This window comes from Centruroides sculpturatus, unplaced genomic scaffold (genome assembly GCF_000671375.1).
Source record: "Centruroides sculpturatus isolate CEXI.00-Female unplaced genomic scaffold, Cexi_2.0 scaffold103, whole genome shotgun sequence".
Classification (NCBI taxonomy): Eukaryota; Metazoa; Arthropoda; class Arachnida; order Scorpiones; family Buthidae; genus Centruroides; species Centruroides sculpturatus.
The window spans coordinates 569,305-641,393 of NW_019384303.1; the positions used below are offsets into that span (position 1 = coordinate 569,305).

Here is a 72,089-nt window from a genome sequence, read left to right on the forward strand (position 1 = left end):
GTTTGTAGGTCCTACACTACAATAAAAAAAACTAGAATTTCAGTGAGAAGGCTGTGTCTGTTTATTTTACAGTACAATTGGTTTTTCGATCGATATTTAAAGAAAGAAAATTAAAATACGTAGTTTTTAAAATCACTGATATAGTTTAAATATGGCCCTGGGGGTCGGCAAAATTTTTTTAACTTGTAAAGGGGTTGCGTATTCAATAAGGTTGAAAAACACTGTTATAGAACATTAATAATGTCAATTTTTTTTACAATCTATTCCAACATTAATTCAGTGCCTTTCCACATTTTTGAAATAAGTTACAGATCATGAGCATATACACTTCTTGCTTTAATATCACACCTTCACTTACATATTTAAATGTTATTTACTGGTTTATAAACTTTTGCACCACATTATTGGTGTTTCTATACTTTTGGGACAAACTGGACTAGTTCATGCCAATAAACACTAAATTAAATTATTCCAATCACTTATGACAAATTTTAATGAATAATGCATGTAATTTGAATAAGACTAGCATTTTCACAAAAAATTTACATTCTTAACATTATGATACAATACTGTAATATAGACAGTGTGCTTGTTGATCAAGGTGTTTCTAAACTTTTAGAAAGAAGTTATATACCTTGTTATCCAAATCTAATATATTCCTGAAAATGATTTGAATATCTAGAATATCAGATTTTTTTTCTATTATTGATATTTCTAATGATAAAAATTCTAACCAGTGTTCTGATCCCAATTGTGGTTGGTCATTCTGTTCTAACTAACTCCAACTAATTTTATACACTAAATAACACTAAATAATACAATAACACTAAAAAAAAAAACAGAAATAAATCTATCTATCTATCAATCCATAATTTTAGCATAATATTAAATATTACAAAATCAAATTATCATACTAATGGACACTTGAGGTTCTTACAGGCTATATTTATAAGTAATAACGCAACAAATAAGTTTTCCTAATAATGAATATTACAAATTTGTATAGGAACTGTATTTTCTTTAATACGAGGTCTGTTCAAAAAATACACGGACTGACGTCATAAAACAAAATGTACTTTATGTAGAAGTTCATGTCTGGGTCCCTTTCAAAGTACTCTCCTTCCCAACGCACACACTTATCCCAACGGTGTTTCCACTTGTTGAAACAGTCCTGGTACGCTTCTTTTGTAATGTCCTTCAGCGCCTTTGTCGCATTTGCCTTAATCTCGGGAATTGTCTCAAATCTTTTTCCTTTCGAGAGTCTTTTGAGTTTGGGGAACAAGAAAAAGTCACAAGGAGCAAGGTCAGGTGAGTAGGAGGGATGGGGAAGAAGAGTGATCGAGTGTTTGGCCAAAAACTCACGAGTTCTGAGGGCTGAATGGGCTGGAGCATTGTTGTGATGGAGAAACCAGTTGCCACTCCTCCACATTTCTGGCCTTTTGCGATGAATGGCATCCCTCAGATGTTTCAGAACTTCAATGTAGTAAGTCTGGTTCAATGTGGAGCCTTGGGAGAGGTACTCGTGGTGAACCCTTAGCATCAAAGAAAACTGTCAGCATCATCTTGACATTAGATCGAACTTGGTAAGCTTTTTTGGGTCTGGGGGACCACTTGAAACATGCCGTACATTTCATAGCAACATCACTGTAAGCCGTGTTGAGCATAGCAAATGTTTCAGTTGCAGACTTTCCAAGTTTAACACAAAATTTCACAGCAAGTCGTTGCTCCATCAGGTCAATTCATTCTGAAATCNAAAAGAAACTCATGCCCGTATTGGACAGGCAGCCCATGCATTTGCCTCACTCAAATGGTGTGTATGGAGAAAGAAGAACATTTCTTTGATGACCAAGATCCGCCTGTTCCGTACACTAGTCATACCAATCCTTCTCTATGGGTCAGAAACTTGGACCTTGCTTAAGACAGACTTGGACAAACTTGAGACCTTTCAATTGAAATGCTTGAGACAGATTCTTGGTATCTCCCTTTGGGATCGCATCACCAACAATGCCATCCGGGCCAGATGCCGACAACAGCCATCTGTTAAGACACAAATTCAACAGCGACGGCTGAGATGGTTTGGCCATGTGTGCCGAATGGATTTTAACCGGATTCCCCACCAACTGCTCTTCCGACAGCGACCTAATCTGTGGAAAATCCAACACTCCGCACCTAAGAAAACATGGACTAAACACGTTGAGGAGGACCTCAAGAACCAACGGCTTGATCTGAACCAGGCAAAAGCGGCGGCCATGGATCGAGGGCATTGGAGGGGCATTGTGGAGAAAGCTTGACTTCCTGCGGCACCCACAGCAGCATACTGGTTGCGCAGACACCCGCAACCAAATGCCAGCTAGGGACAAAAGAAGAAGAAGAAGATGTATGTAGTGAATTCATTTCACTATAATGTTACAGTAACATAAATAAATTCATTCATTCAAAAAAGGAATTTACATAAATCCCTTTTTTTGAATGAATGAATTTATTTATTTTACTGTAACATTATAGTGAATGTTTTGCTTTGGAATGATTGTGCGATTTGTATAAATCGCACAATCATTCCAATTGTGCGATTTGTATAAATCGCACAATTGTTCCAAAGCAAAACATGAATTTACCCATCTCTCCAGAGTACAACAACAGCAGACAGGAATCTTTTTAAGATTTAGCACAAAGCACTGAGAAACTGTAAAAAATAAACATATTACATATCACAAATAAAAACAAACATAGTTAGCATATAGTTGCTATGGTACATGTTCAAAAACAATAGTTTACAAAATGCAATACAAAGATGTAGATGGTTGAGGATGATTCAAATCTGCACAGTAATGAGCTGGAATGTTATTCTGCTGATACCAATCTTCCAAAGTTGCTCTGATGGCAAGTCATCTAGCCCTTCATCCACCATCATATACAAGATATTAAAATAGCAGTCACCAGTTTAGATTCCTCCAATGAATACAAGTCCAAGAAGCTCACTCCAAATGCCATACTAAACAGTGTAAAATGTACCTGATGATGTGTATCTATCATGCCACGCCTAGTGGTGCACATTATGTCAGTTACATGCTCTAGAGAAAAACTGCATCGGTACATAAAATGTGTTCAAGTAATTATGGTTTGTCCTGATATAAATTTAACATTATATCTCACCAGTCAAATCACTGTTCATCATCTCCTGCATGTACTAGTTTCAGATAATGGTTGAATGATTGCAAGTAATGAAAATTCAATATATTTATGATGCTGTAGTCCCCATTGCTTTGATGCTTCATATATGAGTGTATGTGGATATGCAAGACAACAAAACTTTCATGTCATTAAGACAATGGTGATTCAGGTTGGTCCCCCTAACTGTGCTACTGGATATCATCAAGAAGTGTATTATGTTTAAAATCATTATATGCATAAATTCTGATGCAGCTGGAAAATGCTTAAGAAATCTACATGCTTCTTGTTCACTTCATCTCATTTCTTAATAAAGTATAATTAATTTACAGCAGTATTCATGGGTATGAGACATTGACACAATGCTCTACTAATTAGTAGACTGATGCTGGCTCCTCTATGAAAGCAATTATAAAATTTCATTAATAAAACACACCTTTACTAATCCAGCTAATAAAAATTAAATAAAAACGTTTTCGATCGTTTCTTAACGATCTTCTTCAGTTACCATAACATAGAATAAAATTGAACACAAAAAAAGAACGTAAATACGAAATTAAAATATAAATAACGGAAAATTAGATAAAATAAACGAAAAATAAAAATTAATCCGAAGAAATGTCCCTTAATGTTCGATTTTATTCTATGTTATGGTAACTGAAGAAGATCGTTAAGAAATGATCGAAAACGTTTTTATTTAATTTTTATTAGCTGGATTAGTAAAGGTGTGTTTTATTAATAATATTTATCCAGTTCGTTCATTATATAAGTATAAAATTTCATTTTTAATTTTCATACTTTTTTATATTTGGAAACTTTACTTATTACATCAGAACTATTTTGTGATTTATACATCTCTTTTTGAATGAATGAATTTATTTATTTTACTGTAAACATAGTAGAACTAATTCACCATATGCATATACAGTACTTGTGTGCAATGTCAGAAAGAGCTCTCTTGTCCCTGGATAAATGCTAAGGTGAACAATTCTATATATGTATGTATACATCCATAAAAATTAAAAATTTAATATAGTTTTACTAATCCTTATATTATTATGTATTTATTGATGTTTTGTTTTATAGTTTAATATTTTTATTTTTATATTGCCACTAAGTAATTTTTTCTATTGGATCTTTTAACTGTCTAATTAGAGACCTTTAAAAACTTGTTTAAAGGAACGAAACACTTGTGGAACCATTCCATTCCAAAAGTTTTTAGAAGCAAATTCCATTTTTATTCTTTTTTAACATTTACCATTATTATTTAGCTATTATTTATCTTTGTTATAAAAGCACAAAAATTAATTTATTATTTGATGCCATTTACTCCATCTGTAATAATATTAATTCATACTAATATATTCTTTTGTTGGATGTTAATTTTATATATTTATATATTTTGTTATTTTACTTTGCATATTCTGAAACACTAAAAATTTAACTGTTATTAATTTAGTCTATGTTATTGTTATTATTATTATTTTATGAAATTGTGTAATCAATGAAATATGTTAAGATTGATGCTAATACAGTAGAGCCTCGAAAACTCAGCCTAATGTGGATCAAAGGGTGGCCGAGCTTGTGAAAATGCCGGGTTATCGGGAATGGGGTTAAAAAAATTAAGTATGAGTGTTTCCTCAGAAAATACTGTACTGTACTTGTATGTATTGTTTACTTGAGAATACAACAGAGAATAAACTGCCCAAATACCCTTAAACAAAGGAAAAGTACGTCCTTTATGAAGGCATAAAGCCTTTACTACATGAAAATGAAAATTAATGAATACACTGTGTACAGTAATTTACCTGATAAGACAGACCTCAGAAAAAAATACTTTATGAGAGCTTTTATACTTTTATAAAGCTGTCTATAATGAAAATTAATTAACTAAAGATTTTTTTGCCCTGCCAGGGTGTGGCTGAGTTATCCGGAGTGCTGGGTTATCGAGTGCCAAGTTTTCGAGACTCTACTGTATTTTGTTTTACCAGAATCTTACAAATACAAAAATTATAACTATAAAATACAGTGTGCTTACAATTAAGCAGGTGTTTAGAGCTCTATGTAAAAAAACTATTGGACCAAATGCACCAACTTTTGATCTGCATACTTTTGTTACCATGGCATTTTGATTTTGGAAATACAGTAGAACCTCGATTATCCGGATTGTTCAAAATAAACAAAAATTTTACGAATTTGCTGATTTGCACTTGGCGAATTACGACACTGTTATGTACATGATGGAACGCATAATTTTTTTTGTTTCAGCAACGTCTCACCCAGTGGTCGTAAACTTTTAAATATATTTTACGTCGTAATAAAAATATAACTTGACATACGTATTTATAAATAATTTATATTCAAATTACATCATTTCTATGACCAAGGGCGGCGTAAGGCATGGACGACGTGGGCCACCGCCTATGCCTCGCGGTCCGAAGGGCCTCGCGCCTCGAAGGTTTATGCATTACTTAAAAGCCGCGAACGCGACGAAAAAATTTTACTCGTCATAAAACGATAAATAGTTTGTCAAATTTTTATTCATAAAAATGCAGTTTCAACTGCTTTTTATTTTATAAAATCCGTCTTCTTGCGCCACCAGAGGGCCTTTTAAACAATAGGTAGTCTGTTAGCGTTGGTCAGTAGTAGTCCAAATTCAATACGAACGTTTGTTTCTTGAAAATTTGATCACGATTTAAATACAGTATTTACTTTTAATATTACCGATATGTCATTGAAAAGAAAACATGTTGTATCATTATTAAAAGACAAATTAAAGTATTTGTTTCGATTATCCGGATTTTTCCTTATCCGGACTACCTTCATCCCCAATTAGTCCGGATAATCGAGGTTCTACTGTATAAACTTTAATTCCAAAATTTTATGAGCAGTGAAATTTGGCATTAATTTTGCTGCAATTTACATATTTGAAACCAGGAAGGAGTCACAAATTGGTGAAACTAGCAAAAATAGAAGTTGCAACTACCTTAGTGGAGCAGCAAATACTGAATTCTCAAGTAAGCTATAGGCTGCATGCAGTATCACAGTGATTGGACATGCTTTACCTACAGTATGAAACATTTTGTGACAAATAATAGTGAGGTTGCAGCTGATGTTTTCAATGCAAAAACATGTACATTGGACATATAGCACTTCCTTCCTGTAAGCCTAGAAATTTGACAATGGCATTTGGAATATCAGTAGAATCATGCTTGACATTCCAAATGCCATTGTCAAACTTCTAGGCTTACAGGAAGGCAGCGCTAAACATCCAATATGCACGTTTTTGTGTTGAAAACTTCGGTCACAACCTCGCTATTATAGTTTTACCCCTACAAGATACCTCACAGTCATGAATTGCTTCCTGATGATTGTGCTCAGCAGAAATCATTTGCCATGTCATTCATAGCTCAGATGACAAGCAATGATTTAAGGTCTGGCAAATTCTATGGATTGATGAAGTTCATTTTTACATGAATGTTGTGGTGAACATTTATGGCTGCCATGTTTGATCTGGAGAAAACACATGTTAATTAACAAATTTCCTTGAATTAACTAAACATCACAGTATGATGCAGGTTTATGGCATCCTTTATCATTGGACTTTATTATTATTTTTTTTGAAAAACATAGTATCTGAACCAGTTATAAGACTTGACCACTTATAATTTCTGGTTATGGGAGACTTGAAGAGACTTGTTTATCAGAACAATGTTCCTAACCTAGCTGTCTTAAAAGACAGAATTTTGTGACATGAGATAATTGCATCAAGTTAGTTACATTCCATCTCAAGTTTGTTGCTCATCAAATATATGCTTTAGAACAGAGATGAAGGCATGTACTTACAGTAGAACCATTAGTCTGATTTATTGGTTACTTGAATATTTCCATGTGTACAATTTGATGATGTGCAAAATTACCATATGTGGCACTGTAACCTATGGAGAGCTACAACTCACAGAATCTGTAATTGCCACACTAAATTGCAATAAAATCATTCCGCTTTGTGTATAAAATTCTCTGTATTACCTGAATTTCTTTGATAACCTGTCCACTTTACAAAATATAGTAATATTAATGTCAAATTTCCCATCAGAAAATGTTAGAACTAAATTTATTTGCGAAATCAAAATTAAAGTATGCACATATTTATAAACATCTTAAAGCCCAACAATCATATCAAAGACAAACACTTACTGGATTAAATCAGACTACATTCTTACTACTAATTATTAGTAGTGGAAATGTAGCCTGATTTAATCTGGTAATCATTAGGCTTTGAAGTTTGCACACCAAATTTGGTTCCATTTAGTCATTTAGTTCTTTCTACAGAGCTTTAAACTCTAAATGCCTCATATTTAATTATAACATAAGGCATTTAGAACTGAATTTTTGATAATTTTGTTTTTTTTATCATTCTTAATGCATGTATTTAGAATTACAGTAGAGCATCGATTATCCGACTCAATTGGAGACTGGGGTTGGTCAGATAACTGAAAAAATCGAATAACTGAAAAAATGAAAAAAATACATTATTAGTATAGTATATTAGTATATTCCATGTAATTAGTATATTAGTATATTGTTAACCTACTTTGCATTAAATTTTCATCAATGTTAAGCCTAACAAAATTTTTTTTAAATAATAATCGTCGCTATTGTATCGTTAAAAATTATTTTTAAATTATTTTATTGCTCACAAAACAAACAACCACTCATAATTAGAAAATTAAGTCTCATTTAAATACTGGCCTCCCTTTCATGGTCGAGCTATTGTTGTCAGCTAAAACACGCAAAAATTTAAGAAAAATAATATTAAAGTAGCCAAGACATAGCCAAATATTGTAGCACCGCATCACTAGCGGACATTTGAAATTTGCCGACTAGAACGGTCGGTTAACTGATATGACGGTTAATCGGGGGTCGGATAATCGATGCTCTACTGTACATCTAAATACATCCTTTCAGTAAGTGAAAAGTCAGAATATTACTGTTAATACCAGAATCATTCTTTGACTTTATGCATATAAAAGTATGTCTTGTCTTTATTATGTATTAACTGTTTGAAAATGCCATTCTTAAATGTAAATATATAGAAAGCACAGATTATGTAAATTATAATATATAATCTATATATATATATATATATATTTTAAGGAGTTTTATTAGCTGAACTCCTTGATTTCTCAATAAATTTAAATGAATTATATACATTAAGCTTTTTGTTTTTGGATCTGATTATCCATTTTGGAGTTATCAGGTTCTGAAATTTTCTTATCATTTAGTATATTTATATAAGAAATTTTTTGCAACAATTCAATGTCAGTTTCACTAACAAGCCAACTGCATATGTTGTTTACAAAGTCAGTTGTGGACCTGATTTCAAAAGTTGTGTTTAAAGTAAATATTCTGCACTTTATAAATATCTGTTAATCATTTTGTAACAACTTTCTACCTTCCCTTGCTTTGTCTTTACTCATGGACAACTTTACATTGCCATGAGTTGTTCAAAGCTCTTCAATGGCTTAAGGATTGGCATCAAGAGCCAAAGCAGCCAGAAGGACCTGGGTTCTATTGGAATTACTACATAGTAAACAAAGATATTTTGTAATCCATTTTTGTAGTTGGTAGGCCTATTGGGAATGTGAATATATTTTATGCTTCTAACATCTTATCCTATATGTACTGTAAGCTGTCTGCTAATAGTATTACAGTAGAGCGTCGGTTATCTGAAAGAATTACAGTCGGCCTAAAGTATAATTTTTATTTGTTTTTATATTTTTCAATGTATTTATTTCGTTTGTAAAACATAAAGAAATCATTTTTAACGATACAATAGCCACGATTATTATTTTAAAAAGTTTACATTAGGCTTAACATCGACGAAAATTCAACACGAAGCGACACGCAACAGAGAAAAATTTCAACACGGGATAGGTTAATATATTTTTTCGTACATAATCGGTTATCCGAAAAATAAGTTATCCGAACAACCCCAATCGATTCGGATAAATGACGCTCTACTGTATATCAATTTTTTTGTAGTATAGTATGATAATACGAATTGGCCTTAATCAAATGCCAAAAATATATCTAGGAAATGTGATCAATAAAGAGATTTCTCTGCAATCTTTAATTGAATCTGAAAAAATTTGAATTATGATTTTGGTCTTTTTGTGCTACATAATTATGACATCACATCACCTACACACCTCTTTTTTATAAAGTATTTATATTTATCAATATTATATTCTGTAAAAACATTATTAACTAATGAACTAAAAAAACTCTTCAAGTCTTAGTCATAGAAGATAGTATAGTTAACATTATATTTCTGAAATCATCATTTGAAAAACCGAGAGTAAACTTCGGAATTAAATCAAAACAAGTAGCAAAGATAAGAAGAAAAAGCATAATAACCATCGAGTCATATCGAGTGGATAACTTACTTTCATACAGTCTGAGCCATACCGATTCCAATTTTTTGACAGTCTTGTAAATTAGTTAATAAAGTTTATATGGATACTTTCAAATAAGAATATCAGTAGTCTTATTTTTTTGCTGTTATTGTAAACTAATTGCTTATATGATTTGTCAAATATAAGTATTCATGTTGATATTGGTGCAATAGAAGTTCTATTATAGGAAAAATGTATTACAGTTAATGTTTAGAGAACTAATTCTGGATTATAATTTCTATATAAATAATTTTATACTAATAACAAATATTGTTAAACTGCTCATTTTTGGAAAATTAGATTGTAAGAAAAATCATCCAACCTAGAAACTACCTAATAATTTCATAATTTTATTTAAATTATATCATTAGATGTTTCCAAAAGACACCATTAGAGTTTTATGCTTCAATATTGCATCATTTAAAATTACCAATTTTTCTCAACTTAAATCAAGTTGGCTCAGCTGGCAAAGTAATAAATAGAATTCCCAAAAGTAAACAATTTATATCTGTTTAATAGACTTTATATTACATTTAGATTGTTTCAGTTTCTTTAAATAACCTAAATATCTGAATTTCAAATCAATGTCTTTTATGTGTAAATTGGTAGGTACTTTTATACACTCAGATCCTTTAAATAGAACTTTTTAGTTATGTAAACTATTCTTCATTAAGATTTCAGAAAACTAGTCTATTTCTGATGTAATATAGTAGTAGATGATTATAATTGTTTTCACTTATATTTTTGCCATTTAACTTTTTTTTTTAATCATTTTGCTGATAATTTTTTTCATTTTCCCCCTTGGGTGTCAAATGATCAAAATCCAATAATATAAATCCCTAATTTCATATAGTAGTAATTGCATAAAAAATTTGACCTTGCCCAGATATAATCCAAATAAAAATGAAAATTATAAAAACAATATTAGTTTTAAATTCCAGTAAAATTATCAAAATAAATTTTTAATTTTAAACTTAGTAAACCACTAGCAAAATTAAAAGTATGAATTTTATCTTTTTAATTATGTAAAAGCTTTGATTACTAAATTAAAGAATATAGCATTAATTATTTTAATAAGTCTTGAAATATTTATCATGTTTAGTTATATAAATCTCAGTAAAAATGACCAATTTAATTCATATTTAGGTAGAAGATAGCTTTAGGCAATTTGTATTATCATCATCAATCATTATCTGGATGAAGGATTCCTGTGAACTTTTCCATTTTTCCTTATCCAATGCTCTTCCAGTTTTTTAGTTTACTCCTCTTATTTCATTACTTTGTCACACTTGGGTGCTTGTCTCAGGTACACCTAGATGAGCAGTACAGTACATCTAGATAAGCCAACTGTAAGGGTACGACTATGCAGACGCGAGCGAGCGAGAATATGTGGCAAGAAGAGGCGAGAAGCGATAAATATCAAAACCTGTCAGATACGTGCGAGAAGCAGAAATTTGCTCTTGCTAGCGTTATTTCTCGCTTCTCATTTGTGCATGGTTTTCCTTTGCAAAAACTAAATCGCTCGCAATCTCTCGCTCGTTCTAAATTCGCGTCTGCATAGTCGCACCCTAACATTTACAATCCAACTAGAGAGGCATTTCAGAATTGGTGAAAATGGGATCTAAAACCAATTGAACTTTGGTTATTTTTTAAATTTATTTATTTATTGAACCATAAATTAGGATATTATCTTGGCATGTTAATAAAATTGCTCTATTCGGATTGATTCTACAATCAAATATTAAAAAACAAGCAAAACCAGAGATATCTAGTTATGTTAATCTAGGATATTTGTAGCCCATGTTATCTTGTCTTCCAGCAATGTGTCCACTCTCTACCCTTATCCATGAATTCTCTGAGGTAATTTGTATACAGACATGTATATAAAACAATAAATGTGCAGTTAGGTACACCTAATAGTGGCACTTCCAGTTGCCATCTTGTTTGTGAATGCTATGTCCATAAACAAGATGGCAAACAATGCAAATACTAACAAAACCGTACTATATAAAAAAGTGTACTCACGATTAACAGTTTATTTATTTTTCTTCAATTTCTTTGAACTGGAATGTGAATCTGCAACATCTTCAGTGACTACGTCTTGTTTTATCTTACTTGACACTTTTCCTGTACTTTTAACACACATTTCTTCTTTCTTCCTCTTTTGATTTTCATTATTCTTGGGGACTGCTTTCGGGGCAGAAGGAACAGTTTCTGGCTCTTTCCATATTGGTGTGTGGCCTGCTCCCGGATAAATCTTACCCAAATGCCGAAGAAACAACTCGAAACGTTCTCCCGGTTTTAGTTTTTCCCATCTCAGAATCTTCTTATACATAAAGGCATATAAATACGAATCAGACAAATCTTCAGTGTAATGCGTTGGCAAATTCTTTCTGTTTTTCAAACAACGCCACAATCTTTTAATTTTTTGTGTATGGACACCAGTAACTGGATCAACAAAATTTTCTGCACATTTCACAGTTTCATGTTTAATATCGACTCCTTCTAAATCATTGATATGATTATATCCTTTCCATTCGTCTGTGTACACAATGCTTCCTGAATTTACAAATTTACTAATAACCCAGTTAAGACTAACTTCTGACCTGTCATTTACTTTACATACAAAACATGAATTATCATCTCGACAAATTCCACCTACAACCCACCTAGTAGCTTTCGAAATCCTTCCCTTTTCGTTTTTCCTTTTACTCAAAGTGGTTTCGTCGATCTCGACAATCTTTCCAGGTCCACCAATTTTTGTCTGGGATAAATTATAGAAGGAAATCATCATAACGTGTCTTACGAAGTTTGCCCAGTCGACGGCCGTACGACAACTCACACCCACGGCCAAACAGGTGGTGCTCAACGTACACTCAATGCAAATTAGATGCCATATGAAAGAAAATATAGTTCCCCATGAAATTTTCCCGAATTTACCTTTAAAGGTTCCTTCGAACGGCGAACCGCTCGTCTTGCATTTGTGACATCGGAATAAAATCGAATCGTGATCCTTTCTGTAAATTAATTTATAACGACCTTTGCATTTTGTACAATCTGCAGCAACAGGTTGTAAACCTAATTTTATGGCAAATTTAACATCTGAAGAAATTCTTTTATCAACATGTATTTCGGGAAAATCGGATTGTAAATAACGAAAAAAATCCATTGAGGTCCATTTTTGCCATAAAAACTCTTCCTCTTTAAGTAATTCTGACATTACAACAATACATACAAAAATATTAATAATTAATTTGGATAAATTTTTACAAAAACACAAAGAAATCAATTTTTTGAAACAGTGCCATTAGGTATACATAACTGCATATTTACCTATAAAACATCTACTAAACAGATAAATCGTAATGCATTATAAAACCCGTAAATACGAGTTAAATTGACGTCACAGAGATTTTTAGTGTTAAACACTTCAGGAAACACCTGCATCACACTTGATTAAGCTGTCACGTTCACACGTATTATAAATGTAATAAAATGATTATTTAATTTTTAAAAAAAATAAATAATTTATTAATAATTAATGTATAATAAGAAATAAATTACTTTTTAATAAAGCAATTTAATGGTATGACGTCTCATGGCGTTGTTTTCTTTTGTTTATTTTTTAATGGCGGGTTAGGCCTAAATTTAACGTTTTAACCGAATTTTCAAGATAATCGGGAATTTTTGTATATTTATGTAATTCGTAAAAATTTTCTGTTTCCTATATTATCTGTTTTTAATTGCCTTACCTGAAATAATTATAAATTTCCAGTTTTAATTATGAAGTAACGCCAAACCACGCCATAAATTCAGATAGGATAATGCGCCATCTAGCGAGATTTAAGGTGGGGTTGAGTTTCGGCGGACATTCGTTTATTTCATTTAATTTTAAATAGTTTATGCGTTTTATTACATTTACTTCAAGAAAAATGCGAATATATTTGATGAAAGCCTCAAAGTGCAGGAAGCTATGATGGAAGAATATAATTTGGATATACAATTTTCGTTACAAACATCGATTTCGAGATTGCGTCGAATGTGCTATTTGTTCAATTCTTCCTATTTTGTAGGCGCTAGAGCTTTTTTCCGTCTAGCGGAAAAAAACCTCTAGCGCCTACAAAATAGCGGTACATGGATAAACTTTCCTTGAAAAATTCCTGGGGTTTTCTACCCCGAATTCGATTCAGGGTTCCCCAGAACTGAAAACTGATACCCTACTTCTTCGGCTGTCCGGTAGTAAACTTGTGCTACTAGTTGAAACATTGGTCAGACATATAGCCGAGGCGTTAAAGGCGTTATCCTACCAATCTGAGGACTCGGAATCGAGTTTAGGCTAGCAACCCCAGACATTTTTACGGTAATTTGTTCTATATATATCGAGTACCGTCCCTTACTACTTGGTTGCTCACAAGTCAGATTGATTAGTCTAGGACACCATTGTGGTCCTGATTAAACTCATCATAGACATGGAAAAATGCTCTCTTAACCTACCACTCTGGGGAATCCGAAAACGAATCCGGACGGTCGAAAAACCCCAGGAATTTTCTGTGGATGATCTAAACCTGATATATCCGGCCTTCTTTCCTTCTTCTCAATCCGAACGTTCCATTGTGGACATGGCCGAATTCACAACGAACTTGATAAGAAGACTCTCTTAATTCCCACAAGTCAGAAACAGTCCCAAAAAACTAAGATGGAATCTAGTTTTACATTAAAAAATCCTCCCGATAGGAAATTCCTTGTCAAATGCCTTCGTGTTGCGTTATCTTGTCACTTCAAACAGTAAACAATAACATGACTTTTGTGAAAAAAGCAGAAACAATATACTATGAACAATAATTACTGAAATTTGTTAAATAAGCCGTGACCATACATAATCATCGATCTATCGTCTTGATGTTGCTAAACAGTTATCTATCGACCATCGCTTTTGTGAGGATCCGATTCGGACTTTTCGTGTGTTTATATCATTTCACATTGTAGCTATACTTTCATTCGATAACTGTCAACTTTTACACTGGGAGCTAAACATCTGCTAAGTTCTCAGGCTTAATAACGACGCTTTCTCAGCACCTTGCGACCTAATATCTCCGTTTCAACAATCCAACTTGAAAAACAGACAACAAAGTGAGGCAGTCGTCACCAGTTCCTCGATCGGACCACTCGAGTTTTCCCTGTGCCTCGCCTTTAGATATTTCTTCGCCTAATAACTGTGGAAATAAGAACTGTCTCCTGTCTTCTGAGTTCAGAACTGTCTTCTTTTGGGATTTCATACAAGGTAATTATCGACACGCGAACTTCTGTAAACTCTCTCTCTCAAATCGGGTCATATCTTAATATCTAATACTTATCAAATCGAGAAACGTATCTAACAGCAACCCTATCGTTAACCATTAAACAGTTGTTACGTTAAAATGTCTATGAGTAGGTCACTTCCGATGCGCTGTCTCTCTTTCTATCTCGACTCTGATAGCTCACACACGCGACCGCTCACACGCCCGAACGAAACGATTTCTGTGTCTAGCCGTGAAGACACAGTGGTGTCAGTCCTGACGAAACTTGTCATTGCGATCTTCACCGATGCGATATCGATCCTTCGGTCACGTGGTGCCGAGGAATAGGGAGGCCCTTCGGCATTGTCACACTTTGTTCCAGATCTTTAAGATTTATTGTAGATAGTACGGGCGCAAAAAGTCGTTTGTTAACTCTTACTGCTATAGACACAGGCTAGAAATTTCTAGAATACCGACTTTTCTGACGTAACCTAAATGCAAATGTTTCCAATACTAAATTGGAGTTTAATTGCACAATGTTATGTGAAAGCGTGCCAAATTTAGAACAAGTATGAAAATGATACGATACGGTTAATATATATGGTTTCAATTAAAAATTATATCATACATATTGGCATGTGTTCAAAACTATTCATCAGATGTAATTAGATTATTTAAATCATTACATCGTGGAAGAAGAAAAGGAAAAAAGTCGTGGTTTCACACATCAATAAGTCGATATACGTGTGAACGTAGAGGCTAAGTCTTTCCTGAATCTGCTCGTTTGACGAGATCAAGTCTGTGAATTTTTTAAAATACAGTATACATTTAAAAATATTTTAGGCATAGTTAGTAGCTACTGTAGCTACGACGTGAGGTAAAGTTTTGTAATCATCTAAATTATTAGGGATATCCCCGCTTAACTTGGAAGCTATATTCCGATAAAGTAAGTTGTTAATTAAGCGAATCCGTGCTATACGAAACAAAGGATTAGTACAAAAACAGGGTTAGGTTTTAAAAGTTAGCAAAAGTATAGGCTACGATTCTTTTTGCAATGAAGAGAAATATGTTTATTAAAGCAAAATCTTTTATATAGTAACATTCAATTTAATCTTTGAAAATAAAACATAGCGACAATTTTTGTTTATTTAGACTCTAAATTTTAGAGCATAAACACCAACGACAGATAATCTGGTTTATTGGAAAGATAGAATATCATAATAATAAGGTAGAAAATTGTCGCATAGTCTCATTTTTGAATATTATAAGTACGCTTGCTTGAATAAAAAATTAATATCTAATGATGGTGTTTGTACTTAAAAATTGAGGTTTTATACGGGAATGTCTTCAATTCTCGATCCGTGTTAGAGCGAAACCGTGTTGTAGGAATGCCATGTTGTGCGAGGGATATCTATGTTTTTATGTAAAATTGGTTGCCGAATCTAAAAATAATAAAAATGAGACTATTTGGAGCGAATATAGTGATTGAAACTCTCATTTTAAGATGGAAAACTGAAATTTTAAAATCTTTAAACGTTTATAAAAAATGCGCATATTCCGGCTAGATTTGGCCTCTACTTTCACGAGTACTAGACGACTGGATGGCCGAGCGGTTAAAGTGGCAACTCACCATTCTGGAGACTCCGGGATCGATCCTGACGGGTCGAAAAATCCCCAGGAATTTTTCGGGGTGGTCCGACCGGATATGTCTGTCCTACCCGGCAGCCATATTGTGGGCCTGGCCGAACCCTTAATGGATTTGTTAAGTGAGGCCTTCTTAGTACCCACAGGGTGGAAAGAGTTAAAAAAAAAACTCACGAGTATATCGACTTCTTGATGTGCGAACCATAACATTTTTTGTTCTATGGTGTTATCGTTATTTACTTATGCTAACGATTGAATAATTAATTTTAAATATTACAATATTTAGAATCATTTATATTTTTGTGAAATTCTTATACTATGCCCGTCAATTTTGTGGCTCCTCAAAATCTGTCGCCAGCTCTGTCACGGGTAGTATAATCAGTTGGATCCCGTTATTCACTATCTAGTTGCCCCATTGGATCTGGCCAAACTCACGATGGACTAGAAAACGTAGTTCTTAGTACCCACAAGGCAGAAAAAGCTAAAAATGAATGCAGATATATGTATGCTATTCGAACTTATTACTAATAAAATCTCCAGCATTAAGTGTGATTAAATCATGTTTTTCTGAATTATACCTCTTTATATAAACATATGAATACGTTTTAACTAGGATATCGCGCGACTTTGTCGTATCCCGATAGAATTGAGGTGGAACCGGAAAGAAAGAGGCTATCCTTGTACGAACCGAGCACGGACAGTCAAGTTTTGTAGTTGTCGCCCACTCAGAGACTATCCTTGCATTAGCCGACACGGAGAGCGCGGTTAGATGGCCGAGAGATTAAGGTGGAAGGCTACAGTTCTGGGGACCCGGGATCGAATCCGGATGGGAGAAAAATCCCCAGGAATTTTTCGGGGATAATCCGACTGGATATGTCGGCCCCGTTCCTCACCACCCGGCAGCCCCATTGTGGGCTTGCTATAAGAGGCCCTCTTAGCATCCACAGGGCGGAAAGAGTTTAAAAAAACAACCGGCACGGAGAGGTAATTCAAGAACAAAGCAATTGGCATCGATCGCTTTGTTATTGTCTCGTTCGTTTTTCATTAGGTGCACTGAATCGTATCAGAAAAAACATTGTTTGACTCCACTGTATCTCAAAAACAAAAAATAGTTCCCATTTTTCTATTACATATTTGGATTCCTCATAGCAATTAATGGAAAATGGCAAAGTTTCATCAAAATCGAACCATCAAATTTTGAGACCGAACGCAATTTTGTAAGCCACATAGAAGAGGTTTCGCTAACGCTTCGCCTCAATTGTATAAGGGTTGTCGAGTTGTAGGCCATTTTTGAAACAGAAACTTCGGCTAGACTTCTAAAAAGTTCTTTCATATGTTATTGAATTATCTCATGTTATCCATTATATTAAATGACTTGTCAACGTTTCACATTTTCAAATAATGCTGAATAGGGAAAAAAATATTGCTATAACAACAGAAATAGCACGTACTATTAAGTCAATAATAATTTCTATCGTCCATTTCTGTGAAAAAAAAAATTGATTTTTTTTACAAATTTTTATTTTTTTCGATTTTCGGGTGATATCATTTTAAAATACTGATAGCTGCGAGTATCCGCTGATTTACATGGAATATTAATTTTATTTTAAAAAATATTTCATATTTTTGTAACTTTGCTAAATTTTATAATTTATTATTATTATTATTATTATAAAAACAGTTTATATTTTAAAAATAATTTATTACTGAGGATTTTGGGCTATTAAACTAATTTTTGTTTAGCCACAAGATGGCATAACAGTGGCGGTTAGTAGAAGAATATGGCGTCGATATCGATTCATTGTTTATGCTGAAGATATTGCAGAGGTGAAGTGTTTCACCTTTATTTTGTTTTGTTTAGTATTAGATAGACACTGCCGACATGGAGGAGATAGTAGCCGACGTTTGTGGTCTGAAATTCGACATCGAAATCGCTCTGGAACAACAATTAGGAGCGCTGCCATTGCCATTTCCTGGCATGGATAAGTCTGGAGCAGCCATTTGTGAATTTTTTATGCATGGCATGTGCAACAAAGGGTCAGCTTGCCCGTTTCGACACGTGAAAGGCGACAGGACGGTTGTATGTAAACATTGGTTACGTGGCCTCTGCAAGAAGGGAGATCAGTGCGAATTTTTGCACGAATACGATATGACTAAGATGCCCGAGTGTTATTTCTATTCCAGGTTTCACGCCTGTTCCAATAAGGAATGTCCTTTCCTTCACATCGATCCAGAAGCAAAGATAAAAGATTGTCCCTGGTACGATCGCGGTTTCTGTCGTCACGGACCCAATTGTAGACACCGGCATACTAGGCGAGTCATGTGTATCAATTACATGTGTGGTTTCTGTTTCGATGGACCTAATTGTAAGTTTATGCATCCTAAATTCGAACTTCCCATTCAGGATCCGGCGCAACAAGCTAAGAAAGCCACTATGTTATGTCATTACTGCGGTGAACCCGGTCACAAGGCTGCCGCTTGTAATAAAATGCCTCAGGAAATGAAAGAAGAGCAGCAGATGAATCGCTTGCAGACCATTCACACCATACAAAGTATCCAGACTCAGGTGACACAGTTATATGGTCAAGATTTTGGTTCCAAAGCTTATAGGCCCTTAGAACAAGTTACCTGTTTTAAATGCGGCGAAAAAGGACATTACGCTAATAAATGTCCTAAAGGACATTTGGCATTCTTAAGTACTGCTCTTCAGGGACAGGGTAATAACAATTCTCAAACCGCAATTGAACAATGATGTTTAATGATTTAATTTCATAACAAAAAAAAATGTTTTGTTTATCACATCACATTAGTTTTTAGGAAATATATTAATGAAAAGAATTCATAAAATTTTTCCAATTTCCATCTCACCACTTCGAATGATTTTTCTTTAATGTTATTTAAATAATTTTATATGAAATTTTTTAAACTAGTTAATTTAACTGAAAGAACAATTGTTTTAAAGGAAATTTGATAAAATACCTTCCTCACATAACATAATTTGTGTATTATTTTTGCAACATAAATCTTTATGCAAAAAAAATATATGGTCATTTAAGATTTAATTTTTTCTGTTGTATTTTTAAGAAGATTGCTTTTATATGTTAATGAGGATTTCTATACAAAATTCCAAAACAAGATGAATATTGCACAAGTCCATTTGCATATATGAAATTGTTCATTTATATATGTGTTACATGATTTATTGAATTAAAATTCCATAAACGGAACAGATATTCATTCACTCATACTTAAATCACTCAAAATTTTTACATCTTTCAAAAAAAGAAATCACTGTGTATGTTGGCAAAGTATATTTTTTTACATGTGCAATTGAAATAAAAGTCATACATCTGTTTATCAAAACTTATTGTCATCTAAATGATGATTTTAAGTGTAATTTTTAAAGTTAATACAATTTAAAATTACATAAATCTAGTATATTATTAGATCATAATTGTTAAGATATTTTTTATATATTGGAACTGCTAAATGAAGATGACTAAATGTAGTTAAGTGGAAGAAAAATCCAAAAAAAAGTTTTTCTGTTCTTAAGTTCAATTTTCTGCCGACAGATGGCTACAGCTGTACATCGGTTGAACAAGAAGAGTCATTTTGCTCTCTGGTATGAAAATTTTTCGATTAATGTTACTAGAAGTAAGAATAATTTGCTAAATATTATTTATTGCCGTGGTCTTTAAAAGGTAAAATAATTTAAATTTGCTAGATTTGTAGCTTTAGATATCGATTTTTATAGTTTAGATATTCTCAATGAATTCGTTTAGTCTGATGAAACAAAAGATAAGAGTTAGAGGAAAAATTCAGACTTTTTAAATTATTTTTTTAAATCGATGTAGATTATTTATAAGCCAAATTCTTTTTATTTAAAGTACCATTATAGAAACGAATCTTTTCATAATTAAAAAAAAAAATTAAGATTAAACAATAGAGCGCCATCTGATGTACAATTTTAAAACAATTTCAAATCTTAACACTTAATGTGTTACTTTTAACACTAGATTAATTGTTTATATCGTGATTTTAAGCAAAATTATCAAACTTTGTCATAAATAAGTACAGTAATTAGTAATTTGAATTAAATTTGCATTGTCAAATACAATTTTAATGCATATTAATGCTGATAAGAGTAAAATTATCTCAATTGAATATGCATATTCTATGCAATCTCGATGGATGAAGCCGTCAAAAATTACGCAGAACTACCTAGTATTTTTGACTGGGGTAAGCTGGAAAATCCACATATAGAATAAGAGCGTGGCTTTAAAACAGAGAATGTGACCATGTCTATAAAAGATTCCGATTTTGATCATCGACATCTGTTTGGTAAAAAGCAAAACATCGTCATCTTGAAGTAGCACATGGGGCTAATTGCATCAAACCAGCTGACCGTCTGTTGATACTTATTACCAACATGGACGATAAGTAAAAGCTGGCGACTACAGAATTCCATCAATCAGATTTTTTACAGCTGTAGCCGACAGTTGACATCAGAAATGGCTAAGTTTTATTTCAGAGCAGCATTGATTTCAATTCATTCCTTCTTCCCCAATCTCTTCTTCTCTGACTTACGACGAGAAATAAACTAGTTGAGAAATTGTAAAAATATACCATTTTTTCTTCTTCCTTCTTCGCATCTTCCTATTTTTTTTTTTTCTTTTCTTTTGTCTGTCCTCCGGAAAAGAATCGTTTAACTTTAACATTGTGTCTCCACCAAGAAGTCGTGTTTTTTCTTTAGTAATCTTCCGTGTAAATCTTTACAAATCTCTAAATATAAGGCCATATTTTAATTTTAAAAACGGGACTTTCTTCAAGGATTTATTCATGAATCACAGGAGGAATGATAATTCGTCTTTTATATTAACACTGAAAAAAACACTAGGAATTAAGTAAACAAACTCAAAATTTATTGCCTAGACAATAAAATTATGAAAGATTGGAGTTCATTGGGAAGGAAAGGAAAAAAAGTCAGTTTTTATCGAGTCGAACGGATGAAACATTTGCTATAAAAGTACAAACTATCCTCCATTCATCCGAATTAGTCAAGTTGGAAAAATATTGTCTGACTGGAGTTCAAATATGGACTAAGGTTTATGATGTTTTCTACTTTCTGTTATCAGTGCAACAGACTGATATCTTAATAAATAATGGCGGTCAATCCAAGTATCCACTACTAATCCACCATCACGTTTTCCTTACGGATAACACGTGAGACGAACCTCAAGGGAGAAAGCGTGACTTTGGATGTTAAGAAAACTGTTGCTGTTGTCCCGGGTCCCATCTTATTGCCAAAGACATTTGTGGTATATTTACGTCACGCCTTTGAAGAATTTAGTGCCCTCCGTTAAGTGGCGCCACATAGCCAGCGACTTACTCCACTTCTCTCAATAATTAATTGCCTATATAATTTCCAAAATCTGTTAAAGGTTTTACTGATGTTTCCCGTTGGATTTTAGTAATTTAATTTCGTGAAGATGGCCTAAACAACGCCTTATTTGTCGCGTTATTAGAAGCGCGTTAAGTTAGCCACGTTAATGGTGATTAATAGCTCAATTTTGCTTACTTTTTTTAAACACTCGAACATTGTAACTCTTAAAATATAAAAGTTCTATAATGGAAAATGAGCATGCGAGGCTTTAAACACAAAAAAAAAGTCCGATTTAATGCCGTAAAAACACGTTTATATTCGCTATGATCCCGCGTATACATGACTAGAAAGCGAAAATAAAAGCGGCAATAATTATGCTAAGCTTTAAAACCGATTACGATAATTGTGAAAATTGTTATTTTAATATTAACAGTATTTAAACTAGAATATATCGGGGATGTACGTCAATTTCGATTCGATAGAACACGCCCTTTAGCGAGAACGTGTGAAATTAGACAATGCTAATGACCAGAATAATGTTGAACGTCGGTAATGAGATAGACAACGAACAGATGTCACCTGTAAGCATTTGGGATTCTATCCTTGTCATCTCAAGTGTCACGACAATCAAGCGAATCAGACTCGTTTTGAATAACAAATTGCTACGAGTCACAATAAAATAGCTTCGACTGTTTCTCTACTACTACTAATCAATAGGAGAGAGACAGAAAGAGAGAGAAAGAGATAAAAAAAATAACTTTCAACTCTACTAAACTAAGGAGCTAATTGGATGCGGTAATTAAATGTTATCATTTCTTTTACATTTCTTACATTTTTGTGCATTTATTATAGAAGAAATGCCAATAAAATTTCTATGCGGGATGCACTTTTGGAAATTTGACTGCAGTAAAATGCATTGATCTAATTATTAAGTTAATTATTCTCTTCCTAAGCTAAATCTGACAATTCACTATAGAGACGAGTAAGTAGCAATTTTTTATTCTCTCTCTGTCTCTTTTTTTTTTAAATAAAATGACTTTTTATTCGTTAATTAAAATGCTAAATATAAAATATATACGGCGATTTATATTTTTAATTAAAGGAAAATAAATTCTTGCGGATAAATCGCGCAAAATGTTCGGTTTTTTACCATTAAAATCCGATATCTTTATAGAATAATTAAGAGTTTTCCGCGTATGCGTGGCTAATCATAGAAGAACTGAGTCATTTTTTTTAAACTTATTTTTTATTATTTTATTAATGTGAGACTCGCTTAAGAATCATATAAGTGCCCTGTGTACCTACTCGACAAATATTCATCGCTGTTTCACAAGATATCGCTGTTTTTGTCAGCCGATGATGAGTAATTGCTGCAGAAGCATTTCCTTCAACTGCAGAGCCGACATGTCAATGTTTAGATGCTATATATTCAAAAAGAAAACATCACAGTAATCTTCCCTTCTCTGCTCCAGGCAGTCGATCCAAGTTTTAAAATAATGGTATTTCATAAAATTATATTCCTATATATTCAACGGGCAATAATCCACGTTTTTACTCACCCAAGAGATGAAAATATGTAAAATCGTCCACCATGTTTTTTACTCCTGATTACGTTCTTGTAAGATCCTGAATCATCATCTGGTGAAGATAATAAGACCCTTCTCCTCTTCGACCAATTTCGAATGCCACTGTGAAATTTCTCCATTCAGATTATTGCTTTGTTCCATTTATTGAATTGAATTTTCATCGAGTAAACCATTTCATCCCAAAACTAATGCATGCAGAGAAAGTTTAAAGGAAGCGATCTTTCTATACAAGGTCAATACTTTTCGTTGTAACAATTTGCATTTTATAAAACAAGAGACTATTTTTATCCTATAATTTCCTAAATATGTTAAACTCGAATTCGCTGTAACATAAAATATAAGCGTCAGATGCTCGTTTTCACTTCACATAAACTATCTTCCGATATATCTCACCCTCCCTCAATCAAAAAAAATAAAATAAGCTGCAACAACTTCGATCAAGAGGTGTGTCTTCAAACAAACGTACTTTCGGGTGCATTTTTTTTCCAAAATAATCTATTTTTTTAACGAATTTTGTAAATTCGAGCGGTTTTTTAAGTAAAAAAGTGTGATTTAGTTTACTTGGCATATAGTTTCCTATGATGGGTGGCGTTTAATTAGTTTGTCACACGTCAGTCTGCACGGTCAAAGGTGAGAAATGTCACATCTGTTCTATGGACTCAATCACAACTTCTACCGCTGCTAGCAACATCATTCTGGTAACAGTCGACAGGTGTCGGCATTGTCACAACTTCCACTAGAGACTACCTGAGCATCAATGGAAGGCACGATTGCAGTCAGCAATAAATTAAGCTAACTATACAGCGCGAGGGTGATTAGTTAGAGAGGGATTTAACTGATTGGTAAACAATTGATAAACTGCCCTTAATTATACCTCCACTAGAGACTAACTGCATAATGGAGGAGGTCGGACAGCTTAGTTAGGAGAAGATTATTAAATTAAACTAGTACGATTGACATTTTGCAGCTAGGAATTCGAATTCGGATCGTGGAAACGGGCGAAAAATTGAAATTTATAATTATATAGCGGTTTAAATATTTAAATGAAAAGTTGGTTATGCTCGTATCCTGTTGATATGACGGCATAATTAGAGTTGGATGGATCAAGCTACAGGTCTGTCAATGTCCAACCTCAATGTCACGCTTGTGTTGTCGGACAAAGGGAGCGTAAAGCAATACATATATTTTTGTGTGTATGTCGTCATGGAAACGGTGGAGATTTAAGCTGTTGATGCATGTATAATAGGACGATGTGACAATGTCATAACTTACGTCAGCCATTACTCTGCTGTCTGTAATGTATTGAACGGTAGATATATTTTGTCATCAGTGACTGCTCTCTCTCAACCGTTACAACGTTGTTCCTATTATCCTAACCTGGCATTTTAAGTACTCTCGTACGATTGGTCGACCTTAACCAATTACAAAGTAGATGTTATACAAATTAAAATTTAGTTTGGGATCAATTTAGCACTAGATTAATCTTGTGCACAGTTATGGAAGTATTCGCAGGATTAATATATCCGCGCGGTGAGAGAGAGAACACACATCCTGCTCCTTTTACGTCCTCCACGTTTAACGACCGATGCAAATTGTATCGTGTCCTTTTAATATATATATTATATTAGCATGAAGCGAGCCGGATGAAAGGGTTTCGTCTGTCGATACGCACAACTCTTTATCACCCTCCGAGAACGGAAGGTTTTACTCGCTTCCTTCGATGCTCCTGGCAATAATAAGAGAGTCAACTGAATGAAATGCCGGAGGGGGGGTTGAATCTTAAATAATATTTAAAGCGTATACTTAATTTAAAATTCCTTCTTCATAATCTGAAACTCCGACTAACAAAACAAAATAAGAAAAGAGCAGCAACACCTGCTTGTAATTAGATGAAACACGGTATTAGAAATTCTAGTTTTCTGTCTTGCATAATTACGGTCTCAACTTTCATATTTTCCAATGGTAATCCCAGTCGGAGTGGGTAGAAGCAACTACATGATGATCGAAGCTAATCTAGCGCACCGACTGCAGCGCCTCTGGTGCTAGTCTCGGGAATTACGGACAGATCTCCTTAATCGTGTCTAACTTCCACTCACTAATTGTGTGCAGTCGACAGGGATTTTCTCTCTTAAGTCTCCCTGTCAACAAGTTGTTGCCTCACTCCCGCTTAAATTATTCCACTTCTTACAGTAACAACCTTCATTTTTTACCTTATACTTTTCATTAATCTTAATCAACTTAACAACTATTTAAATGCGGCTTTATTGTACTTCAATTTGCATGAAATAAATTCGCTCTACATCCGACTTTATCTACCGAGCGTTACGCCGTTATTCCGTCTTGAATTTTAAAAGAAAATTCCACAATTTCGTGCCTCTTCTGCGCAATTTTTCCCACCCCGAAAATATAATAAATTATGATGTAATTGTTGATTTAAAGATCAGTTTTAAGGTAATTTACTAGGAAGATAGAGGAGGAGGATAAGTTTTATTTGTCGGATTTGCAGAATCTTATAAGATGCTACAACTCCTCCTCCTCCTCCTCCTCCTCCTCCTCATCATCATCATCATCATCCAAAACTGGTTCTTCTTCCTAGAAAATTACCTTGAATAGAACTTTTTCTTATAATATATATATGTATAATAATAATATAGAACATTTTAAAACGATTAATAGATTTTTATGAAAAATATTAAAGTTCATAGAATAAAGATATATGAGAGAAGGTAGACGGAATTAGTGAAACGTGACTTCGATCCAGGTCATTAAAAGTCGTCTCATGTGTTTGTTCGAATATTAAGTAGCGTATTTTGTATTGATGATGTGTTTTCGAGAATATTGATGATTTTCGTCCAAAGTATGGACTCGCTTTAAGATTACGACATCATTAATTTAATTGGCGAATAAAAACCTCGATGTGTGAAACACAAGCTCATTAAATGCGCTCGGACATTCGTGAGTGATAACCTTATAAACCATGGCGGTTCGGGACCAGATTAACAAGTGGACTCCTCTCCAACACCTCCATGAATTATTGTTATGCAAAAAACATTTCCCTTGTATTTATGAGCTATTTAATGATGTAGTGCTCACTGATAAGAAGCGCTATGTGCAGACTTAACAGCGATGAGAACTCTGTTTCTTCTTAAAACACGCGTGTTTTCAGCCTAATTTTTAAAATGTTTTTAAATAAAAATATGTAAATTCTTTATGTATATAATATTATTATTTCTTAGAATATTATTATTTTTAATTTAGAAGAATATAGAGCTCACTGATAAGAAGCTCTGTGTGTTCAGAGTTAACAGCGATTAGATCTGTCTTTCCTCTTAAAAAAAAACTGCATGTTTTGAGCATAATTTTTTAATTTTTTGAAATAAAAATATGTAAATTGTTTATGTCTACGATTATAATAATTGCTTAGAATATGATTATTTTAATTCAGAGCAGTTTCGATATAAAATATGCAACGTATAAGTACTGCACAATAACATATCGGTTATACTTCTGACTTCAATAATAATTTCATGATAATGAGGAATATTTTTATGGTAATCGTGTGAGATAATTAGGGAATACTTATAAAAATCACCTAGAAACAATACTCGACTCATACATTATACAGAATTACCAATGCGACTAAATTAATTCCTATCTTTACGTAGGATTTGCAGGGGGTTGTCGAATGACGATGCCTCAAAAACAACATTGGCCAGAGCTCTACTAGGATGATATTATGTGTTTGGAAGGGTATCGAAGGTCTTCTAACGTAACATTAGAGTATTATGTTAGAAATTTAATATTTAGCGGCTCTGTTGGGAAGTGGAGACATTGCCTGCGGTAGAATAGATCAACCATCGGATCAACATAGACTTTCATAGATTGAGCCAGTTGCTGACCACTCCTCACCTGGTTAAAACTATTATATTACGCTTGTGGAATTTCCAGCTTTGTATGTGACACAGTAATGGCTATTAATGAATTTAATTTACGACCTACGCTAATTACACCATGTTTCCTAGGTTGCTTAGCAACAGATGCGCATTAATAGTCACCTGCCCAGTGGACGGGAACCCCCTATCCATTCTATTGAAGGCAAACTTTGTATATAATTTGTTGCAGTTTCTATATTAAGAATTCCGAAAGTTGATAAATTTTAATTAAGTGCATAGGTTTTTACAGTAATATCGTACGGGGTTATAATCGCTCATCCTTCCTATCCGGATAAATAATTTAAAAAATGATTTATTTTTTTTTTCTTTTGTGGGGTATCGAGCAAATTAAGTGTATGAGGGTATCGGTTTTCCTTAAATGATTCGCACGGGTAGTGCCAGAGATCAACATTCTGTAGCTGGACGGATCAACTGTGTGTACATATATTTGGAGGGAAGAGAAATTAATGAGAACGGGTCCTAATCAGCACGAGACGATCAAGGTCAGATGTCGCGCGCGCGAGCTACACGTCCCGAAATGACACGGCAACAGTCTCCACTGTTATTCCCGCAGGGGACGACGTGATCAGAAAGATACTGACATAGCTAACTCTAAATAAATATTTATTTGTGTTGAAGTGTCTAAGATAAACAACGTGTCTTTCCTACTAATGCTTCTTGTCAATAACGAGTGGGTAAAGATCGACTGGAAGTAACGCAAATTGTAACAGATCGAAAAGCAGATCGAAAACGAGAGACATGTAAATGGTCGAGTTGTCAACCACCATTTTTTATCTTTTGAACGTTCTACGGCCAAATTCAAGTGCTGCAGGTTGACAAAGTCCATAACTTACTCGACGCCTTTGGGACGAGAAAATAACGGTTAGAGAAAGAGACAAATTGTTGGAATTGTGTCAGGTTTGATATCAAAATAACGCCATTTTTTATTCTTTGGTTTCGGTTGTTTTCCCTTTTCCTCTTCGTTTTTTTTTCCTTCGCATTATAAAAGTTAATCGCCGTTTTTCCGGGCGTCGATATTTGTCCAAACTTCTCCCTCCTGTTTGCTTGGCAGACAATGCTAATTCTGTCGCTCCTTTCTGCTTGCCACTTAATGCTGTTGTTGTTGAACGTAATTACTAGATCCTCATTTAAGAAAAACTTCATTAAGTTGGCGTATAAATTAATTAAAATTCATAAATTTTATCGAGAAATAAGCATCTTAGAAAAGTCTCGTCATCTTATTTCCTTATATTCATCTCATCCTATTCTTCCTCAATAACTGGAAACAGGTAGGAAAACTTAAGAAACAATAATTAAATTAACGTGATCACGTAGAAAGATGCATGAAAATGTAAGGAATAACAATTAAATTAATGTATTCCCGAATTTAATCCTTAAGCTTTGAAAAAAACTATGACTTATCTCTTAAATTATTTCACAGCATCTTCTTTAATTCTTTCATTCTTCCATTAAAAAATCATTACTTAACTATTAATTTTTAAGAAAAAAATCCAGGATAATTAATAAATTATCGAAAAAATTTACTTAAAATGACCATTAATTAACGATTCTAACATAATTTTTCTCTCATAGAAAAGGTGTAAAGTAATGTATCACAGTTACGCGTAAACATAAGTGTAGAGAAAAATCTATAGGATAAACAAAATTCGAGGATAAAAAAGCCATTAAAATAAGAAAAAGAGGGAGGAATATATATATATTTAAATATTGAATGGTACAATTCAATATATTTTTCATAGTTATTAGTTTAAATTTAACTGCGTTTTGTATTATAAAAATGGACAAAAATTGCATTGTTAAATTTAAAATTTTATTCGAAAGATATTGAAATAAGTAATATCGGGTAAGAATTTTATTCGTTTATAAAATAAATAATGATTTCGATTCGTATTTACATTGGCTATAAATGTTAAAAAGAGATTTCGATAAAATTGTATCTCTTAAAAGTGACCAATAAACATAAATGTTTCAATTATTTATGATTGCAGAACTTCAAATATTGTAATTTTAAATTTAAAAAATAATAATAATACTTTAATAAGAAATTTATTTCATAAAATGTTTAATAATTAAAATTTCTAGAAGATTTGTTAGAAAGTAATCTTGTGATTCTAACAAGAATATTTAATTTATAACGAATAAATAGAACAACTTATAAGCTAATTTCTATAGAAATTTGAATATATTTTAAGTAATTTTTGGCTGCAAAAAGAATATTTAATTCATAACGAATAAACAGAGTAAATTATAAACTAATTCTTGCAAAAATTAGAGTAGATTTTAGGCAATTTGGAGTTAAAGTTGATGGAGCAAGAAGTGAAAAACTTGGTTTGAGTCGTGTACAAAATTTGAGTTTCGATCGGACGGACATCTCTTAGGAACTTTATCGATTCGTCAACGGACAACCAACGGATTGCCCTATACAATCATCATCTTTAATACTGCCTTTACGGACGACATTGTTGATTTCTATCTAAAGGTCGAATTCCAATTGATATTTTTCAACAGATGCTATTGTTCCCTCGCATCTTTATGCCATTTGATTGTTTAAATAAGATGAAAAAAATTAAACTAATTCTTTATTTAAATGCTTTAAAAACTTTCTTAATAACATTATTTTATTAGAATGAATACTTTTGAATAGTAATAATTAATTAAATTGGCAATTTATGTAATCTTCCTTATCTCAGTTTTTAAGCGAGGGATCTTCTTTCCATTGTTGATGAATCTCTTGAATTATAAATCTAGTTATTAATCCTAAGAATTAAAATAGGTTTAATGGTGTTTTAACTATCGCAATGAATTAAATTTTAAGCAAAGTAATCACTTTTCAAAATTTATGATATAATAAAATAATAAATGGTAAATAACATTGATGTAATTCAAAGTTGTATTAAGAATTTCAGGATAATCCACGTTGAAGTGTTCGATTTATTTAAGAATTGTAATTATAAATTATGTATTTTCTACAGAAATTTTAAGAAATAACATAAATTTTTTAAATAAAAATGCCATTCATTTCTTTTATGAATCTTATAATTTATTAAGATTTCGAGTGTAATAATCATTCAAATTTGAGCTTCAATATTAAGAGAGAAATGATTTAAAGAGACTTGAATTCGTTTCCTGTGTTTTTATAACTTAAATTCCATGGTTAATGTAGTTATGAGAGCCTATATTATATGTAATTATACATAGAAGTTACGCTTAGAAGTACATTCCTTTAAGAGTAATTCAATGTAATCCTTTCCTTTCGAATTAAAAAAAAAAAATGTTTTATGTAGAACAATCTTAACTTTTTAAAAATATTTAATTACTTTATGACCAATTCGTAAAATAATTCGTCTTAAAAATATAAAAATTACACAGATAATGTCTACTTTTCCTACATAAATGCATCCTATGTTGTGATTTCATCCGCATCTTCCTTAGATCCATGATGTCTTCTGGAATCCGTTATCTTTAAAAAAAAGAGAAAGCCATAAGATTTTCTTACGAGATTATCTTCTCTTTTATTGATTAAGGATCCACAGGATCGCGAATCCACTCTTAAAATAGACAAGGATTAGTTATCAAAGAAGAAAACTGCATATGAATCCCATAGATTAATATAAGAAAAGAGTTTATTTTCTGAAATGGATGATAAAAGAAATATTTATAATGTAGTTTTATTAATTTTTAATCATAAATATTGATTTATTACATAATATCCTAACTTATTATCAGTAAAACTGCATTTAAATATGAACTTTTATGAATATATTTTATTAAATTTTTTACAAAAATAAGAAAAAAAAATACATTAAAAATGAAAATATTACATTTTTACATAAATTTTAATAATGGATTCATGAATAGGTTAATAACCTCATTATTAAAACCATAAAAACAAAATCCAATAACAAGTTGCTTAACTTTCCAGGCAAAAAAAGTTAAAACTGTGTGTGGCGCCATCTGTTATGAGATTTTATTAAAATTTTTTATACTATTATTATTATAAAATGTCAAAAAGCTTAATTTTTAGAGTAGATACGAATTTTATTAAAAAAAAAATAGTAAATGCTAATAACGAATAAAAATCTTTATTAAGTCCGACTCCAATGGAGATTCTACACACGATCTCCTCTATCTCTCCACCCCCTCGACTTTTAACTACCAAAATTTAACAGTACGAATGTCCTTAAAGTTGTAAAGATAGCATTTAAATTTGTATTATTGAGAATATTTCGATTTACGACGGCTTTTAGGAACCAATTAGGTCGTAGAAGCGGGGATTTACTACAAATGTATAGGTATATATCACATACCAGCATTTATTCGCGGAACTTTTTACTCTTTATCCACCCACATTAAAAAGAGAGCAGCGCCAAACTTCTCCCTGGCGGTTAGATTTTAAAGTAAGGATTTTTTTACGAAAGTGAAGACGGCATAGTCAGGACAGCGTTTGTACTAAATTTACTTGAGGAGTTTTACTGTGCCTCTTTACGGTATTAAGAGGGGTGCTACTGTACCTTTTTACAGTAAAATTAATCTTTCATAGAGTCAGCTGTAAATTGGAAGTTTAAGTTAGTTTGTAACAAAGTAAAATCTTCTAAATTGATCCCAAATAATAACAATTATCTTAAGGATTCGAACCACATCTCACTGCCATAATGACCGAAAAAAGAATAACAAAAAAACAAAAACATACAATAAAAAATCCATTAATAATTTACATGAAAATATTCGAGTGAAAAAAAAAACGTTTTTTCCGAATGTAAATTTATATGTAATTAACATAAATTTTAGATGATTATTTGTAAGTTATCAAATTAAATTTGCATATGAATTTAATAAACAAAATTTAATCTATTTATATATAATCACTATTTTATTTCGTTTTATTTTCCCGACTGTTATGTACTGTAAAAGACAGGGAAAGTTTGGCCGTCGCTACAAAAGTTGACCCTCCAATATTTATGCATTTTTGGACTTAAGGGACTTTGAAACGTCGAGAAATGCAAACAAATTCTGTGTTTTTTTTCTTTTTTCCTGTATGTGTATGTGGGGGGCACGATTTTGTTCATCCACTCTGAAGCTTTATAACCCTTGTGCCTATTATCGAAAATTTCAGAAAGTTTGCAGGGAGGTTTGTGTATTAAATTGTATATTCCATCTCAAAGACGACAAATGATATACTACTTAAATATAGCATTTCTTACAATCATAATAGTATTTCCTCCCCCCTTTTACGATTAAAAGTCTACTGTATATGGGTTAGACTAGATATATAAGTTAATTAAAGCTCAGTATAGTTTTATACGGCCAAACAGAATAGATTCTTATTAAGTTTAGGCTCTATATCCAAATGAAAAGGATTGGAATGATAGGATAAGACAGAGAAATACATTGGCGATCTGCCAAGGGGGAATACCACCAGGGAGGACTTTCTATGAAAAACTGGCTCCTATTTAGGTGTTAGACACGCGAAGAAAACGTGGGAAACTTCACGTAGGACCAGCTTCTTGATCTAAGATGGTTCCAGGAAGTTTCTTAGAACAAAAAGCTTATCAACAAGCTTGGAACTATCTTGTTGCTCTAAGAGAAAAGGAAATGAAAGCCATTAGGTCTTCTTCCAAACGTTAAAAAATTTGTAAACAATTGAAAAAATGCACATAAAATAAACTCATGAACACTATAAAATAATTTCTTTTCTTGCTTTAAATTAAATTATATTATATAAGCTATATATATATATATGACATTTTAAATCGAATCCTCAAGATATTTTATCCAAGTGTTTCCTGAAAACGAAGATAAATTATGAGAAATAATAGATATAAGCATTGTAAATTGAGTTCGAATTCAAGATCTGGTATTATATTTTCTATTTGTTTATGATTATGAGGAATATATTCGAATATAAAGACTAGAAAATGTCACTAAACAATGATTTTCTGGTGTAAATAATCGAGATCCGCCATGCGAGTGTCACGCAATTTTAACATTAAAGCTTATTGGATGTTAGATTTGATTATTTATTGTCAAAAATCTGTAATCTTAAAATGTATACACGTTAAATTTTACAATTTTCTCCCCTTTTAACTAGTTACAAAGTCACTTGTTTATCTCGAATATATTTAATTTTTTATCATTATCATCATCAATTAATTTATACGCTGAAGACTGTATGGTGCAGAATTTTACATTATTTAAGCAAATTAAATTATTTTATTAATATTTAATTAATTTCCGTAGCTTCAGATATATTTAGTTATAAAATTTAATTAATTATTTCTTAAAATAAATTATTATTTTATTATTTAAAAGCCTAGTAAAGTGGTAATGGCGGGTGGTGTACTGTATGTACAGTATAGTATATATGCTTTTATATAGGGATAATGAAGGAGTTAGTATAGAAAAACTAATGTTTTTCTTTTATATTAATAGTTTCTTTAGCCTCTGAAACGTTTTTTATTTCAATTATTATCGTGTCGACGTAGTTATTCGTGAAACAAAATAACTAAGTCAGCAGTTTTCTATCACGTTCCAACTCTGTGTAGGACTATAGATTGTGCACTTAGAAGGTACTTGTCGAACTTGTACTTGAATTGCATCGATGAAAATCTATTTTCAATCTTAAAATCCTTAAAAAATGAATATTTTTCTATCGAATTTATTAAAAATTCTTTTCATTTCGAATTCCATTTATTTATTTTCTTCGCAACTTCTAATTGTTCATCTCTATCAAAGCAGATTACAGGTGAAGTTATTAGAGGGAAAGGGGGAAAAAAACTCTAAAGATAATCGTAAGTTAAATATTCATGAACTTAGAAAATATTAATATATTATAATTAATTAAATTCGCATCTTATTTAAACTGTTTTTAATGAGATAAAATTTGATATTTGAACGTAAATAAGAGAGGGGGGATGGAAAAATCAATTATCCCTTTCTGAATTTTATATTTAATTAAAATATATAGAAAAAGGAGAGGTTTTTTTAAAAGTTTTCTATGCGATAAATAAGTAAAACGTGTCTTTTTTATCTAGAAATTCATTCGATTTACTTGCCAAACATTCTCTCTCCTTTAAGAAAATTCATGATTTAGCGCCTAACATAGAAATCACAAGAGGAGAGAGAGGAAGGTATAGACAAAAAAAAAGAAGAAAAAAAGAAAAATCTGTTGTTTGTCTTCGATAAATTATAGCATCTCTCTCTCTCTCTCTCTATAATCTTTTAGCCTGAAGAATAAAACATTTTTGTGAAATTTGTTTTAGTTGGGTTAATGTTTGTAAGTAAATTTTAATTTAATCGTCGAGATAAATCTAAAAGTAAATAACAGAAATGCAAATATTACAAATAGTGTAATTCCTGATATTCCTGATGATTCTATTCAATTGGTTATTCCCAAATGAATATTCATGAGCTGTATTAAATATAACAGAAAATTGTTATTTATTCCTTAAGATTATAAGTTATATATATATATATGTATATAATATTTATAAACTGTATTATATTATAAACGGGCAGATAAACTGAGGGATGGAGTTTTTTATATCAAAATTAACAATGTTATTTGTTGTATTTTTCAAATAAATTAGAGTTTTGTGCTTAGGAGTAACCGGAATAAATCGAGGAAGAGCGATATTTAATGTATGGAAAATTTCGGCTTTTTTGCTTTCTCGGATGTCACGTAACATAGGAAAAGTATGGCGATCGGTCTAAAAATGACCTTCCCTCTCCAAAATGTTTACATTTTTGGACTCCGAAGACCATGAAATGTCTATAAATACAAAATATTTTGGAGTTTTTTCATACGTATGGATGTAAGTGTATGTGGGGGGCATGATTTTTTTCACTTATTTTGAAGCTTAATAATTCCTGTACCTTGTGTCGATTTTTCCTGAAATTTTATCGGGAGATTTATTTATTAGAGTGAAAAGTTTCTAGAAATTTTCAGGAAAATCTGACCATTGGTTCGGGAGATATAGCCTTCATCCCTTAACATCTTCCGAACCAATCTGAAGACTTAAAGGTAATGGTAACAATTATTAAGGATAAAAACAAATAAAAAACGCCGCTAAAGTCCAGCAACAACGTTGCTAGCTCTTTTAAAAAACACGTTTTTTCGAGAAAACTTACCGACAGACATACTGACGAAGGTATTTTTTTACACCAGCAAAGAGGTTTTTAACGTGCATCGCATTAATGTGCATCTTAACAAGGAAAAACTCCACTTTAACCATTAAAATATTAATAAACAATTAGTAACAAAGAAAAGAAGAGAAGAAAGTTTGTTTACCTGAGAAGATTGAGAAGGAGGAAAAAGGAAAAAAATAAGTTCTAAACATTTTAAATTTAGGATTATAGTGAGACTAATTGAAGTGCATTTTACCTGAAATTGTGATTATTGCAGAGAGACAAACTTGACAGCATGAAGGTTAAGAAGATTAAGAAGCGAGAGATTTATAACGACTGGTGTCACGAATTTCGATTGTTTGTCTTGAATTTCTCCCTCGACTAATTAATGATCACACGACTGTCTCATTATGGACTCGCTGAAGTAAAATCTCGAGTAACTCGCGATCAGTTTGTTGTAATATGTACAAATGTAAAAACATTTATATCTACAAAAAGTAATCTCCGCCGTTGTTCACAATAATCCACGTATAATAGAAAGAAATGACTGGATAAATACCCACCTAACGAAGAAATATTTATAATAATTATAGCCACGTTTCGTCTTATACATTTAGGGAAAAAACATAATAACCTGACATTTTTTATCTTTTAAATGGCCTTACATACATTTAAAAATTCCTCGAAAATATAAAAATTTATTCGCCTCGACTTTTAATGCTGATAATAATTTATAATCATTTTTTTCCCCTCCCTCCTCCTCCTCCTCCTCTTCCTCCTCTTCCTCCTCCTCCTCCTCCTCTCTCTCTCTCCTTCTTGGTTTTGGTACTAAATGATTCGCGTAATTATTTATATCTGATTATGGCCGCGCCCGAATATGTAAAAAATTGATTTCCGTATTGGAATTAATTAATAAAAAATTAGAATACGTGGTAAAAAATGCGTGCAGAGTTGCTATAAGAGCTTAGAAAAGTGTAAAAGTTTTGTATGTTAATTGCTTAGTTTGAAGTTATTTAAATTGGGATGAGGAAAATGTCAAAACTAAGTTTTGTTCGGGGTTTAGTATGATAATATATTTTTGTTTTAGGTAATTAAAAATTTTCTAACATTAACAATTAAAGTATATAAATTTAAGCGGGGGAGAAATTCGCAATTTTACAAACTTACTATTATTAGTTACGACATAAAACTTTCTTCTCGACTAATTTAATTCTAGAAATCCAATAAGGAAAGAGGAATTAAATCCGAGTCGAATTTGCCAATTTTTGACAACAGTTATTTTCTTTTCAAGACGTTTCGTGCTGCAACGGAGATAATTAGGTGTCGTTCCCTATCGCCCGAACTGACAAATCTTACTCCGATTTGAATTTGGTCATATCATTAAATCCCCAAACGGCGATCATAGCATAGGATGTGCCAATTTCTCAGGGATTATACAGGCCAGGATTTCATAACGGATTCCAACGGTAGAATCAGATGTAATTAAAATATTAAAACCGGAATTAAAATCGTTAGAGTAAGTTAATACCGCATGGACAGTTAGTACCACCTGGTATGGCATCCCCTAGAGGTTAGTGCCATTGCAACTGGTCCGCTACTCGTGTGAATTCTCTACCATGCAATCTATGGCTCGGGGAATAGACACATCATTAAGACTCCCGAAAGAATCCCTCAGGCATAGGCCAAACTGATGCCTGCTACCTTCCTGATGGGTCGCAGCGCGCCATAGGGAATATGACAATACTCTGCCTTACACTCCATCTCTACGCATTGTGTAATGAGTTACGGATTATACGTGTGACGTTTGACGTGCAAAACCTATTTCTTTTTCCTCCTACCTACTAAAATTTTACTACGCCAAGGCTTATGAGCTTAGACCACACTCCACCACGCTCCTCTAGAAATTAGTTTAGTATTGTGGTAATCGTTTATAGTTAAAGAAAAACGTGTAGAGGAATTAAAATATCGTATAATTCAATTTGTAGTTAAGAATTTTATACTTTTATTACCATAACAAGCGTCACATATATCGCTGTTTATCGTGGTAGGCACAATAACTAGCGCCGAGGAGAGCAGTAAGAGAAGCGAAAGAGAGATGTAAACTCGCTGTATGTACAGTAAGAACGTAAAAAAAAGGGAAAAAAATTTAGTTTCATCGCATCTGTCGAATGAGGGAACTGGTAGCTCTCTGATAAGACGACGAAGGATCGTAAAGAGACGATAACGCTACCTAGCCTCCGGGACAGGTAATTAGAGGCTGGGTATTTTCTCCAGGGGTCTCAGTAGACACGACATTGCACTTTATGTAGCAATTCGGCGGTCGAGCCGATTGAGTCTTGCATCTTTTACAACGGGTGCTCGTTTACAGCATAGCACTGATTACTAAAGCGCGGCACTGGCAGCAACCTGTAGACAGGTACAGTACACACACACACCTACCTACAGGTTGTTTGTTATACGTGCAACATGTGCATATCTCATACGATACCGCCAAAAACTTCCAACTCGGCTACAAATAAAGAATTTAAAAACGCTTCCGGCTATAAAAACACATTTCTTTTGCTAAATGTTTTGTCCTAAATATGAAAGTTTTCGGATGGAATTTTTTATTTTTATATAAGTTTTTCTTGGCCAAGAAGTTGACTGGTTCTGGTTAAGATCAAATTTATGACAGGATAGTGAAGTGGTGTTGGTTCGTAAGGGGCACAGATGTACTTAATAGAGTTGTCAGATATAACGGATCTAGTGCAGCCAACAAAATATCGACCGCTTAATCTACTTGGGATAAGAACAACTATTGTTCCCTTTGTTTATTAGTCAAAAACTTTTTAATTTTATATATTTTATTCTTTAATCAACTTAATTAAATTCAATTCTCAATAATAAAGTAAAAATTAATTGCCATCAAGCGATGGAAAATTAACATATTCGCGTAAACAACATCGAAGTATCTTGTCGGATGCTTCGGATTATCTGTAATTTTTATAAGAATGAAAGTCAAACCATTAAGTAATTGTACGAATAACTCTTCCCGAATTTTCTTAGATTATATTAATGCAAAAATAAACCATTTTAAATATAAATAAATATCGTTTTAAAATCTTTTATCTAAATAATTAAGGCGGGAGGGCTTAAGAGATTTGCAGATTCCTCCGTGGTAATTGTCATAGAAGAAGGTCGTCGTCCTACAAATCTTTCGTCAATCATTCCCAGAATTCATAGCGCAACTATATTTACATTGAGTGTTGAGCAAACAAAGTCAACTAATGCTCACTCCAGAGGAAAAATTCCGAAAACATCAATTTAAAAAAAATAATAATAAAAATTCAAACTTTAACTTTTCAGTTGAACAATTAGGCACTTTTTCCATAATTTGAAGACCAGAAAGCAATTATCTGTAGAGATAATCAATTTAAAAAAAATAATAAGAAAAATTCAAACTTTAACTTTTCAGTTGAACAATTAGGCACTTTTTCCATAATTTGAAGACCAGAAAGCAATTATAACGTGGCAGATGTCACAATTATTATAACCATCACAACTGTTGTAACTCTAAAACTGAAGAAAATATTTGATTTATAAAAGGATGTATTAAATTCCTTTAAAATTTATATTTCGCAATTTATTCTTTTCATCTCTTATATTAAAATAGTACTATCGATAAGTTAATATTGAAATGGCTTTGATAAAATAACTAATAGTAATGGATTTATTTTTTAAAAGACCAGAACCATTATAACATCTAGTNATGGATATATTTACTAAAAAAGAATCACAGAATAGATCAAAGTTAGAGGAGAGAGAAGGAAGATGGAGAGGAGGATGAAGACGCCCACTCCTTATATATATTAATAACTCTGCCTGACGTATCCCAGTTTATAATAATGAAAAAAAAATTGGCAATATATAATTTCATTAATGTTAATAAATGTTATATTAGTAAGTTACAACATCTGTAAAGTAAAAAATGCTGACTATAGTAATATTGTTGTCAGTTATATTATAGCAATCAATCTCCTTCTTAACGAACTGTGTCCAATAATATAATGACATTTCATTAAACAACGATATTGTTCTGGAATAAAAGCAATTACGACGTTGTCGACCAGTTGATCAATCAGCCAGCGAATATAAGTAAACGATGTCGTCAAAATATAGTAATTTGTCTCCAAAAAACGTCATTACAATAACTACCAATGGAACGTAACAGATCTTATTAAGAAAACAACCAATCGGGATAAAACAATCGATAAGTTTATGCAAATTTTACTGGAAATTTTTTTTTAAAAATCCAGGAAGAAGGAGGAGGAGGAGGAGACTTTAAAAAAGCGCCTTTGTAATTGGTAGCATTCGTGACATCACGAGATTAGACACCAATCCCAAATAACCTTACTAATCTATTTATAATTCTTCTATTTAAAAAAATAACAATAAAATTGTAAAATATATAATAGCAATAAGAGGAAATTTTAGTTAAAAATAAAATCATTAAAACGAATTTAAAAAAAAGGAGGGAGAATATTTTTAGAATGGAGCCATTATAATTTCTAACTCCATTAAATATTTTAAGCGCTAATTTATGGATATAATTTCTCCAAACCGATTTTAATACAATTATACTAAAATAAGACAATATTTTACTATTAATTCCTCCGGAAAATCTTGATTTTCATAAGTTTATAACGCGCTAAACAACAGGATATACATTGATACCCCCTCAATAAAATCGATAACAATTATCCAATAAGGTTAGAATAAACGAAAGATCAATGACTCTATCGGAGGATGACTAATAAAACCGAGAATGCAATATTTTTGTCATAAATTCAAATAAGAAACGAATAAACGTCATTCGTAGAATATATAAAAAAGCAGGAAGAAATTTATTTGAAAACAGTTTATGGAAAAAAGTAGGAGAAAAGGAAAACAGAATTATTTTATATATATATATATAAAATACATTTAAAGGTTTGGAAGAAGTTAAATAATATTTCCTTTCAACATATGTCTGTTGATGCAGAGTACAGATACAATGAAGAACTATTTGATTGAATATGGGGTTTTATTATGATCGTAACGCTTTGAAATTGTTTCTCATTCAGCGCCTTTAGGACAAATAAAAATCCAACTATGTTGATGACGTTCAAAACCAAAACCGTATACATTGTAACCGTGGCAAGAATGTTCGTTTGATGGTGGACGTTGAAATATTTCTGCTTCTTTGTTGCTTAATATCGTAGCAACAACCCCTTTTTTATTATTATTATTATTATTATTATTATACCACGCGTTAAGATACAATGTATTTTTTTGCACGTGTTTTCTTCAATTACTCTCTAATTCCGTGGGTGTTGACATTGGTGACGTCATTACCCGCACGTGTCCGTTGTTGACGTCTTGTTACGTAAGTTATTGATCAGGTAAATCTAGGATAGTCAATCGATAGATACACCTGTTTCTCTGATGGTAAACAATGACAAACAGGTAGGAAAATTATTTATTATTTTTATATTTAAATTTCTCCTCAAATCTGTTTTTTTAATACGTTAAATTTTTTTGTTTTTTACAATTTTACTGGTTCGGTTTTTATTATATTTTGATATAAGGAAACGTTGGTTTGCTTTGTTTATATGAAATTTTATTAAATATTGATCGAGTTTTAATTATTTTTAGCCATTTTAAAGCGTGAGCGCCTACTAATTATACATTTTTTTTTAATGTTGGGAAGCGGTGTTTATGTGTAGAAGACAAAAAATAAACAAGGCGACAACCAGCGAAAATAAGAAAGTTTATTGCTACCATAATGAAGATCAGTCATATCATGCATAGGAGACATCATGTACAATCTCTTCTAAAATGTATTTCATAAAACCCAAAGCCGTTTGCATAACTGTATCGTCGAGAGAATAATAAATTTCTTTTATTGCTTTATTCATACTTATTATTGCTTTGTTGATTTACAATTTTTTAAAAACTGACAGCCAAAAATAACACAAAAAAAAGGAAAAAAAATTTTTTCTTTTAAAAGATGAGTAAAGCTTTTGCATAGAAATACATCTGTAAAATATTATCTAAAATTATGTGTATATATATTTATATATATATATATATATTTATATTTTTTTTCATTTTGTTTATTAACCGTTGAAAATTTGAAAATCGCAAATTTTAAAAACACTTTAGCATCAAAATGAGTAAAGTACGTTTTCAAAGATATAGGCTAACAAATTGTGAAATATATTATTATTATTTTAATTTTTAAACTAGTATTAATAAGAAACATTTCAAGCATACTTAACATTAAATAACATCAACTTTGTAATATCTTGTCTTCTCGCTGGGCGAGAGCTACTAAGCTACGATGCCCCGTGGTAGGTTTTTACGATGGACATGTTATGTGACATGGTTAGTAGTTATATATATTTTTTTGTTTTATACACAGGGAATAATGCCTTCCCGGAGGTCTTTTAAGGGTAACTGACCAGTATTTAGGTGTTACAGACGTAAAGAAAACCCGAAAAACTCCACGTGGCCAGCTCGTTCCGGCGAGGCGCGAATCCACAACCAGTGTTCAGTGAACAGAACCGCTTGACCACTGGTGGGCCAACTTTGTAATACTATAATCATGGGCATCGAGAGACATCTCCAGGCCCNGAAGATTTTATTTAAAAATGATTTCCTTTTTTATGTGAAAGTTAAAATAATAAATTCCATGTTTTTTTTTTCTAAGGTGATAATTGAATTATCTTTAGACTATTTTGACATTAAATTTAACAAGACCATGTCTCTCTTGAGTGACTAAAATTTGTGACAAATTAGACAATGCTGTTAAGTGAATTAATCCACAGATAACAAACCCGTGATCTACATATGAAATAATTCTTACAGATAGAGTCGAGGGAAAAATATATATATATATATATTGTATATATGAGCTTTAACACTACTATCTTTAAGATAATTTACAGAGATATGGTAAATTAAATAAGTTAAATAATTCATGTTATCTTCTTGGATAATATCCAAGACACTAATTGGATCTTGTATTTTGTATCTTTTATAAAATTTGCAGTTAATTCAGACAATAAGAGTTTAACTCCTAGACAAACACACATTGACAGAGGACGAATATTTAAATCAGATGACCAAAAATACTGTTATTACTTTGAAATTATTTAAATAATTCGTTGCCAATAATAAAAATAAAAATAAAATATATATAAGAAGAGAGAGAGAGAGAGAGAGAAGATATTTGATTTCTAAAAAATTCTCAGCTGTGTTTAATAGCAAAAGATATTTTCAAAATTGGGTAGGGAAATAACCTAGAGAAGGACCAGAACATTGCATATATTTTGACTAAACTAAGCGCCTCTGGGCCATTTATCTAAATTTGCATTGCTCGCCATAAAAAACTATCTAAATTTGTTGGCCTATTAAAACGAAAATTTATTATTATTATTATTATTATTATTATACCACGCGTTAAGATACAATGTATTTTTTTGCACGTGTTTTCTTCAATTACTCTCTAATTCCGTGGGTGTTGACATTGGTGACGTCATTACCCGCACGTGTCCGTTGTTGACGTCTTGTTACGTAAGTTATTGATCAGGTAAATCTAGGATAGTCAATCGATAGATACACCTGTTTCTCTGATGGTAAACAATGACAAACAGGTAGGAAAATTATTTATTATTTTTATATTTAAATTTCTCCTCAAATCTGTTTTTTTAATACGTTAAATTTTTTTGTTTTTTACAATTTTACTGGTTCGGTTTTTATTATATTTTGATATAAGGAAACGTTGGTTTGCTTTGTTTATATGAAATTTTATTAAATATTGATCGAGTTTTAATTATTTTTAGCCATTTTAAAGCGTGAGCGCCTACTAATTATACATTTTTTTTAATGTTGGGAAGCGGTGTTTATGTGTAGAAGACAAAAAATAAACAAGGCGACAACCAGCGAAAATAAGAAAGTTTATTGCTACCATAATGAAGATCAGTCATATCATGCATAGGAGACATCATGTACAATCTCTTCTAAAATGTATTTCATAAAACCCAAAGCCGTTTGCATAACTGTATCGTCGAGAGAATAATAAATTTCTTTTATTGCTTTATTCATACTTATTATTGCTTTGTTGATTTACAATTTTTTAAAAACTGACAGCCAAAAATAACACAAAAAAAAGGAAAAAAAATTTTTTCTTTTAAAAGATGAGTAAAGCTTTTGCATAGAAATACATCTGTAAAATATTATCTAAAATTATGTGTATATATATTTATATATATATATATATATTTATATTTTTTTTCATTTTGTTTATTAACCGTTGAAAATTTGAAAATCGCAAATTTTAAAAACACTTTAGCATCAAAATGAGTAAAGTACGTTTTCAAAGATATAGGCTAACAAATTGTGAAATATATTATTATTATTTTAATTTTTAAACTAGTATTAATAAGAAACATTTCAAGCATACTTAACATTAAATAACATCAACTTTGTAATATCTTGTCTTCTCGCTGGGCGAGAGCTACTAAGCTACGATGCCCCGTGGTAGGTTTTTACGATGGACATGTTATGTGACATGGTTAGTAGTTATATATATTTTTTTGTTTTATACACAGGGAATAATGCCTTCCCGGAGGTCTTTTAAGGGTAACTGACCAGTATTTAGGTGTTACAGACGTAAAGAAAACCCGAAAAACTCCACGTGGCCAGCTCGTTCCGGCGAGGCGCGAATCCACAACCAGTGTTCAGTGAACAGAACCGCTTGACCACTGGTGGGCCAACTTTGTAATACTATAATCATGGGCATCGAGAGACATCTCCAGGCCCGGCGGGAGAATTTACATAGGCCTCAAGTAAAATTATTTGAAAATTTTTTCTGAATATATTACTTTTTACAAAATAAAGAACAATAGTTATACAGTAGTTAAGCATTTAATATTATAATAGCGCGTAAAAAAACAAATTGTGGGGTGATGTCTGGGCCCCCGTGAATCCCGGGCCTGGGGATTTAAAAAAAATCACACTCACCCTCTCGTCGACCTTGATTATATAAAATAGCTTGCTTGCATGGTTACTAACAGAAATAACAGATTATATTTTTGATTTTAAACAACTAACTGTAATTGCATTTTAATCTATTTTTAATAAAATTGTATTTATCTTGCACTGAATATATTCTTTAGGTAATTTAAAATTGTAAAATAAGTGTTACTAGTCATATTTAAAAATTAGTTACGATGATTATAATTTTTATTACATTAGCCTATTTTTTGTCATAATGTCCTAAAATCAAGTGATTAATTGATATCTTAAAAAATTTCATAATCCAAAGATTATGCAAGAAATCAAATGATTACATGTAGGTATTTTTTTCAATATTTACTTTTGGATATTTTTATAAAATACAGTATTTATATGTAGATTTAAAGAACGTGATAATTTGAAGAAAATAAGTTAATTTTTGAGCAAATCGATAATGATTTTTCACACTTATTAATGTTAAAAGCCAATTAATCTGTTATTATAATCTGTAAAATTATGATTATTATTTTTCCAATTTTTTAAACTATTTTGAATATCTAAAATAGAGAACTGCATTTAATAATTTTTTTTTTAATGAGAAATAATAGAACTGATAATATAATTTTGTTTCTTTTATTCATAAAATATTATTATTTTGTGATGGAAAGATTTATCGATGCTATGTTATTTTATTTTGTCATCTTGTCATGTTTCTATTGACCTTTTCAAATACTGTATATTGAGTCCTTTCTAATTTTACTTTATTGCTATTATTTTCCTGTTTTGATCTTCCTATTTCCTGGTTCGTATATTTTCGTTTCTTCTTTATTCCAAGTATAACCGCATTATTTCCAAAATAGAACCAATTGCGAAATTTACATTCATTCTTTTTATATAAATAATGAAATTACAAAGAGATAAAGCATTTCAATACTCTTAGTTTCACAAAACATTAATAAAACCATAATACTGTAAACTAATTTTTTTTTTATTTTATTGAAAAAGTTTATTCATTTAACTATTAGAGGTAACTTAAATTTAAATTTTTAGCTTTTTGAGAAGGGTAGAATATTTTTCCAAACGGACAAATTGTTTTGGATCGTAGCTTATTGCGATTGATCTCGTAGATAACGTCTGACTTACCTTCCCGCCTATGGCATAATTAAATGGATTAATTATTCAATTGGTGGGTGAATTATCTTAAGTAAAAAGATGCAAGCAAAATATTTTAAAAACAATGTATAAAAAGGAAAAAACAATAAGAAGGTTTGCCTAAAAAAATATAAGAATCTAGATAGGCTCTNATGTATAAATATTTAACAGATCGGGGCGTGGTCTTCACCGGAGATTTTTTTTTTGCCTGCTTACCCCTACTTATCTTTCGACCCCCTCCCGTCGAACCCCCGAAGAGCGGGTACATGCAGATGTTGTTACGTCATAACGCGTGGGTAAGGTCTGACTTGATAAATTGTCTTTGCATATCTCAAAGGTCTATCCGTCCGGGAGAATAAAAAGCGCACAAATATTCCCGTTTCGAGCTAATGAACCACGAGAGAATATATCTCCCTAGATACCTGTCTCCTTCACCTCTTTATCTTGTAATCCTCCAGATGCTGGTTCTTAAATAGTGTAATCACTGCAGAGATTAAAGTTCTTGTAGGATTTGTGGGTGGAGAAATTTCTCATCATAATACACTCTTTACTTTACTAAAAGTAGGTTGAGCGATTTTATTGTTAACTTCGGTTTAAAGTGCAGTAACCTAGAGGTGTACAACAAGTGGAGCGATGCGGGCTCCGCTTTCTACAATATATAAATATACATACATATATATATATATTATTGCTCGAAATTCAACGAATAGCTGAAACTACACGCTAAGTAAAGGACCACTCCGATCGGAAGTTGGTGTAAAAATTATTGCTTTGGATACACTATTGCTTGGTCGAATTGATTACGTATATATATATATGAAATTTATTGCCTATCGATAATATTTGGAGTCTCTTTAAAACAGGAGGACTCGTAATGTTTGTTCAAGTACGACTTGAGTGCGAAAGTTTTGTCACATCGTTGGCATCTGTAATGCTTAAAGGCCGAGTGCGTCTGCATGTGGGCCCTCAAATTAGACCTATCTGCGAATGCTTTACCACAGTGTGCACAGCCGTAAGGTTTCTCGCCCGTGTGCGATCTCATGTGGCCCTGAAGCAACCAGGGCCTGGAGAATGCCTTACCACACACGCTACACTTGTGATTGAGGTTGTGGGTCAGCACGTGCATGGACAGGGCGGGCATACTGACGTACACTTTACCGCACGTAGGACATTTCTTGGCCAGTTGAGAATCGGGGCTGCGATGTGTCTGTTTGTGACGTGACAGATTGGACGATGTAGCGTACTGTTTGCCGCATTCGCTACATGTGTATCGAGGTCTATCTTCCACGTTTTCTCGTACTTTTCTTCTTCTTGTTCGTCCATCGCTGATGTGACATGTCATCTCCCGACTATTATCCGAACTGGCTCCCTCGTGATTCGAATTGGAGTCATCTTTCCTCTCTTCGTTGATACAAGAGACACCGGAAATGACGTCAGAAACGTAACCTGTAGCTGAAAAAGATATTGAAACAGTACGTATAAGATATTCGAATGATTGCATCGACTACTCCATTTTTATAAACATTCTTCACGGAATTTACGGATAAAATATCCTGTCATAAATTTTTTAAATATATACACACACACATATATATATTTTTGATCATGAATCTGATAAGAAATATTAAAATTTAATTACGATGTGTCATTTATTCGCCGTTAAAATAGAGAAATTTTCTAAATATTATATAGAAATATATATTTAAATGTATTTATTTAACTAAATCATTTTTGTAAAATTACAGATAATTGATAGGTATTTAAATTATCAATATGGACGTAGTAAATTACATTAAACCGAGATTATTTTTAGCCAGTTTCCGTTACGGAAAGACATGCATTAACGCTTTCTGTTTTGCTAGAAAGCTTTATTAATAAGTAAAACCGATATTTCATTAAGCGATAAATCCATTAAATACAAATTATTTATATTACAAATTTTTTCCCCTCACATCACAGTAACAAAATCTACTCTTACGGATATTTTCGTCCTTTGTAATTTTTCAATAATCAAACTAACGGAAATATCGATTTTTTTTTCTTCGGTTAAGAGAATCGTTTCTACCATAAATGTTTTTTAGTAATTTTATCTAATTATTACAAAGCTCCAAACAGCCTAAACAAACACAGAATAGTGTTTATTCAAGCGACTATTGTAAGTTTAATATACAATATATTAAGCATAAGCGATAATGCATCAACAATCCTCTATCCATAATCTTATATCTAAATATAAATGTAAAATTCTACACCCACAATAAAGGCGAGAAATGCTTTGTTTAAATATAGATTATCCCCTGGCAATGACACTTCTCCTTACGACTACCGAGCTTGTAGGAGAAAACATCTATCTAACGTTCAATAAAATTAATATTTATGCATTAATATGTATTTTATGGCATTTATAAGTAGCTAATTAATATTAATATTAACAGAATATTTAACTAAATATGAAAGTTACTAAGGTATTGACGTATTATGATTAGTCATGAAGCCGACTTTTAAGTATTATTGGTGATTATTGAAACAAACTTAACTAGATTGTGTTTCTGATTTATTATTCGCATATAATAAAATTAAATACACGATCTGAGAACGGATCCTTTTAGAATAATGCATCTTGCTCTCTTCGCTAGGTAAAGGTTTTAATAAAATTAGACAAATTCCGTATCACTGAATACGGAAACTAAACGAATAAACAGAGAAAATTAGGCTTCTATCTGCGAAAAAACAATCATTTTTACGTAGAATATATTTAAAAATGATCTAATTAATCAACTAATTAAAAATTTAAGCTATTTTATTTACAAAATTTTAAAATAATTTGATATAAAAACCTTTAAAAATTCTAGAAATATTTAGGAGCAAAGCAAGAGAGGAGCAAACGAATAAGAATAGTTAGAGACGATTTTCATTCTGGTGAGCAATAACAAAACAACAAAAGATTTATAATTTCGAATTTCATTAAAATAAAATTTTAAATAAAAAAAATTACAAACAATGTAAAAAAAAGAGAAGAAGATGCCATTTTTAACGTTTCACTTGAAATTCCTTTTAGGAGAAAAGCATTAAATTTCAACACTTTCCCTCAAGCAGTAAATAAATTTGAAAAGAGATTACTAAGTATTGAAAATTCTTTTCTTTTATATTTTCTTGAATTGCTATTCCTAATACGTTGAAGAATACTCCATTTATCTTTGTTACCGAAAATTAAACACAACACAATTCTTTTCTTCGCGGTGATAAATTACGTCACAGTGAGGTTATGGATTAAAGAAATAATGACGGCAAAGGATTTTTTTCTCTTCTTCTTCTTCTTTCTCTCTCTCTCTCTTCTGCGGAATAAATGATGCAAAGGAACCAACGGTTTTAATAAGACGAAGAAGATGCGAATGAAGATGCAACAGTTGTCATTTGAGTGATTTATAAATTAGAAAAATTGTCTTAAAATTGCAATCGGTTATCTCAGTCATAAATTTATTTCTCGTCAAGAAAGTACGCTTAAACGTCGTACGATTTAACAGTGTATTTGCCTGGTTAACGGTGCGTCAACCGGCGTATTCGTTAGCCAAAATAGCAGTTGGGAGACGATTTTACCGTTTCTACGTTAACCACGTGACCCAACTGCTGACCATACAAGATGGCTTCCAGGTCTAACAGATCAACAAGTGGCAGACGTAGCACATCGATCCACACACACTGTCCGTCTGCATCGCTTCGAACGTATTTTCTATACGTCTTTTCTTTAACACGTTAAATGCTAACGTCCGCAATTCTTTATATACGGGTATAGAAATTCGAGCATCGACTGCCGTCCGCCCGTGTCATAGAGGACAAATGGCAACGTTAATCGCCGACTGCGGTATAAAGGGATAGACGAAATACGCGGGAAGGTCGGAGGGGGTATAATATATTAAAGAGGATACTTACAGTTATTGTAGTAAGGAGGTGGACTGGGTGCCGTACTCGCTTCGGTTGGGCTCGACGGTTCTTGATATGACCACCTTGTAACATAGTCCAGAGGATATTTGGGCTTCTTAACTAGGAACGATCGAGGCATACCGTCGACTGCAAACCCTTCCAGCCGGGAAGCCCTAAATTGGTTCACCGAAACCCTACTTGTGTCTCCTTAACACGGCTTCATCTCTTTTCTACCGCTTCCTCGACCACAATGTTGGCTGCACTGCTCTCACTCGCTCTGCGTGCTGACTGCCGTTCGTGACGTCATCTCAACGCGTCGTCGCAGCGCTGGTCTCGTGACCCGGAAGCCTCCTATGATGACGTCACATCGATTTACTCCACCTGGTTGCATTGTCAGTTATGAGCTACACCTGTAGATAGCATCGAGCCACAATATTCACGTTAACTAATCTCTCGTCAGAGCTTTCCTTCCTCCTGACGTTTCCATCTCTTCTTTTCTTTATTTTAAAACCGATCTTTACCTTTATGAATAAATTTGTCAAGCTTACTTTATTGGGTAAATACATCTACCGGAAAAATATGTCAGAAGGGAACGATGGAACTGTCACAATCAGAAAGGACCAGCTGTTGACGTCATCAATCGCCCGTTATTATTGTTTACGCATGCTCAGAACCCTTTCCGGTCCGTCAGCTGGCCTCTGCTCGCCAGGCACTCGCTCGATCGATGAAGAAGGCAAGAAGGAACGGTCTATTTAAGTATAAAAGGTGGACGAGATCTCAGAAGCTGAGAGTCTATCTCCCAACAGATATAATGGCCGATTTTTATGTGATGAATGCAATCAAACAAGCCATTTTTTTTCTCCTCCCTTCCTACAAACTGCGACACCTTCTCTTTATCTCGGCCAATTCGTGCGAATTTTCGACCACTTTCAAATTTTCATTTTCGCATTAAAATAAAAATTAATTTCTCTCGATGATAGAATATAAAATCAAATGACTTTTGCCCGACTAATTGATCAATCGATGCAATTTAAATTCCCTCTTTCTCTTGTTTTTTCCCCCTAATATTATTATTCCTTCCCCTCCTCCTTCTCCTCCTCCTCTCTTTTTTTTTGAATGTTTAAATTCGAAACGTCATCACCGATCGACCAATAGAATCTGTTTAACAGTTGGAGATATTTTAATTTGGACTTATAATTACCTTTTATTGGCGAGAAAGTTATTTTCCGTTTATTTTTTTAAATAAGAAAGGGAATAAAATAATTTTCTTGCAAATTAAAAGCAATCACGAAAGTAATTTAAAAATAATTTTTGAAACGTTTCCATTGCCAAACACCAGGATACCGGATAGAATGACTCGAAAATTGCCAAGTCATCAAGAGTCGACCAATAGGAATGGCCGAGAGTATTTTAAACTTTTTTGTTAACTTTCTCCATTTCTGTTGTAATTAGAGATGAAATTTTTATTCAGGAAAGGAGGAAGAAGAAGAAGAAAAAAAGAAATATTAAATTTGGAAATAATTGGCTGTAATTCCTAGAAAAATTCAATAAACCATTAGTTAATCGTCTTTCCGGCGTTAAAAAATTGGAAAAGTATTAATAAAAGTGTAAAAATTGCGAGTTGCGGCTTGAAGAGTCGTGTCGGTGTCACGTGACAGCCAACAGATAACTTATAATAATGATTAGAAATGAACCCGAGGTCTAAACAGACGACGGATAGGAACGTTTATCTTGTCTGGCTTACATACGGGCGCGAGAATCAGGTAGACGAAAATTATGAAGGCACTTTATGATTAATGTCACATAATTAAGTATGGAGGTTGCAAAGAATTCAACCAAGAAAGGTCACAGTTGATGGCTGATAATTACTGCCATTAGCACATTAATGACTCTTAGCAGTATTCTGATCGACACATGGACAGAAACTTTGGCCTTCCAAACCACTTTCGTCTTCATCTACTTGGACCCATTAGCTTGGCTTCAGATTAGATTTAGTGTTATTGCCTATCCTCGCAAATCGAAACTTAATGACAATGAAAGATTCCGAGGGCCAGACGTCTTTAAAGGGGGGCATCTTTCTCTCTCGTCAAAGTAAAACTGATGGGATTATATATCCACCATTACTCTACACCGAGATAATTTTTAGTTTGATGCAAATCCTTCCGGAAGGAATTTTATGTCGTTCCGCGCTTTCTATACTGTTAAATGAATCTAGGATACGTGCACTTTTGAAAGCGATTCTAATTGACATTTAAAATAATACGCCTTCGCTTTAAATTTGTTGTTAAAAGTTTGACAAGAGAAAAGTAATTTGACAAGAGAGAGAGAGCGAGAGACAAGAGAGAGAAGCCATCTCGTTGCTCCGGATGCAGTCAATTGTAGTGAACAAAATATTCAATGTCTGGACAAGAAGGTCAAGTTAAACTTGTCCACGTCTTGTTCTTGTCCATCTGTTGTTTGCAAGGGAAGCGACCACATTGGACTAAATTACAGGTGTCACCGATAATCGATTGCTATCCACCTACGGTCCGTGACTGACAGCCCCCGATCGAGAACGTCTTTGTTGCTTTGGTGTTGTGTTATTGGCGATTGGGTAATATGTTACCCGGAAAATCGATATTCCAGTTGTCTGGAACTGTCTACAGAAAGTGGACACGATCTTCACTCAAATGATAACCTAACTCATTCAATGCCACGTCTATCCGACGTTTGATACAAATGAAGTCGTACACAATGGTGTTAATCTACTGCTGACGAATGTTAATCTTTTAGTATTGTGCCTCCCGGATGATGTATACTTGTGTTATTTACTTCTATCTCGTCTAATGCTTTTCAATAATACTAATCTAACGCTAATAATAGAGTTTAAGTACAGCCATTGCTTCTGGCTACGTTCATTTTACTCATCTTTAATTTATTCGCTGCATAAGTAATGTCCGTGCGTGTGAAACGGGTTTTATTCTCTTAAAAATCCGAAATAAACGAATTTTTTAAAATCACAATATAATTAATTATTAATTTGATATCTTTTAAAGTATTTTTTTATGAATTTTCTCCATTTATCTCTCGCAAAATTCGCTTTAATTCGAGTATAATCGAATTTCTTATAGTTAATTTAAGCGTTATCCGTGATGCTAGCAGTGAAATTTATTAATTTTCCTATTAATTTTATATAGAGGACATCTTTGAATAAATTTAAATTGAATTAAATTCGATAATAATTTTGTAGGATGGTGTTTTGAATTAGAAATTTGGCATTTTTACGACCAAAAAGAAAATGTCTTCCTCCCTTCCTTCCTAGTCTTATTGCATTAATTTTTTTGTTAAATTTTCTTATTAAGATCATTAATCCGGAGATTATTTTATGGTTAAAACAATTGAAATATTAAAAAACACAGGAAAATTTATTAGATTTTGTTTGAAAGGTTTCTCTGTAACGAAGCCTTACGTAGGCTGTCAACAGGTTGGGTCTATAGTTAACGCAGGACGGATATTGAAACAATGAAATCACCCGTCATGCATCTGGCGCAAGCACGTGCAGCTGTGTCGGGTTGTTACGCGTGAACAGCAACGTCATTATGCAGCCTGGCTGCTGACTCACTCCACCATCTCACCTATCAATAAATTATAGTTGCTATCGGGTCTAAATTCGAAACTATCTCTCTAATTTAGAGCCAGAGACTGGCTTTTTAAGAGCAGAAGGATGTAGATAAGACAAAAAGTTTTTGTCTAAATTTCTGTATCGAGCTTAGTTACTCGAAAGAAAATCGTTATTCCGCTATCATTGAGACATCGTTACCTGAAGTGCGAGACTTAACAGCCTTAGCATCATTCTTTCTGCATCATATCACGTGACAAGGAGACATTTTTATATGTGAAGTAATATTTTATACAGGTCATTAACCGAGCTGTTTATGTGGCATTTTTATGTAATCATAAATTTTACTTAACATTCAGTTAAAGACCTAAATTACAATGACAAATAAAATTCAACAACAAATTTATTTATAATGCTAATTTATTTTATAAAGGATGAACTTAATCGAATCGGTGCGAGCTTGTTTTCTTTTATTTTTATCATAATGTGAGGCCAGAAACTTTGCATTTCTTATAGAAAGTGGGACAGATTTAGAAACAAACTTGCTGACCACAGACGAATAGAGTGGAGTCTAGCAGCTGTTGGACGTGGAGGAGAAGCGATTTGATGGATTACCCCGTTCCTCCAGTTCTAGGTTCCCACACACCGGCAATAATAGCCGTCCGATAGTCGGTGTAATATGAGAAACATGGGGACTTTCTCATCTCTTTCCCTACATCTCCCTGACCTCCATCTATCTTCATGACAGACAGCCCCTTGACACGAGGGGGCACGCCAGTTTGGCCGGCCACTGATTGGTCGATTTTGGCAACAGTTGACTGCTGACTAAAGTGGGCTCTAAGTAACACAATTCGATAGTCTGTTCCAGAAATGATGGCAGCAACCCCATATCCAGTTCCTTCTATTTGATTCGACTTAAAGCTTCGTGTCCAAACAGCACAAGTATTATTATCATTTTTTATATAAGTTATGGATATCCTTCGATGTATAAACCCCCTTCTGCTTTGTTTATAAGTTGAAATTTAAATTTTAAACGGTTATTTCTGAGGATATTTTTGAAGCACAGCTCGTGGAGTACGGTGACATCTGATTGAGATGCTGTTAATTTACTTAAAATTTTCTACAATTTTCTTACTAAGAAGACAATTAGAATGCTGACAAGATTTCCTTTATCGTGTAGCTGTAAGAAATTTAAAACTGTTGCTAAAAACCTGCATAAAGAACCCACTAAACATCGTTAAATCATCACACCCAGATCTCTCTCGCCAATCTTTACGTATCATTCAGAAAACATAATTAATTTTAGCAAGATATCAAAACCAGTCTTATCACTAAACCATCGTTAATCATCCTAAAAGGAGTATGACAGATTAACATATTTTATTTTTCCTTTCTTCATCGGCCCAAAAAAAAAAAAAACTTTTAATCTTTATAATTCTCCTTCAATGATCTAGTGTTATTAATGATTGCATTTTTTTTTCTCTAGATATTTACAGAAACTTTTAAACATTAAATTATTATCTAGAATATATGACTTTCTTTATAGAGTCATCTGTCTTTATAAAATCGCTTAAAATCCGACTTTATTGCAATCGGTAAGTTTATACGATCGTCTTATGGAACACGATCCAGCATATCTCTTTTCACAAGTTAAGAGAAGTTGAAGTGATTCCACAATGGAAAAAATTATCTTTTTTCATAAATTTTATGTTTTTTCCATGTTTTTTTCCCTCCTTTTTTCCTTTGGGCTCCTACTCTCACATTTGGAAAATATGAAGATTTCAAAATCGTAATGCTTCGACGATGGTTTCAATTGTGTGAATACAATTTGAAAACGTTAGAGGAGATATTTATAAAACGTGCTGTGTTTAATATAAATTTTTGGATATAAATTTTTAAAAATTAAACAAAATATTTCATATTTTTCAAAAATCCTAGAGTATTTACTTAATAATTATCTCGTTCAATTTCTTCGTGTATTCTAGTGTACAATTGCTTAAAAAAAATGAGTAAAATCTCCATAAATTTCAGTTTAATTTGCATATTTAATGTATTTAAAATTACCGATATTCAATAAATAAAAATATTCCAACTACAAATATTAAACTTGCGATATTTATTTATTTAAAATGATTACAATAAAGTATAATTTATATGTATTTAATTAATATCTTAACATACATTTTAAAAAATAATAATAATTTAATAAGAAAAAAGAGTAATTATTATAGTGTTAAGACACTTTATCTTCTAGAAAACCTGAAAAATTATAGACGAGGAGAACATTTTAAAGTAATAAACACCAGGCAAAACAATTTATATTTTTATAAAATAAAAGAGAAATTCTAAAATAACAATTTTAAAAGAAACAATCATAACAATCCTTCTATTTATAATTTCAAATTTTTAATATTATTTTAGCTGGCAGTTGCGATAAAATATTTATCCAAGTTTGGAAGTAAAGATTTTCATTAAAAATACCATTGGTGCTAAACAATAAACAAAACAAAAACTATATATATATATAAGGCGGCATTCAACAACAGGGACCAAGTTTTGTATGATTGTGAGTCAGAACTGTTGCACAGCTTACCATTTTGTTACGTGAGCACATCGTAAAACGTGCAGCAGCTGGTTACTTGGCTTGGTTGCTCATTTACAGCAGATGTTCTGTTTGATTGCATGGAAATTAGGAGGGCAGAAGAAATTCTAGTGACAAAGAAAACAGCGTTTTCACTGATTTCTTTCATTATAGAAATAAAATTTCCAATATCCTACTTGATTCTGTTCATTTGGGATAAGTGCGCCGTCGAGTATTTACTAATATAGTCAGCGATATAGCTCATTTGTACTAATATAGCAATAACTTTAACGATTCTAGTTTAATAACAACATGGCGTTAATTCTAGCGACGAATTAACAAATTAATAATCTCTAATATGCTTCTACACCTATACATTTATTTTTTGTGTGTGTGTGTGTTGAACGATAGAACAAAAATGATACCGAAAATAGCCGATTTATTGATAAATTTAGTAGCTGGATGGGAGAAATCCACAGCTAAAAAACGATATTAACAGCAAATTCTTAGTCACAATAAGAATGTGCGAAGGTAGCATCACATGCGACAGCTGTAGTTTGGCTAAATGTGTCTGCAGCTGCCTCCATTTCTTTCAATCGCATTTTTCCTCCTTCTCTCCTAATGGCGGATCTCCTATACAGATTATGAAAGCTTTCCGGATATCTATATCCTCGATAGGATGGATAAGTGAAAGAAACTTGTCAGTCAACAGGCTGCAGATATCGCTAAACTTTCCCCAATACAACAGACTGCATATTCTCTTACTATATATACTAGGCTTTGCAACTTTGGGTTTTGTTCAGATCCTATTTATTTTTCTGTATATATACAAGAATGATTTACTCTATGGAAAATCGCCTTTTCTAATGATATACTTTTCTACTTCTGTATGCATTTTTTTTCGAAACAAATATTTCATCGTTTTCTGCTACTGAATGCGATTTTCGTTATTCTGATTTAAAATTCTTTTCAATTTTAAAATATGCTAAAAAGTGGATATTATATTCTATCTTTACTCTATTTATATCAACAAGCTTTTATTTATTTTCTCTTCCTTTTAAAAATATCCTCAAATTTAAGGCATCAAGGATGATCGAATGATTTTAGAATTCGTAATTAATTTTCACCAGCAAAATATGTTATTTTCTGGCTTTCAGGATGTAATTTTGGTTAAATTAACTAACAGGAGAAATACGTAGAGGCGCACACTACTTTTCTATTTAGAAAAGAAGGACGTAATTATTCATAATTCTTTTTTTTTTGGATCAAAACCATTAGCTATACGAAGAAACCTTACATACATAAACAGTTAATATCTATTGTGGAAGCCATATAAAGACATAAACGACTTTTGCCATTTAAACTACATAATCAACTAATCATAAGGTGGGGAAGTAATGAACAAGAGAGTTAATAGAGTATCTGACGCATTAACCAAAATGAGACATGATAGGAAGTCCTTAATGAGCCACACACATTTCTCCTAAAGTTTACTCTCCGATAATGCATTACTGTCTTGCAGGAGAAGTAAATATATATTGTGGATTTAAAGGTTTCAAATTTTCTTTTCCCAAGGGATATATCTCCTCTTGACTTGTTGCGCTTATAGTTTCATATTTCATCAGTTTGTCTTTGAAAGTGGCTTGTCTCTTTGCTTTTACTGTCAATTATTAAAAAGTACTTCCATCCAACATTTGTGCGAATTATTTGTTTGGCAAATATATATATATAAAAGAATTAAATATGCAAAAATTTACTGCATTCTTCTACAGATTTGATTCATTTTTTAAGGTGAATACGCGCTTATATTCTAAATAAATTTTGTTTTGTAAAATATATTATAAATATTCGCCAATTACTGCATGAAGATGCTGAAACATAGTCCGAATTTGATAGAATAAGAGGATATTTATAGAATAAAATTAGTAGAAATGCAAATAAATTGTCCTTTGTTTATATACGTATCAATCAACATCCTACTCAGACTACATCCCATGATTTGAATGTATATATACAGTGTATTTACATGGTGATAAAACTGACAATATTACCAGATTATCTATTAACTAGTAATAAAATAAATGAGCTAAATTGCTTTAAATTTTAGCAATAAATCTTTAAAAATTCAATTGATGCTTATTGCTATATTTTAAAAAAACGATAACATAAACTGTTAATACAGGTCGATGAGTTTATCTAGCCAAAAGCCACCTAGTGGCAAGTGGTCGAAGCTGCGCTATCAAACACGAACACTTTAACGTTGTAGAGTGCAGATAAAGGGCGACTCACCGAAGGGAATAAGGGACTGTCTCAAAATAATTAACTGTATGTATAAATGTCAGATTGGTCAAGGTTCACGTCTTGTTGAGTTCGATGACGTGCATCATTTTAATGATTATCTAGATGTGTAGGTGACAGACAATCGCCGTGGTAATGTTTTTTTTTCTTGTTAAATTTCAACATTCGATATCCGGATGAAAATTGCTTGGAAAAAATATATTTTTCCAATAATAGTTTCGTAAAAGTCGGCTTCTCTGCTTAAGTCGTTGTATATGAGGGAAAGACGGCTTTACAGGCTATTTAAATGTTAGATTGTGCTATAAATAAGTAATGAATTCGATTCAGCTTCCAATAAAATGTATGATATTATTTAAATTTTTAAAAAATCCAAGCGGATGTAGTAAAAAATCTAAACTAGCAGCATTGAAAAGAAAGGCTCGATAATGATTCGCTTGTTGAAAACATTTATTTTTTCCGAATTCTTTGCTTCTTCAGATATGATAATTTTATATATTTCTCCTATAATATCATTCGGAAGAAATTCGATTTGAAATGGCGTCTTACTAGTATAAAATTTTCAGTTTTGGACCAAACATCATTACACTGTAGTTTGTGGAGCATCACAGACGCGAATGGGGGATGTGGGAGAGTAAAGCATCGTTCGTCTAGTGGCTAGAGAAGGCGGAGCCGAAACCTGTGTTCGTTCAAACGGCTGTAAAACATCTGGCACCAGCTGTCAAACGTCATCCTATTTTAAAATTAACGTTTTTCATCCATTCTGCCTGTAAAATGGCCTGTGGACATTTCGAACCGCATCTTGAAACAGAAATGAAGAAGACGTCTTAGTCGATAGCCTCCTCTCCTTCTATTTCTCCGAAATAAGGTGGAAAATAGAAAACTGGAAATCCCAAAGAGAAATCTCTGTATTCATAGGGGGACGAAACGAGCGAGAGACTATTGGCACAGTAAAGTACCTTTGTCTTCCGGATTGATGATGTCTGAGAGCGCGTCGGATGATGGAAAGAAAAGAATTTGAGTTGGATGTAGAAAGATTGTAGTATCTTTTTCCTTTACCGGACACAAACATTCATCAGGTAGCATTGCTACGGATTCTATTGAATTTCAGATCAACTCACTAATGATACGTTTATTTCTCCAACGCTGAATAGGGTGCATTTTAAAATCTTTCCCCTTAGACTATTTGCATGTGACACGAAGTCATCTATGTCACCATGGCTACCTGCTGCTCATCACCTGTCGCCATGGTAATATCGCTTCCTCTCTTCCAGCTCCCGTATATCATTACGGTTTGGGAAAGTACTGTTTTCCCCAATTGCTAATCTGATGTAACAGCTGGCAGTGGGTATGTTTCCCATAATAGTCCCGACGGTCAGAAAAGGGAAATAGGCTTTAGGTATTAGACTTGGACCCGGCTTATTTTTTATAAACAGCACACGCCGCATGAAAACGAAATGAAAATGGCCAAACAAAACTTCTCCCCCCTTTTTTTGAGAGAACAATTTCAAAATCTATTCCGATAGCATTGCTGTTTTTCTAATGCCTTTGTGGAACGATAGATCGCTCTTTATTTATACTTTCATTGTAGGTTTCTCCGGCAACTGAATAAATTTATTCTCAAACATTTCAATAATTTTCTTTGAAAGGATAAAAACTAGAAGAGAAGGGATTAAAGAGACTGTAAACTTTAAACATTGGATTATTGAGAGAGAGAGTTAAAGTGTGGACATCAAAATTTTTAAAGAAAAACTAACAGCGAATTTTTCATTCAGGGAGAAAAAAACTTAACATTATAAGCATAGGAGAAGCGGCAGAGGGAAAAAAATTGCATCTGTTCGGCTTGACTGCATAACTCTTTTTTTCCAAGGAGAAACCAGATTTACAGGGGTACCATTCACTCAATTACTGCAAGTTGGTAGTGGTGGTTAATTCCTACTTACATTTACATGTATTAGTTCACAAAATGATATATTTAAAACGTCAAACGAAAGCCGTGCGTTATTCATAGTGTTTATTTTTCGGATGGCTGCCGGAAAAATCCTGGCAGTATGAGCTCTGACAGTTTAATGAGTTCTTTACGGATCAAAGCACAAGTGAACACCAATTAAAGTCAGTTTGAATTAAGACGATTAAAAGCATGTTTTGCGTCAGGAAGAGAGGGACGGGACTAAAACAAAACCAAAGAGAAACAACACAACAGATGGAGATTTTTTTCCTCCTCCCTCCTCTTCGGATAAGTGATGCAAGAATCATATAGAGTAGGATAAGTACGTGTGGAATTTTGTATTGAGTGTCGGGAAAATCGACGAAACATTTCACGTTTTCCTTTATCCTATCGATTGAACTGTCACTTGATTGTGCATGGTTGAAATGGTAGAAACAGTAGAGTACGAAATCAACTGGAAATTTGCTGATTCTACTAAAACTAATGCATCATTTGATACTATATCGTAATGCTGCAGACTTCTTACTATCCAGACTAAAAATCAAAACAATCTCTCGACAGGGAGGAAGAAAGATCCCTCGTGCAGATCACGTGACCGAAAATACTCTTATCACAGTTCGTGGGCGTATAACGTCACGAGTCCTGGTATTTATAACGAGATTGTCACGAAAGTCACGAAGGGTCGTGCAAAACTCCCCATATGTTTCATTACTTAGTGTATTTTTTTTTTACCTGAAAGGATAATGAGAGAAAAAGTAATTAATTAAAGGTTAGGTTGTTTTAACAGAACCATTTGTCTACTCGACTATCTAAATGTCTGGAATAGATAAGATACACCCCAAAAATCATTCCGTATTTTTTTTTATTTTATTATTATTTTTTTATTTTAGCGATTTCCCCCCCTCTCTCTCTCTCTCCGTCGAGAAAATTACATTATTTCAATTGTGATACTGATTTAATTTTGTGGGTGAAGATTAAATAAAACTTTGGAAAACAATTATTTCACACGGGAAATTGTTATTAAAAGTGCTATTTTTAATAACTATTTCCCCCCTACAAAAGTCAGACGAGCTAGTATCATAATTAAAATGCCTGCTTTCTAACAAAATTAACTAATTAATTTAAAATCGTAAATGACTAGTAAACAAATAACCCTAGAGAAATATTTACTCTTTTATGTACTACTAGATTCTTGTCAAGTTTAATTGAAAAAGTTCACAAAGTTAAGTAGCCCAGAGATACTCACCGAAAGATAAGCAAGTGAGAGAAGGACACGACGAGTTAAAGTCGATAAACATTCTTAAAGTTTAAAAGAAATTTTATTAAAGGAAAAAAAAAAGAAGAAGAGAAATTCCTCTTAAAGTAAGTAATATAAATTTATTTAAAGTGTAATAATATTTTTCATCAAGTTCAATTAATATGTTGAGAATAATATTAAAGGTGAATAAGACATAGAGTAGCTAGACAAACAGATCGACAAAGTCATAAAACGGTTATAAAAACGCTCTTATTCAATTTCCATATCCGTGAGGCAATTCTCTTTGAATAATAGAAGCAGCCTAATTTATTCCAGTTTATGATTTACTCGAATTTCTAAAATATATGAGTGAGAAAAAGAAAAAGCAGTTTATGACTCGGTTGAATGTCAGATTTTCTTAAAAGACAATCAACATTTCAAGCATGGCTAAACATAGCGACAACATTCATTCTCCGTTGTAGCATTCATCTGCTGAATACAAAATACTCGAAGGCGATGATCTTAATGTCTTCCTTGCCAGTTATTTACCGATGTGCACAATGATATTTTCCAAAGATTTAATATCGGCGATAGAGGCTCCTCTAGCGTTCGTTTTTTAAACTACCATTAAGAGTTCTATTAAAAATAATAATATATTTTATGGTTATTCTGTAAAATATCCGTCATTTAATGAGAATAATTCATAAAAGTAACACGTCGCTCCGATATCAACGATGCAAAATATCAAAAACTCTACTCGGAAGTAAGAAAATGGGTTTGCATCCATTAGAACATCCGATCTTGGCATCATCCCAATAACGCTATAGTTCTTGCCTATTATCTTAATAAATTATCTTAAAACATTTTTCTATAACAAAGAAAGAATTATAAAAATCCTCTTTTTGCCGTTAGAATTAAAGATTCGTGAAGTGGCGACCGGTTGACAATTTTATCTTACCTAATAGAAATACGGTGTTGTTGGAACAGTTAGAGTAGTAAATTATTGACGAGAGAGGCCATATTCTAGCACTGTATTATCCTTTTAGTTCTCTAAAGGTACATTATCCCGTTGTTGTACGATAATATCCTGATATTATCCTATCAAGGGACACTTTAACCTGTCTTAGTTAAAGCTTAGGAAAAACTTAACAGCATCCCAACTTATGATAATAATTTTTAACATTATCAAAATTGATCCCGATAGGTGCTGTATCATAAAAATTTAAGAGAATTAATCGTTTCGTCATGTTTAATAAAGTAAAACGTAAATATATACGAGTAACTCCGGCGCCATATCCGATATATTTAAGACCCAGTTTTTGGGGTGGATTATATAATGGTCAATTTTTATTGCCCACTTATTCATGACGCATATAATTTGTGTGAAAAACGTTTCGATGATGTCAACAGCACATATTTGTTTCGAGAATGCTCCTGCTTTGTTTGTGACAGTCCAAAGACAGACCATTTGTCTAGTCGCTTCTTATGTGCTTCTTATCTATCCGGATATGGTAATTATGATAGGTGACGTCACAATTCCAATCTTCCGAGTAAAAGATGGAAAGTGAATAATGATAAATATATGGGAAGAAAGCAAAAATTCAATCTGAATTTTATATATATATTTGCTTGGCTAGCTTTGATTGTTTTCCAGAATAATAATGATTGAATTTTAGTTTTCTTCTTTCCCCTCCTCTCTTCTTCCTCCATTTTAATGGAATAAATCAGATACTGTCGTTGAAGAAGAACGTATTTTCTATATTTTGTACGCGTGTACACACGATCGTAAGGCGTACAAATTACATTTTTTTTCTTCTCTCTTTTCTTTCCTGCCAGATATGCAAACGTTTAAGCACAATTTTTATATATATATAAATCCGAATTTCGATCATCTAATACATTTCTAATGCAATTCAAGGCTTCTTCTTTCTTTCTTTTTTTATATATATATATCAGCAATATTTTTCGAATTTTTTGAATGTTTTCAAATCAAATATATTTGGAAAAATATTACTTTTCTTCTAAGAATATTTTAACAATTTGAAAAGTCAAAAAATATACTTCAATCGTTTTATTAAAGTGGAAACAATTGAAAAACCCGAATGGAGAAAGGGAAATAGAAAAATGTGTGATTTGAGGTTATGTTCTTCTCTCTCTTAAACAACAATCTCTGTTCTGATGATTTTCTTTCCAGATTTATTTTTTATTTTATTTTATTTTTTTCTTTCTTTCTGGACTAGAATCGATTCCGGAAAACAATTTTTCGATCGCTCCATCGTAAATTACTTCCGAATTTTCTTTTGTAAATATTTCCAAACAAGTCTCTTACACTCCAACGTTTTCCAATTCCATGCCAGTAATTAAGGAATTATATATATTTAAATTAATCCCTTTATTTATATACAATTTTTTTCTTTTTTTTTTTTAATTTTTGGGAAGGGTTTAAACGTCTATAAAATCTGAGTGGCGACATCTCTCGTTGATTTTAAAAACTAGCTTTATTTTCAATACTTAAAAATCTCCCCCTCGATATAACGCTTCTCTCCGCGCTCGTAAGAACTTACCGAGACGTTATTTAAATTTATTTATTTATTTTATAAATTTATATAAATTTTGAATTTTTAAGCGAGTTTAAATTATAATTAACTAGATAATTGCTATTATTTTATTTAAAAAAAAAACATGTGATTTATCAGCATCCTCATCACTTATCCTCATCACTTATCCTTGTTAAAAGATTCGGTGCTTGTTTATGATTAAAAATACATTTTTATTTACGGAATTAATGTTTAAATTGTTGTATTATCGAGTTTTTATCCATTGAAATTAATTTAAGTCGGAGTTGAAAGTATTTATATGTGTGTTTTCTTCTCCGGTAAGGAACTAAAAAAGAAGAAGAAGAAAAAAAAAAAGGATTTTAAAAATTGAAGTATTAAAGAAAAATTGAGAAATTTATAAATTGTGTTTACTCGGATTTGGACTCTTTATCTTATTTATTTACAAAGAAAAAGTACGGATGATTTTTCTTAACAGAATATTTTATTCCTTTCAATCTTAAAAAAAAAGAAGAAGAAAATCACATACAAAATAAAACTCGTGTAGAAAAGAAGGAAAAAATGTCATGCAAAGAGCAAAAGAACAGGTAAATAAATGTTATTTAATGCAAAATATATATAAAAATACTTTACTTACCTGATAAACTAGAGGGAGAAGATCAATTTCGATCCAGTTTCGGGATAGGAGAGAGGAGATTTGAATCATTTGCGTTGATTATTAACCGAGTTTGGTAATTAATTAATGTTAAAAGAGAGAAATTTAAACAATAAAAAATTTTATATAGACAATAAAAACAATGGAAGTTAGCAAAGAGCATATTTAAAGAGAAAGTTTAATAGAAGTCCCAGGAAGAAGAAGAAGAAGAAGAAGGGGAAAAAATGGAGAAGTAACTCAAACAATGATAAAGAGGATGGTGGTATTAGTGCGCACAGGGGATCTCCGGATTACCCGGCCTCCGTTGTATAATTACTGACTATGGCCACCACCTATTAGTCTCGCCTTATTTCTTCTGGCATTTCGTATTATATTTTTTTCCCGTCATTTCTTGTAGTAATACCTGTTTTTGCTTTCGCTCACAGAGTTCTCTGGGGATATTGTTGTTAATTAAAATGTCCAAGTTTAGACCAGAGTTCGCCCAAAGGCAGTGCAGCCAGCTCCTGCAATTGGTTGTAATTACTCAAATACCATCAGAGTGACCCTATTCTGATACAAGCAAAGAATTCTTATTTAATGCTGAGTTATTTCGCTTTCTACTGTCGCCCGAGGATAGTTTATCTCTCTCTATTCATTATGTTTTAATTACTGCGGAGATGTAAACACAAGTAAAGTGAGTTATACCTTGACGAACGAAGGTAATGATGTACCTTCGTTATTCTAGCTACGGAAATGGGATAATATAAGGTCTTAGGAAGGGGATCGAGTGCTGAACGGAAAACCTTTGTCGTGCACAAATTTCTATCTGTTTACAAGAGGAGAATCGATGATGTTTCCACAAAAGCCTGGCTTCTTCTATCAAAAATTCGCACTTAATTAATAGTTTTGGCGTTTTCTCGTGCGAAAAAACAAGAAATATGCCCAATTTTTACAACATTCCAATCGAACTGCACGGACTCCATCCCTTTCCAGCATCTCTTCATCCCATTGTTTCAATTTTCGAACTTATTGCTTCCCTTTTGCTTGGATTTTAATGAAGGAAACGCATTTAAACGATTGTAGAAAATGGCTTGAAACTTCAATTCTGTTGTCGACAAATACTCTTTATAGATCTCGTTCTTCTCCCTCTTATCAGTAATTTTTTTTCCGTTTAACTCGTTTCTGCTACTGGAAAGCGGTTGAAATCTCGGTTCGGATAGGAAATTGTGTCCTCTGCCACACAAGATTAAAAGGGGAGAGAGAGAGGAAAAATTGAAAAATTTTAATGTATATTAAACAAATTTCTTAACTAATCTCATTAAATGCAAATTATTCATGATAATTACTAACAGAATGTAATTCTAATTAAGAAATGTAAGTCTAGATCCATTGTGTAGTAAACTCTAACCAATTGTTGAGTTAGGAAATGTCAAACGAGGCGAAAAAAAGGTAAGTGGGTGTAAATTTTCTTTGTTTTTTTTTATAGAATATTTGAGTTGGATTCTTATTCTTTACTTCACTATCCGACTGCATCCTCACTCAGATAAGACACATCCATAGCATCGTTAATTAATTAAATGTTCGATTCTTGCGGTCTTGTTGTGTCACGTTCGTGATTCTTTTTAATCTGTGATTCTTTCGAGTTGATTAGCTGCATCTCGACTGATGCACGTCTTCCACCAATTAAATATACAATATACGCCTATTGTATCTGTCAAGAGAAATTCCTACCAATATAGTTAATGAGAAGTACGTACACAGGTTGCTGAAGTGGAAAGTTTTCAACGAATATCTTTTTTTAATATATAAATATATATATACACGTATTTAGTAGAAGTGTAGCGAGTGATAATGATGTGAAATAAGGATAAATATTATAAAGATAGAACGTTAAGAGGATACAGTCAGACTTACGAATCAGAATGTAGCCATTTTCTCTCCCCCCAATCTCTTTCCGATTTTAATTAAAATCGATTTTGTCAATTCCAACAGATCACAAAATTTGTCTCGGTTAAAGCAAAATTAATTAAAGCCAAACGATTTATCTGCATAAAATGAAGATTAATTATAAAATCGAGAGCAAGGGAAGAGCAAGAGCAAAAGAGAGAGAGAGAGAGAGGATAATATCAAAAAGTTAAACCCATAAATACAATAAAAAAAAGAATCAATTGAATGGTAGAAATCAGATAAAAGAGCAGTCTTTTTGATAGGAAACTTTAATTTCAATCTCTGTTCAAACATTAGACTTTATGAATAGAGAGATGTCATCTACACTCAGTGATCGAAACAAGTTAAATCGATCAGAATGGACAAAACCAAATCAAAGTATTACATTCTACAGAAAATTGTCTCATCAATCTTGCAGTTGAGAACGTATTACGGGAACATTTCATCTGCAGCACCAACATTTACTTCTCTTTTCTGTGTTTAAATAAGATTTTGAAAACTTTAATTATATACATTGGCGTCTTTTTCATTTTTATATATCCAATTGATGTGACGTCAGAGTTATTTATCAAAAAGGGTTATGACAATGCCATCCCTCGGGTATATGGTTATTAATGTGGTACTAACATCTGTTAAAACACTATCTATATTCTTGTTGTATATTAATGGTTTCTTTACGTAGATCAAAAAAAGATGAATAGTTTTGCAACATTCTATCGATGTTTACACCAAACAAATTTTCATAACAATGGAGAAGAGTCTTCCTGAATGATTAAGAGTTCCATCATAAATAACTGCTGACTTATAGGACATTTTGACAAATTCTCCACTAGGTGATATTCTCATTCAAACGACGTTCGATGCGGCGCACAATAAAATTAAATTAACACAGACCAGAGGCCTCGCTCGGATTGCTGTTGAGCCACAAGCATCTCTCTCTCTCTCTCTCTCTCTCTCTTCCTCTTTCATCCTCCACCCCCTTCTACAACCATTCGTTGCAGATACCCTCCTATATCCACACGCTTTTATCCTATAACTGCGTCTACTACTCACGATTTTCTACCGATTCTACTATATATTACGGGGTAAAATTCGGGAGAAAACTAGACTTTCGCGCTCGAAAAAATCCCTACAATTGTTTGGCATTCAATACGCAATCCTTTCTTTCCTTTTCTTATTTCCATCATAAATCAAACCGTTCATTTTAATGATAAATTGAACTTTAATATTAAAGAAGCAGAAACGTATAAGAAAGAGAGGTTTCTAGGAATAAAAATTTCTAGAATTTCTCTACTTTATTATTATTATTTTTTTTATAAAAATATAAAATAATCGAAGAGATTTATGTAATTATTTCCGCCCTCCGAAAGCCTAAATTGCAAACATTTCGTCTCTAAATGTCCTTTAATTTCTCTAAAAGTTATCCAGTTAACATCTACTTTAATTAATTAATTAATTTCTAGGATGATTAGCCTTTTAGTTTGCCTTATAGTTTAACTTTCCGACGACTTTTTAACATTTAAACGTAAAAATCATTGAAAACGAAAGAGCGCCAGGCCCCAATTCTCGCGTGCTTGAGGCCCCGGAGTCGGGAACACGGCTGATTAACGCAATTTGTATAAGTGTGCCCGTCACGTGGTCCCCCTGCCAATCGATGATGAGAGTGGGCGCCGCTGTCGCTACTTCTTGCCAAATTTCATTAGATCTTTCCAGAAGCAATGCGTTAACATTGTCGGATTTCCATTTACATAATGCGAAGCTCTACAGGAATTAGATTTCTTTACTTGTTGACAGAAATTCTTCTGCGAATTCTTTCCCTACTTGTTGCCGCATTTTTGAATTGAAAATTCTCTTGAACGATTAAACTCTGGACTTATATTATTGATCAAATTTCTTCTTCTTTTTGTTTTTATTTTTTATTCTAAACTCTAGTTATTACTTTCTCTTTAATTTTTGTATTTTACGGTTGATGTGCTTTTGCTGTTGTGTTTTTATTCTGTGATTTAGAGGCGCATTTTTATCAGCAAGATCCTCTCTCTCTTGTACTCTAGCCTCTGTACGCTGTACATTTTCGCACGGCTTGTCTTCTTACTACTTTGATTTTGATTTTCAAAAACTGCAGTTTTCTTTCCCACCGTAACGAATTATATATACATTAAATCCTTACAGTTTTAATGAGTTTCTTCTTATTTTTTTAAAATATATTTATACATACAAACACACGACAGTAAACTAAATTTACCCCTCTCCGATCCGTGCCATAAATTCCCACAAAATAGTAATGATCGCATCCTTAAATTAAGTTTTCTCTGCTTAAAAACTATTAAAAAATAAATAAATTATCGAGTGTTAGGAAGGATCGACACGCGCGTATCCGCGGAAGATGGAGATAATTTAACTGTTAAAAAAATCATCACAACGTTCTAAAGTTTTTATTAGCATCTTGCCCCTGTAAATCGTACTTTTCCTGTTAGCAACAGAGTCGTGACGGTCTAACTTCGTTCGGGGTGGTAGTTTTTGACTGGAAATCACGTGATTTCCATTCAAAAATTTAAGGAAAGACGGGCAGACAGACGGACGACGAATTTATAGATGTGCAATTTTTTAAAATTACATCCCAATAAAATTAGAAAGTGACATACGTGACCTTCTCGATGCGAATTTTTAACATGGAAAGACTGGAGAAACGTTAATAATAAATAACCGCTAATTATAAATCAAAAGTAAATGGGGTAAATTTCAATTAAATCAGCAAAACGCAAAGGGGAAATTATTAAAAAGACAGTTCTGTGCGACCATAACTAACACTTAATTAAACAAGGTGGCATCTTCTCCGCAGGTGTCGCACTGCCAACGCTATTCGTCATCGGCACAGCATCCTGACAACCTGACATAGTACAGAATATTTATTTAGCCACACATGTCGTGTGCTGTGACATTTTAAGTGGATTTTTTCTTCGCGTCGCCAGCTTTATTGCCTCGTCCGTCTACACTTGCTGGACGGCGTAACAGGTAGTGACAAGCACATTAGATATAACTCCATCTCGACTGACAGATACATTAGTGTTAAGAGAAGCCTTGTTTTGTATCAGAAATTAAGTGTCAATTTAAAGAGTGGGATCAACAAGTAGGCCCCTTTCTTATTGATCTTGCTTGCCAATTCTTCCGTGAAAATGATACCCAGAAGGATGCTAGACAAAGGCCTTTCTCTAAACATCCAACTGGAATTTTAATTAAAACTCGATTCTTTCCGCTTTCGATATCTAATTTTGATTTATTAATGGTGATTAATTCGTCAGAGGTGATGCCATTTTTCTAAAGTAAAGATTAGGAGAAAGTGATTTTATAAATTATCACGAGTTTATTTAGGGAATTATTTTATTTTTTCGCATATTTTATTCATTTTTTAATTAGTTTCATTTAATAAAATTCGTTAAAAATGTACGGGTGATAGATTAAGAGTGACACTTGGCGCTCTATTTTTAAACCCCTGTAAACCCCTATTTTTTAAGTATTTTTATTGTTTCAGGGGGTCCAGGAAAGTGTTTTTACTTAACTAATGCAGTGGAAAACACCATTATTGGGCGTTAAGTTCTCGAAAAGAGCATCTGCCGCAATTGACCGGCTCGTATATTCACACCTGTACCTGGAGACAGAGCCCATATTTGCAATTAGTGCACCACATCTCGGGTATATTCGCAATCCTTCCACCCAACACATCCATCACGGGAAAATTACAGACGATCAGAGATACTCACGTGATCAATAGTTTCCAGACCGGCAATTATATAAGGGAAAAACGCGATCACGAGTGACAAGTCCGAGATCGGAACTCCACCCTATCGGTCCCCACCACCGATAATTATCACAAGACAACAGGTGATAGATGGAATGACATCCGATAGAGGATCCCTGTTTACTAAACCGCAGCATTTAACTATATCTACTTTTGTCCATCGACCAGATGTAGCATCTCTCACCAAACACAATAGATGAGCACCTGATAGATGAGACCTGCCCTTCCTACTCCGATGAGCATGTACAGTACATAGTTTGTAGACCTATATTGATGTCTTAAGCGTTTCATTGACTGTAAACGATCTAGACACGCCGCAAACGTATCCAATATTCATAATTAGATGATTAGAATTAGACGAAATCCTCCGTCTATCGCTTACAGAAGCGTAGTCGTCGCCATTATTTATAATTATAACGACCTTTTAGTGGTTTTATCAAACGAAAAATATTTATAAATCAGCATTTACTTATCTAATTCGAGAGCAATTTACGAATTATTATTAAAAGTTTTAAAAAAAACGAAAAAATCATTGAAGATAGAGAATTTTTTAAGGAAGAAATTCGCGTAATCTCCGTCTATTTTTTTTTTGAATATTTAAAATATTAAAACATAAAAATTTCGAGTAGAAAATGGAGAAAGTAAACGTTTTTATCGAATTCGAGTTAAGTTTATTCGACCTTAAATATTTAGAATTTTGGGAAAAAAATGGGGCAACAACAACAACAAGGAGGAGGAGGATGAGGAGGAGGAGAACAGCAAACGAAGCGTCAGTTGGCAGTTTTACAAATATCTTAGCCTTGCTAAATGTTTATAATTATAAAAATGTGGAATCATGATTCATGTGGGGAGGGGGTAAGAGACGAAACTCTCAACTAGACGTAATGAAATGCTGATATTGAGAGCTTACTTAATGACGTTTGTGATGATAGCAACTGCAAACTGTTGCCATTAGGTGCTGCTATAAGATACGGCACTAGAGTGATAAGTTATACCAACTTTTTTCCCTCCTAATTTTTTCTTTTTTCTTTTTTTTTTGTACCTCATATCTACTTGGCAACTAGAGAAAATTTTAAAATGTTTTAAAATATTTAAAGTTACAATTTTGAAATTAGTTTTTAAGCAAGCGGAGTAATTTTTAATGTGTCTTTGTTGATGTAAACAGGTGCGCCCGTTTTTTGGAAGAGAAGGGGGGAGAAAAAAAGGAATTAAAGCTTGCTTAACTCAACATTTGTACTTTCCCACGTTCTTTAAGCATTTTCTTTTCGTAATAACGTCTATTAAGAGACTGATTGCGAAAATGTTGGCCGTTTAGAATTAATAAAGGAATGAAGAAAATAGTCATTAGTTTCTTCCGAGTTTGGTTTGTTTATTAAAGTTTTCTTCTCTTTAAAGATAATTCTGATATTTAGAATCGGATGTTAATAATTATCTTAAAAAATTACGTTACTAAACAAAATTACGTAAACTATTTTATCAATTTATGTGCCAATTAATGTAATGAGATATTGCATTTATTATTATGGTGAGGTAGAAAATGGCGTTTCTAATCATTTGTACATTTTTTACTCTGTTTTATTAGGTCCTTACGTTCATCTTCTCCTTTCCAGCTGTTCTCTTTTTTCCATTTGTCCTCTTCCTACTTTCTTGGCCTCTTATATATTTCTATACTTTTCTCATTGTCCTTTTCTTTATCCGTAACTCTTTCATCCTTTGTATATCTCCTCTTTAATCTCCAAACTCGTAGAAATTCGCCTGTAACAGAGGTAACTAGCTGTAGTAGAATAGAATGAA

General features: G+C 32.6%; 3 protein-coding genes across 4 annotated transcripts in view; 1 reads left to right on the forward strand and 2 right to left on the reverse strand.

Annotated features, from left to right (window-relative positions):
• LOC111618018 overlaps positions 1-13,442 on the reverse strand; it is an 18,254-nt gene extending 4,812 nt beyond the window's left edge. The window contains exons 1-2 of one of the 2 annotated variants that reach the window (XM_023359440.1): positions 11,652-13,442; positions 9,791-9,804 (exon numbers count right to left, since the gene is read on the reverse strand). In XM_023359440.1, coding sequence (XP_023215208.1) covers positions 11,662-12,846 — 1,185 coding nt within the window. In that variant the 5' untranslated portion in view covers positions 12,847-13,442 and the 3' untranslated portion in view covers positions 9,791-9,804; positions 11,652-11,661. Of the gene's footprint in view, positions 1-9,790; positions 9,805-11,651 lie in introns of those variants that run through there. The other variant, XM_023359447.1, reaches the window with a different exon arrangement.
• A 4,859-nt stretch (positions 13,443-18,301) lies between these two features.
• Positions 18,302-19,425, forward strand: LOC111617131 (cleavage and polyadenylation specificity factor subunit 4-like). The gene has a single exon (XM_023358495.1). The coding sequence runs from the start codon at positions 18,429-18,431 to the stop codon at positions 19,296-19,298; it is 870 nt and encodes a 289-aa protein (XP_023214263.1). The 5' UTR covers positions 18,302-18,428; the 3' UTR covers positions 19,299-19,425.
• Positions 19,426-46,522: 27,097 nt separating this feature from the next.
• On the reverse strand, positions 46,523-50,804 carry LOC111617229 (transcriptional repressor scratch 2-like). Its single transcript, XM_023358578.1, has 2 exons — positions 49,714-50,804; positions 46,523-47,235 (listed from the first exon to the last, which is right to left on the reverse strand). The coding sequence occupies exons 1-2, from the start codon at positions 49,841-49,843 to the stop codon at positions 46,607-46,609; spliced, it is 759 nt and encodes a 252-aa protein (XP_023214346.1). The 5' UTR covers positions 49,844-50,804; the 3' UTR covers positions 46,523-46,606.
• Between the last annotated feature and the right edge of the window lie 21,285 nt (positions 50,805-72,089).

Bases quoted from the DNA above. Each gene is read 5' to 3' on its own strand.
- LOC111617131 (XM_023358495.1), top strand. From the start codon at position 18,429: ATGGAGGAGATAGTAGCCGACGTTTGTGGTCTGAAATTCGACATCGAA.
- LOC111617229 (XM_023358578.1), bottom strand. From the start codon at position 49,843: ATGCCTCGATCGTTCCTAGTTAAGAAGCCCAAATATCCTCTGGACTAT. The intron at 47,236-49,713 runs GTAAGTATCCTC...TATCTTTTTCAG, and splicing joins ACCTCCTTACTACAATAACT to CTACAGGTTACGTTTCTGAC.